The sequence below is a fragment of the Camellia sinensis genome, chromosome 2 (assembly GCF_055761805.1).
Source record: "Camellia sinensis isolate YWXY chromosome 2, ASM5576180v1, whole genome shotgun sequence".
Taxonomy (NCBI): Eukaryota; Viridiplantae; Streptophyta; class Magnoliopsida; order Ericales; family Theaceae; genus Camellia; species Camellia sinensis.
In genome coordinates, this window is record NC_138962.1 from 76,097,862 (window position 1) to 76,169,950 (window position 72,089).

At 33.5% G+C, this 72,089-nt stretch overlaps 3 protein-coding genes and 1 long non-coding RNA gene across 4 annotated transcripts; 2 read left to right on the forward strand and 2 right to left on the reverse strand.

Annotated features, from left to right (window-relative positions):
• Window positions 1-21,781: 21,781 nt before the first annotated feature.
• On the forward strand, window positions 21,782-31,730 carry LOC114308614 (kinesin-like protein KIN-14I). The gene is made up of 19 exons (XM_028254229.2): window positions 21,782-22,268; window positions 22,748-22,914; window positions 23,026-23,169; window positions 23,353-23,601; window positions 23,699-23,770; window positions 24,798-24,866; window positions 25,070-25,147; window positions 25,294-25,425; window positions 25,510-25,591; window positions 25,680-25,775; window positions 25,870-26,046; window positions 26,146-26,252; window positions 26,771-26,949; window positions 27,038-27,199; window positions 27,444-27,697; window positions 27,793-27,956; window positions 28,830-29,021; window positions 29,890-30,413; window positions 31,138-31,730. Exons 1-19 carry the CDS (start codon window positions 22,148-22,150, stop codon window positions 31,256-31,258), a joined length of 3,090 nt encoding a protein of 1,029 aa, XP_028110030.2. The 5' UTR covers window positions 21,782-22,147; the 3' UTR covers window positions 31,259-31,730.
• A 5,995-nt stretch (window positions 31,731-37,725) lies between these two features.
• Window positions 37,726-40,506, forward strand: LOC145814434 (uncharacterized). Its single transcript, XM_082911246.1, has 4 exons — window positions 37,726-37,948; window positions 38,264-38,569; window positions 39,031-39,427; window positions 39,789-40,506. Exons 1-4 carry the CDS (start codon window positions 37,726-37,728, stop codon window positions 40,429-40,431), a joined length of 1,569 nt encoding a protein of 522 aa, XP_082767372.1. The 3' UTR covers window positions 40,432-40,506.
• A 1,093-nt stretch (window positions 40,507-41,599) lies between these two features.
• On the reverse strand, window positions 41,600-42,346 carry LOC145819598 (uncharacterized). Its single transcript, XR_014360347.1, has 3 exons — window positions 42,220-42,346; window positions 41,989-42,116; window positions 41,600-41,897 (listed from the first exon to the last, which is right to left on the reverse strand). It is a non-coding gene; the product is annotated as an uncharacterized LOC145819598 (long non-coding RNA).
• Window positions 42,347-42,483: 137 nt separating this feature from the next.
• Window positions 42,484-45,790, reverse strand: LOC145814439 (uncharacterized). The gene is made up of 5 exons (XM_082911252.1): window positions 44,598-45,790; window positions 43,888-44,022; window positions 42,944-43,800; window positions 42,717-42,807; window positions 42,484-42,612 (listed from the first exon to the last, which is right to left on the reverse strand). Exons 1-5 carry the CDS (start codon window positions 45,354-45,356, stop codon window positions 42,484-42,486), a joined length of 1,971 nt encoding a protein of 656 aa, XP_082767378.1. The 5' UTR covers window positions 45,357-45,790.
• Between the last annotated feature and the right edge of the window lie 26,299 nt (window positions 45,791-72,089).

The following is a 72,089-nucleotide window of genomic DNA, read 5'->3' on the forward strand; positions in this document are numbered from 1 at the left end:
AAGATGTGAGGAATTGGATCTCAATTTGGCCCCTCACAATGTTTTTGGCTTGTCCAAAATAATATGGGCTCCAAAACAAATGGGAAGTGGAAGGCTTCAATGAACTCTTAGGCACGAGTCATAATTGACTTCCCCTAATTACACATTAAAATATTACAGTTTTAAAAAAATATTTTCACTTTTTCTTTTCTTTTTAAAATGTTTTTTGATTAAGACTTATCGTAAGCTTTTATTAAACATTAATCTAATGCTAGGTATGCATTAGTTAAGTGAAGGTTAGAGTGGATCGGGAGACCTGAGTTCTCTTTTTTCTTTTTTTAATTTTCTCCTTTTTATTTTTTTTCAATTTTTTTTTAATATATATTTTTTTGTAAAGTAAACCCTGGATTCTTGGGGTTTTGAAATAGTGTGAGGTTTCACAATGATTTTAAGCAAGTATTAAGCCAAAAAAAAAAAGAAAAAGATTATGGGCCATGTTTCGGCGGCACTTTATGAAATTTAAGCCACTTGTTGAAAACTGAGATCACCCCAGCTAAAAAGTCTTAATCCAAGGCAAAATAATTAGTTTATTGAAAAGCAAACTTTAAAAACATTCTCATTTAGCCAACTAAGAAATCTATTCTATTGGCATTTGGACTTGAATAGTTTACCAATGAGTGAAAATAGTGGGTTGTTCCTCTTTCTTTATCAGTTTCACATACTTGAAAACATTCCATCTAGCCAATTTTGACCTTTGTGTTATTGTCATTTGAACTTAAATATATAGATGAGTGAAAAAAAAAAAAAAAAAATGTGGGGTTGTTCTTATTTCTTTATCAGTTTTACAGACTTTCAACATGTTGGGAAATCTCATTCATCAAGTTGTGTCCTTTCATTTGTATTTTTTTTTTTTTAATGTCATTGGGAAGGCTCAAATCCCATTCCTCTCCAATAAAACCCTAACAAGGTAAGGAGTCAATCATGCAAATTTATAATTGATATATGTAATCATGCACAAGCATGTTGAATTATTCATTATTAATCCAGTGAAAGGTTTAAGCTGTTAGCGAGGGATTATTTTATTTTTATATCTGTAACATGACTTCTCACATGTGACTATACTTTCATCCATAAGTAGGCTCAACATGTGCATAATATTGGGCAAGTCATGAGAATCGATCACATATTTATTACTTGCTTCGATACCATGATAAATTATTGATCATCAACTCATCTGAAAACTTAAAATTTTTCCTTAGGCTATGATGGACTATTAAATTTGTGAAAGGAAAAAAGAAACAAATTAGCTTCAACATTATATCTCTTTTCTATTCTATTATGTTTTCACTCCACAAATTGAAGATCTAAACGAAGCTTATATGTTAGTTAAAGAGAATAAATGAACTCATTTAAGAAATGTTATTCACAATGAAATAGTCAATTTTAATTTCTATTGGACATCCAAACAAAATTAAGGAAAAAAAAGTTCTGAAATATAGAAATCAATCATGAATTTAGATATAATTTTCTTACCTTTTTATGAATCTCACATTCATGTAAGAAAATTATGTTTAATTTTGTGAACAAGTAAAATAATTGATTAAGGAATGAGTGCTTTATGAAAATAGGTCACATTTATTATTGTTCTTATATCATTTTCCATAGGAGTCGAGATAAAAATAAAAAAAAAATAATAAAAAAAAAAAGTCAAAAAAAAGGGAGATGGACCAATATGTGAGAGGCAAGAAGCATGGAGCTTGACTACCTAACCATGTGGTTCATCATGCCTTCACAAGAGATAAGGCTGTAGATTATTTCACTTTTTATGGGGAAAAAAACCCACCCATGATTGGATAATTAGGCCCCATTTTATTTGGAAAATCATATTTTTGAATGTTAAAATTAACCTCTTGATGAAAATATAATCACTTAAATCAAAATATTATTTTTTTTATCAATTTTAATTAATAAAAATAAAATAATGATTTAGATTGAAAACATATTAAAAAATTTATATTTAAATTGACAAAATAAAAAATTTAAGATTTATTTTGTTGCAATAATTAAATTCTGAATTTTTCTTTTATAATTTTTCCTTAAGATTGTCTGTCATGATTTTTTCACTTACTATGTCTTTTACATAGTGAGATATGTTACCAAAGTAATCTAACACCATCTCCAATTTTTCACATTTTCTTTCATCAAATTAAATAAAAAGTGTTTAAAATTCATCTTCAATTATTTCATCAAATATTTTGTCAAATCAAGGGAGAAATTTTTTTTTTCATTAAATTAAGAACTCATCAAATTTGAATTTGATGAAAATTTAAAAAGATGAATATTGGAGATTTTTTTTTTCCGCATTAAATTTGAAGAAAATGAAACTTGGGTTCAAAAAGGAAATTTTAAAAAAGATTTTGATGAAAGTATTGTAATAGTTTATATTTAATTAAGTTTTTTTTATTCAAATTAAAAATCAAATTAAATGGAAAATTGCTAAAGAATTGGAGATATTCTAACAACTTAAATTACAAACAAAAATAAAATTACATCAAAATGTGCATGGTGCGTTTGAGAATAAAATTAAAACTAAACCCTGGATGGCACATTGGCAATTTATTATAAGTAACCAAATCACGGTTTGGGTAGTTTCAATTTTTAAGTTAATTGAATAATATCGTTAAACAATTATCAAGTATTTATATAATATATAACATTAATTTACATAATATTTTTCATATATATAATAGTAATTGATTTAATATAACATTTTTCATATATATAACACAAATTTGCACCGAATTTCATATCTTAGATCTCTCATAATGATTTTCACTTTGATATTTTATTAGAAGTAAAAGAAATATTATGTCCAATCTAAAAAAAGAAATATATATGTATTAATTAAACAGAGTGGAACGATGTCAAAGTCGGATTATAAATTTTAAATCCCGAATTAAACCAATCAACGGTTAGTGGATAGATTAGTGCAGATTAGATAGTTTTAACTTATTAGACGGTATTTTACACAATTCTAATCAAAATACAAAGAGATTTTTATGTAGAGAAATTTGATCATATTTTTAAGGCTCTTTTTTTATATATGTAGAATTATTTTGGATATTTTATATTAGCAACATTTTTTTTTTTTTTTTTAGGATTTTGTATATGTAGAATTATTGTTATTGATAAATAGTATTATAATATGAGTTATATACACGAAAACCTCCTAAATTATTAAAAAGTGTCACTCTAACTCCCCAAATCATAAAAGTATACAAATGGATTCTTTAAATTATTCAAAAGTATAACTTTTTTGGGTGATTCTATTTATATACCATTAATACTTTCAGTACATACCATTACTTAGTTCACATTAATAATATTTTGAACTTTTGATTTTTCACTCAACACACACCATAATATTACTCTTTTAGTTTAATATTACTCTTTTAGCCTAACCTACACAATACAATACACACCCCAACAGAAGATGATGTACACACTATTAAAGTTGAAAAGACAATAAGGACCAAAATACAATTCATGGTAATTTTAGAATCCTGTGTGTGTGTCTCTCTCTCTCTCTCACCTCCCAATCTGTGTAGAATCTATGGAAGTAACGTGAGAGTAAAAAACAAGAACCAAACGGCGGGTTAAAATATGACGACGAAACAATCGGTGTGGTATTTTACAAAAATTATAAAAAAAAATAATATAGTTTTAGTATTGTTCATAAATAAGTATTAAAAAAACTTAATATGTTCACAAATTTATATTTGAAGTAAATCAAATTGTTCGATTTTTTATGTATGAACGTTTAATACTTGTTCAATTTTAATAAAATGAACAAAATGATTATGTTCAAATATAAATAATTGAACATTTTGTAAATGTTCAACTCTGCATGCACACGGAACGAATAAGCTATTGTTGTAAAGATGAACAATGATCTTTTGTTCCAAATCAACACAAACAAGACAAGTAACAAAGTAAATTGACATTTTCATTGTTGTTTTGTTCTAAATCAATGTTATCCATAGTATGTAAATTTTTAAAATCAATTGATTTTAATATTTTAAAACTCTAAATCTTTCAAAACAATAATATTTTGAGTTTAAAAAATAATAGAAAAGACATTTGTTCTAGGTGATAGTGTGTATAGAGATATTTGTGTTTTCATATATGAATTGTTGAAATGAGTATACACACACCCGTATTATCCTTACTAGTCATTTTACTTGAGTATATTATTATTATATCAATTTAATGATTAAATGGTGTGTATGTGCTAAGAGGATTAATAGCGTACAAATTAGACCTTCTAGCAAAAGAGATAAAAGAAAATATAATAATAATTTAAAGGACAAAGTGATATTTTTTAATAATTTAAAAGATTTATTTTTATATTTTTATAATTTAAAAAATAAAAATAAAAAAAATTAATAATTAAAGAGGTTGCCGTATTAATAACATGTATTTTGGCGGGAGTTTAAGCAGCGGGAACGGGCTCCACTGGTTGGGAAGGTTGAATTCCCGCCGGCCAATATTTTGCCGGCATTTGCGAGTTTTCATTTTTGTGGGCCCCTCCAACTTCCTTCCCTTGCTTTTTATTTTTAAAAATGTTAGAGGTTCCAAAAATTCTACTAAAAGTTTTACCAAATATCTTACATGGATGTGGGACCACATGGGACCCATATTGTGTGGACATTTGGTAAAATTTTTAATAGAATATTTGGGGTCTCTAGCATTACTCTTTTATTTTTATTTTTTTTTTTGTGGTTCGGGTAGTTGGTTATTTGACAGCGAAGAACTAACCTACCCTGTCAGGCTCGGGTCCGAACCACCCTTTTGATATTTTCGAACGTTGAAGGGGACGGGGCCTGCTTGAATTGACCTGGCCGTGTTTGACGAGTGAATGTTTGCCTTTTTTTTTTTTGATTAAAATTTATAAGAAGATAAAATATGTTAAAATATTGAATAAGAAAAAACCTATGTTTGGGAAGTGGTTTTTGGGACTCTTTTGATTGAAATAGTTACAAAAAATAAAATAGATTTGTTAACTTAATAAGATAAAACATCACATTCAACTCATAATCATTACATTATTTCTCTCACAAAAAATTAAAAAAGCCAAAAGTCTTTCCCAAACTAAATTTTTTAGTCCTATGCTAAAATAGCCAAAAAAGTCAAAAAATCAACCCACTTCCCAATCGAAGCCAAAGTCTCATATCAAATTTATAATTATTTCAATTTTTTTTCTTACAAACATTATATTCAACTATAAAAAAATTCAATCTTCTTCCCAAACACAAAAATTTTACGTTAGGCCTCGTTTGGGAACATGTTTTTCAGTAATTTTTTACTTTTTTGTTAAAATATGATGTAAAAAAAATTATATGTTTGGAATGACTTTTTATTTTTTTACAAAAAGATGTACAAAAAAATAGTTAGAAAATAGAATCTTTATCTTTTTGATATAGGTTGTTGGCTTTTTAATTTTTTAATGACTTTTTGACTTTTAGATTAAAAAGTAATGTTACGTCTAAAATAACTAAAAATTAAAATAATGTACTAAAATAGTTCACTTCTCAAAATTAGCCCTCTTTCTCATTCTTATCTTTTGCATCGCGGGGAAAATTCTCAATTAGTTAATTTTTTCTTTTTTTTTTTTATAATAAATTTTTTAGTGAGTCCAATTAGTAAATCAATTAGCCTTCTCAAGATAGCGTAAATAGAGATCAACGGAAATTGGTATATGAAAAAAAAAAAAAAAAAAAAAAAAAAAAAAGAAGAAGAAGAAGGCTAGGAGTCATTTGGGATTTGACATTTTTAGCAGTTTTTTGGGTTTTTTATGATGTGAAAATTTAGTGTATTTGCAAATGAATTTTTTTAATGTATAAAAAAATGTGAATAATTGGTGTGTTTGATTTATTTTTTTTAGTATTTTTTGACTTTTTAGTTTTTTTAAATAACTTTTTTAAAAAGTTAGTTTGATTTGTTTTTTTTTTATTTTTTTAGCCTAAAAACCAAATTGTCAAACAACTCCTTAAAATTTTCCTTTATAACAGAGAGAATTACAAAAGAAAAGTAAGCTTCCTTTTTCTCTAATTAGTTTCTAGTCTCACTCAATCAAAATTCGCACATCAATAGAAGGGAAGAGCCTAATGGGTGAATGGCGCTTTAACAACCAGTCGGATTGAGAATGAGGGTTTGTAGCAAAAAAGAGATTATAAAAAAATGTGATAATAGAATTATTGTTGAAGGGATAAGAAAATAAAATAAATATAACATTAAAACTACAAATTTGCTAATAGTATTGTATTGCAAATTGCTGATGTAGAATGGATTGAGTCTTGTGGATCGTCTTCTAAATCAAAGGATTGAAGAAAAAAAAATTTAAATGAAAATAAGAATTGCAAATGCAACTGCTTTGTAGGAAAATTTATACTTGTTAAATGGTGAAATGTCTACACCAATGGGATCATATGTGATTTAGTTTAAAGTTTAATCTTTTGTTTTTTTTTTTGGGTGATAATAATACGTGTTGAAAATTCATCGAAAAAGTCGTCGGTGTTGGAAAATTGACAGGTGGCCAACCGTAGCTGGCAACTGTGGTCAACTGGTGGCAATAAGGTAGATACATAGGTGACATTAAATAAATAAGTGAATGGATAAATGACATGTGTATAAATCGGTGATATTTGGACAGATAAGTTACACGTGTACAAATATGTAACTTTTGAATAGATAAATAGATAGATAGATAGGTTTTTGGACATATCAATATTCTTTTGGCCCAAAAAAAATTGAAGCTTAGGTCTACTGGCCAAAGTTTCAGAAATGAACCTCCGGTTTGATTGCCCGGGCCTCATTTGAGAATATCATTTTTTAGCTTAAAAGTAAAAAAATCACTAAAAAGTCAAAAAATCAATAAATTATACAAAAAAAGTTAAAAATTCTTTTTTCTATTTACTTTTTATATATCTTTTCATAAAAAATCAAGAAAATCATCCGAAACATATTAACTTTTTTATCTCATATCTTAGTCAAAAAAACAAAAAAAATACTAAAATAACCTATTCATAAACGAGTTTGTTTACGTCTAAATTTATTCTTATCGTAAAATAAAGATATTGTAGTAACCAATTTTGACTATCAAATTCTAGATACCATATGATATTTTATTAGTGATAAACAAATGAATTAGTGACACATCATTGTGGTAAATAAATTTGATCACTGTATTATTTCTAAATCAAATGAAGAAAATTTTGCCTTGTAGAAATGTTCCAAATATATGAGAATTCAAAAAAAAAAAAAAAAAAGATGAAGAAAGAAAGAAAAGTTTTTGTATCCAAGCTAATATTAATCGGAATTAGTAGAAGAATATTTGTCAATAGTAAAAAAATTTATATTATACTGGATAATTAATTACGTCAAAAAGTCTAACAATACATATCTGCTAGTCCAATACAAACAACTATTATATTAATACAAGAAAGAGATAATCAATCTTTGCATTTGACAATGACTCAATTGACAATATATAAAAGTGGCTAATTGAATTATCCGAAATTAATTAACGTAAATATGATTTCGAATAAAGAGATTGCATTTGAGAAAGATTGTGTCCAATCATGTAATCAAAATAAAAATCTTTAATAAAATGGATTAGATATTTGATAGCGTCACATGGAGAAGAGGTAGTTAAGGGTTCAAGAGGGTGATGAATAATTAATAGGTTTGCTATTTCCATTTTTGTCCACAGGTACAATTGCACTCTCATCCTTATGCAAATGTCTTTAATTTGGCCAAACAAATATAATATCCCTTTTCCATTGTCATGCTTGCATCAATGCACCACAACCACCAAGGCAAATACTATCTTCCAATTCAAATTACAAAAATGTTATATTTTTTTTTATTTCTCAAATTTTAAGAATTTTGAAGGCAGGTGTCATTTTTTGGAGAAAAAAAAAAACAATTATTGAATGTAATTTTGTTTCCAATTTTTAGATTTTTTAAAAACAAAAATAAAAAGTAAAAAAAAAAAAAACTTGACAGATATATCGATACATGCTAGTTCAAGAGGAACAGTCTAAAAAATATGAGCCTACCTCCTTCACATCCTTCAAAACATTATAAATTATAAGTTCTTTTCAATTTAAGTAAGGTGTACTCGTAAAAATCTTATCGAGTTGGTTCATGATTAGGACGTTCACACACTAATTGGGAGTGAAGTTAACTACTGTGGTGATGATTGAAATGACCAACCACCTAATTATTGAAAATAAAATAAAGGTAGATTTTTTCTTTTTTTGATTTAGGTCAAGTTTGGCATCTTTAAAATAATTCATCATTTTATCTTCTTATCTTTTTTCTATCACATCATCTCTTTACTTTTCTGCATATCTTTTCATAAAAAGATAAAAAATGCACTTATTTAAATCATCACAAACAACGCATTTTTACCTCATTGATCTCAATTTTATTGTCATTTGATGCCTCTGTCCAACACATAATTTAAAACAATTTGGTTAGTGTTCTGTTCTTTAAATTTTAAACTTGTCTGTCTTTTCTAGGAGTAGCCATGGCCATAATATTTACCTTTCCCGTAATTTCAATTTCAGCACTTTATTTATTGAAGTAGTAGTGGTAAGGTAATGTACTTTAACTTGTGATCGTATTATTCAATTAAGGGTGAATTATATTAATAATCTCTATAGATTGGGGATCGTATCACTTTGATTCTTAACTTTTTAAATGATACATTTGATTTTAAATTTTGAATCTTATTCTAAATAAGAACAATTGAAAATACCATTGCTCAATTTCAAAGGCAAAGTCGTCAATTTGATAAAATACAAACTAATTTAACCAAGTTAATTTTTATTATATGTTTGGATAATAATCATGTAATGAGTATTTTTTTTTTTTCATTTTCATTAAATTAATTTCTATTTGTCCAAAAGTCAAATATGGTGACAAATTTGATATCAGTATTAAACCAATCCATTAGATCAAAAAATCCAAAACTAAAAAAAATTCATATATTAAATATATCTATTACATATTAAAAGCCTAACAACCGCTCATTACATGATCATCATCCAAACACATAATAAAAATTAATTTGGTAAAAATAAAAAATAAATAAATGTGTAAAAGATTTATCAATTTTATATAATTTTATCTTTGGTAGGTAGAAATAATTTTTAAAAATTTAAAAATATTTTTTTGACATTTATTTTTGTCAAATTAGTTTATATTTTTTCAAATAAATGATTTTGCCCTTGAAATTGAGCAATGGTATCTTTAATTGTCCTTATTTGGAACAAGATTCAAAATTCAAGATCAAATGTATTATAATTAAAAAGTCAAAGACTAAAATAATACAAACCTTAAATTATAGGGACGGTTAATGTAACTCACCCTTCAATTAATTAATTACGAATTTCTCTTATTGTTATCTCTCTTTCTATAATTCTTTATCAATTAATTTTTCCCCGCAAATTGGTTATTCATTGAGGCAAAAAGAAACCCTACACAATTGTATGATAACTGTTTGACTTACCATTTAATCTGTAAGTATTTTTCAATTTTTATTAATATATTTAGCCTTCGTTTGGAAAGTGGATTGATTTTTTGACTTTTTAACTTTTTTGACTATTTTAACCTGGGCTAAGAGCATCTCCAATGGTATTTACTATAATACCATTGCTATTGCTATAATTTAGCAATGAATAGTAGTAATTTATCAAATTATAACAATAGTACTCCAATGGTACCCATGCTACTTAGGCAAATCTTAACCAACTTTCTCTCTAAATTTGTAGGTATTGTTTGGATATAAATTTTTTAGTGATTTTTTTTTTTTTTTGGTGACCTTTTTTTAATTGTTTGTAATTTTTTTTTATATATTTTCATTATCCCCGACTAGACAAATATAAAAAATGAAAAAAAAATTGAAAAATTAAATATTTTTTGTTCCACTGTGTTTATTTATTGATGTTTATATTATTGTTCCATCTCTGATATATTATTGTTTCACTGTGTTTATTTCTTCTATAAAAATTTTGGAGCCAAATTCTGTTTATTTGGATGATGTGGCGAGTTTGACAATTGCCAAACTTGTTGCCAAATTTGAGAGATGAAATGGCATTTGCCAAATTTGGCAAGGGTTATAGCAATCCATTGGAGCAACATTTTTGAGAATTCTTGTCAAATTTTGGCAATGGTAACTCCAATAGCTTACCATTGGAGATGCTCTAAAAAGTTTGGTTTGGGAAGGACTTTTTGACTTTTTTAGTTTTTTTTGTGAGAGAAGAGTGTAATGATTATGGGTTGGATGTAATTTTTTGTTTGTTATAACTAAAATAACTTATTTTGTCTTATGTGACTAAAACAACCAAAAAAGCCACAAACTCATATTCCCAAACGGTGCCTTACTTTTCTAACATGCTAAAGCCAAAAAGGTCAACAAATGTGAATATAAATATCAAACACATAAAAAAATATTTGGGGAATTGATTTTTTAATAATTTTTTAATTTTTTACGAAATGACGTACAAAAAATAAATAGAATAATTGATTTTTTTAAAATGACTTTAACTAAAATAGGATGTTCCCAATAGAGGTATTCAAAAAAACTGATGGAATAGGTAAACTGATCCAATCCAATCCAAATCACCAATTTGGTCTGATTTTTTTAGTTACGAATTTGGTTTTGATTTTGAAAATGGTAGAACCGTTCAAATTGGTTCGTTTCCCAATTTGAAGGCTTTGATTACGTTTTTGAACCAAACCGGACCATGATATATTTGTTTATTATTTTTTATATTTTTATACAAAAAAAGTAAAGTAAAAAAATGTTTCTTATAAGATTTGAACTCTAGCTAGTATTGTAAAATTAATAAACTCAAACTAACTTAACCAAACTAATTATTATTTATTTGTTCTCTAACATAAAATATATATTATATTTATTGTTGTATAAAACATTGAACCGAACCAAACCAGTTTCTATGATTTGATTTTGATTTAGTTTCACATGTTAACAATTCAGTTATAGTTCTATATTTTCTGGAATCGTAAAAAACAACTCCATTCTTGATTTACTTTAAAATTGGATTAATCTGATTCGTGTAATTCCTAAAATAGACTAAAGTAAACATAGAATATATATGGGATGCACGAGTTTTTATCCATATATATATATTGTGTAAGTGATTTTCTGACCACACTGTCCGCTTAGTAACTAGCTGGAGAGCACCAGCAGAATAGATGACACCTGGCTGACCTGCAACAGAAAGAGAAGATTCCGGCAGTGGTTCGTCCACTCGGGGGCACTCTGACGATCAAGTCAGTATATCTCTCAAAGATAAATCAAGTGTTAAACTCACAAGCTTGAGTATCAAAAGCATACCTTAGACCCATGGGGGTGTCTCTCTTCTATAGCCAACATAAACCTAGTCCCAATAGAAGCCTAACTTCTATAGACTTAGGATTATTGCTAATCTTGGACTCCCAGTAAAATTAAGATAAACTCTCTAAGAGTCTTATCTTAATACAAACTGAAATCTTTTCTCATTCTAGGACTCTTGCCCCTCATCCGCTTATCTCGGATTCCGATATCTTCGGAAATAACCTCGACCTATCCGAGATGACCTCGGCATAACAACCAGGACACGTGGTACCTCGGCTGACACGTCGGCGTCACATTGGCCACGTGTTGGTACTCAGAAAATATATCCCCACAACTGCCCCATAGGTTCTATTACCTCGGCATTCTAAGGTGATGAAACCTACACTGTTCGTTTATCTGTGCCCCTCTGTCCGAGATCAAACTCGCCGACCTCAAAGTTCCCTGGACTTTACTGTCCACTTCTGTCAAGTATCAAGTTTCATGCTTTCCAAACTACTCGAGATCACACCTCCTAGCCGAGGTTCTTGTTCCATTAATTCGTAAACTCCAAGAGCTTTGCAACTGCTCCACTCACATTCTTCGGTGGGTTCCCGACTTCCAGTAATCTATTTGACTCCTGCAATTTTCATATCGGCGTTCATTTTTCTTGGTAGGTTCATAAACTCTTTTATTAAGCTCAATCTTTCATAACTCATCTGAATCCGTTTACTTGCCCTCTGTTGTCTTCTATTTTCGTCTGTTTTCAAGTTTTGAATTGTTTGAACGCCTGGCACTGTTCTTTCCATATCCGCTTTCTGTTGCTAGCATCGTGTCTGGGTCATTACTTTCTTGTTCTTCACATACTTACTTAGTGCCTGTGCACTTGACTTTATTCTTGAATTTTGTCTTCTTCTTGACTCTGATTTTTCTCTTTTTTATTCAATCCTCTGGCTTTTTCTCTTTCTAGCTCTTTTGCTTAAATCCGTCATTGTTCCAAGCTTTCAAGCTCTGCAACTGTTTTCGTTCCTCTCCTCCGGTGAAGCTTACGTCATTCTGTCATTTTCGCATCCGTCGTCAGACTTCGGCAATTCTCATTCCGACTTCCCTCTTTCTGGTAAGCTACTGTTCCAAGAAGCTCTGCTTCATTATTAATCACCATTGTTATTTTACCCGTTGTTTCCAAATCATCTTCTTGAATACACACTGTTCACACATCTGTTGATTTCTGCCACTGTTCTTGGCTTGACACACTTGTGCAATCTTTTTGTCTTGATTTCCTGATAGCTTCATCACCATTCTTGATTACGAATTACATTCTTGTTTTTGTTTTCTGTGTCTTTTTCCAGATTCTTGCTTTCAATCCTTGCCTTCAAACTCCGAGGTGCCAATCGTCGAGAAGAGCTTCGATCAAACTCTTCGGGAGATCGATTTTGAGGCCAAGAAGGCTACTGAGAAGTCTTCCCAACCGTCTTTTATATCCTGCCATTGATGCAGAGTAGTTTTGTTTCCTTCTTTTACTCCTTGTACCTTGGACTTTGTACTTTGTCCTTCTTTGTATGCTTTTAATCCGGCCGACGTGCCATTTTTGTAGTCTGAATAATTTATTTTTCAATATTCAGGCCGAAGTGCCTTCTTTCTTCTTTAAATGTATTTCTCTAATTTTTTCTTTGAATGAATGTCTTCTTTTGACTGCTTTTGCGTGATCCTATACTTAGAATAATTTGCATGTCTTCAAAGTACACCTTGACTGTGCAATCTCTTCGGGTAAAAATACCTCTGTCACAACTTCTAATCTTGCTCATCTCGGCCTTGTCCTAACACTTGAAAATGTTGTAACGAATATTTTCACAAGTGTTGCTTAGGACTTGTCACTTTCTCAATGTCTTCTATCAAGACTTCAGTTTTCCATATTTCAAGTTTTGTCAACCTGGTAGTCTCGGCAAGTACGCAGATATTGCTTGAGCTTGACTTTAACTTGTAAATTTTTCTCAAAAATTTCAATAAATGTTTTAACCATCATCCTTTATCATAACATCGGCTTAACTTCAGCTTGAAAATTTTTCTCAAAATTTCAACAAGTGTTAAACCATCTTCCTTTCGATACGACCTTAGTTTAACTATAACTTGTAAATTCACACAGAATTTCAATAAGTGTTAAATATCACATCGGTTTAACCAACTTGTAAATTCACACAGAATTTCAACAAGTGTTAAATATGACATCGGTTTAACTTCAACTTGTAAATTTACACAGAATTTCAACAAGTGTTAAACATCATCTTGGTTTAACTTCAACTTGTAAATCCACACAGAATTTCAACAAGTGTTAAATATGACCTCGGTTTAACTTCAACTTGTAAATTCACACAGAATTTCAACAAGTGTTAAACATCATCTCGGTTTAACTTCAACTTGTAAATTCACACATAATTTCAACAAGTGTTAAATATCACATCGGTTTAACCAACTTGTAAATTCACACAGAATTTCAACAAGTGTTAAATATCACATCGGTTAAACTAACTTGTAAATTCACACAGAATTTCAACAAGTGTTAAATATGACATCGGTTTAACTTCAATTTGTAAATTCACACAGAATTTCAACAAGTGTTAAACACCATCTCGGTTTAACTTCAACTTGTAAATTCACACAGAATTTCAACAAGTGTTAAATGTCACATCGGTTTAACCAACTTGTAAATTCACACAGAATTTCAACAAGTGTTAAATATGACCTCGGTTTAACTTCAACTTGCAAATTCACATAGAATTTCAACAAGTGTTTAAATATCACATCGGTTTAACTTCAACTTGTAAATTCACACAGAATTTCAACAAGTGTTAAACAATGATTTCGGTTTAACTTTAACTTGTAAATTGTCCACAAATTTCAACAAGTGTTTAAATATCACATCGGTTTAACTTCAACTTGTAAATTCACACATAATTTCAACAAGTGTTTAAATATCACATCGGTTTAACTTCAACTTGTAAATTCACACAGAATTTCAATAAGTGTTAAACAATGATTTCGGTTTAACTTCAACTTGTAAATTCTCCACAAATTTCAACAAGTGTTAAACAATGATTTCGGTTTAACTTATAAATTGTCCACAAATTTCAACAAGTGTTAAATAATGATTTCGGTTTAATTTCAACTTGTAAATTGTCTACAAATTTTAACAAGTGTTAAACAATGATTTCGGTTTAACTTCAACTTGTAAATTGTTCACAAATTTCAACAAGTGTTAAACAATAATCTCTCTTCTCTTTGCCCCCTGCATGGCTTTCACATGCTCTTTTGTGGACCTTATAAAAGGTCTTCAACCTGGCTAACTGCAGTCTGACCTTGTATGTTTTCTTTTTATCTTCTGGGATCTGAGATCTGGTCACTGAGCTCTTCGCTTCTCGGGCTTGAGTGTCGAGGTCTTGTCTGCTGGAATCTTGGATCTGCTCTCTCTCAGGTTGAGCTCTTCTCTTCTCGGACCTACTCATCTAAGTCGAGATCATGCCTTCTGGGATCCGGGATCCAAGATCTGGAATCCGGGATCTGCTCACTTAGGCTAAGCTTTTGTCTTCTCGGACCTACTTATTTAGGCCGAGATCTTGTCTTCTGGGATCTGGGATCCAGGATTTGGAATCCGGGATCTGCTCACTTGGGTTGAGCTCTTCTATACTTGAATGCCATTTCCTTGGGAGCACTCATGCCCCCTGTCTTTGCGTCTCTTCTGGAAGGGTCTTCACTCCGTTTATGTCGACACATTCTCCATCTTTGCTAAACTTGTCGTTTCCGATACGTTGATCTTGTATAGTGATGGCCATCTATTCTCTTTTCTTTTTCACAGATGGCGCCAAATTGTGTGAGTGATTTTCTGACCACACTGCCCGCTTAATAACCAACTGGAGAGTACCGACAGAATAAATGGCACCTGGCTGACCTACAACAGAAAGAAAAGATTTCAGTGGTGGTTCGTCCACCCGGGGGCACTCCGACGATCAAGTCAGTATATCTCTCAAAGATAAATCAAGTGCTAAACTCACAAGCTTGAGTATCAAAAGCATACCTTAGACCCATGGGGGTGTCTCTCTTTTATAGCCAACATAAACCTAGTCCCAATAGAAGCCTAATTTCTATGGACTCAGGATTACTGCTAATCTTGGACTCCCAGTAAGATTAGGATAAACTCTCTAAGAGTCTTATCTTAATACAAACTGAAATCTTTTCTCATTCTAGGACTCTTGCTCCCCATCCGCTTATCTCGGATTCCGATATATTCGGAAGTAACCTCAGCCCATCTAAGATGACCTCGGCATAACAACCAGGACACGTGGCATCTCAACTGACACGTCGGCGTTACCTTGGCCACGTGTTGGTACTCAGAAAATATATCCCCCCACACATATATATATATATATATTATTTATCCGATTTTGTAACCAGTTTAGTTTATATATTAATCAATTTATTCAATTTTAAAAATACAAATTAATATGATTTTTAATTTTTTTTTTCTTTATGTATTAGAGTTTGCATATCATGTGGAGTTGAGTTGATGAGATAATTAAAAAAAATAGAAATATAAATTAAATAGATCTTAGCCTTAATTTCAAGAATCTCAGGAGAACAAATTGAATCCTTAATTTAGTTCCATAATCATGTTTCACGTTCAGGCTTTAAACTTAAGCAAGGGGTTTGATCTCTATAAGCTACATATATATTACATGGAGGGAAATTATAATTGTCATCATGGAATTTAACTATTATTATTTTTTACAGGGGCCCACAAGCCCACATATCACCAGAACATTAAACAAGTGTCTAGGCCTAATTGGGTGCTTGGTAAAAGCTTCTATGGTGGTGAACTATTTAAAAAAAAAAAAGGATTTAGGTTAAAAAAAACATTTGCTAAAAAAGCTAATGCATTTAGAAAAATACTAAAAAAAATTAAAAAATTTGCTAAAAAGTTGTTCCCCAAACAACGCAAAAGAACCCAAGAGATTTGGTTCATTAAGAGGAGAAGCAACTAAGCGCATGTTTAATTGGAGGGATTAAAGTATGTGATTGAGATTATTAATCCGTGGACTTAATTATCCTATGTTTGTTTTGACATTTTGGTTTAGGATTATTAATCGAATGGATAATTAATCCAACAAATTTATAGGATTATTAGTAATGGGGTAAGGGTGGGATAGTTAATATCACACTAATTTGATAGGATTATTAATATCTCACTATTAGTGTTGTGAATCAAACATGACCTAAAAGACTTATTACTTGTCAGGTCGTTGACTCCCAAAAAGAGGAGAAGTCGCAGTTAAATTCTACAAAGACTAAACATTCCAAATCTTAAAATCATTGAAAATTTGTTAGGTGGTTAACTTCAAGATCACATAATTAATCGAAGTGCTCGTAAAAGGGGGAGAGAGAGAAAAGGATGCGCTAAGCCTAGTGGTCAAGCATTTGATTTTGCTCATTTTACACGTGTTACATAATAATCAGTAAGACAAATATATTTTATTGCAGTTGTAGTTTATTTCTTTTTAAACTTGTCTTATTTTGTTTTAAGCAATTTTACTTATTATTTTTATTTTGTATTAAAAAATCTAAAAAATAAAAATAAAAATGAAAATATATATATAAATATTTTTTGAAAATCATACCAAACAAGGTCAAGAGTAATGTTAAAACAAACACATGTCCATGGGATGATAGTCACCCCCAATACCTTTCTCCTTAGGAAGTCTAATTTGAAATTTTGGAATTTTAAATGGGATGTAAAAAATAATCACATTTTTTTAGCATAATTTTTTAAAGCAAGAGCAAGCAAGTCAATGGTCATAAACCGACATTTTTAGCCTTGGTTTTGTTTTTTTTGTGGGTTATATAATCACAAAAGATAAAAAAAAAAGTTACAAAATCACAAAAAGACAAAAAAGTTACAAAAGTATCAAACTACCCCATATACAAACAAAAAGTCAAAAAAATATCATTCTATACTAAGGGCAATTTTGTCATTCTAAAGTCAAAAAGTCGAAAAAGCCAAACAAAAATACCAAATGACTAAAAAAGTTACAGATTAAAAAAGTCAAAAAAGTCAAAAAACTAACTAAAATAGTCAAAACCAAACGACTTTGTACTCGTATTATGCTGTCCTGTGTCTTTGCTTAAAGAATATATCACCATAAGGAAGAACAAGTTTCATCAGTTCAAAAGGAAGACTAAAGTCACATAGTACCAAAAAAGGGTAGGATAATGATATATAATATTGGTTTATTTAATTTTTCATATGAATTTATACAATAAACTATATATATATAATTCATTATATCTAAAAAAAAATCACCCCCTCTATTTTGAGAAAAGTTTCTCAATTAAAAAACTCTCATATTGAGGAAACTCTATATAAATGATGATACTTGAGTGCATAATTAATACAGACCAATTACGTTATGTTTGTACGATATTTAACAATTAAAACTACTAGTAGTCCTGAGACGACAGTATCCTTTCATAATAATTAACAATACTGAATAAGGTAGTCATTAGTCTAGGAAAAGAAATTGACCTTCTTTGAAATAAAAATAAAAAGGAATGAGTTAATCCTTTACGACAACATTTTTTTTTTTACCATCTTGTGAATTCTACAGGGTACAAAACATAGACAAAGTAATTGCATGAGCATATATATATTTTTGTCATTTTTTATGGGCCCATGTCCTGAACAAAAGCTTTGGTGGCTTTAAACTTAATGTGTTCATGTTTTTTGGTCTATATACAACGTAAGATAGACCACACTTGGATATGGTACCATTTATATGACATTTTACATTAGATTAATCATATGTATTACATTTTATTTAAAAAGTATTAATGTTAATATTTTATAAAATCTATCACGTAATGTGATTAGTGCTTGTCATATGAGGTGCCGCATCACATCTAACCAAATCTGGTCGCACATTACTACATTCTTAGAGCATCTCCAATGTAATACTCTTATTAAGAGAATGAAAATAATATTTTTTATTCAAAAAGTAAATATAAATGAGGTTACTATCCATTCAAACTCCAACCACAAATTTTCATTTCCTTCATTCAAACTCTATTCAAAAAGTAATTTTTATTCATTAATAAATATTTAATTTTAAAATTTTTGTAAAATATATTTAATATTATACTCATTTTAAAGGTATGATTTTATACTTTTTAATGATGTCAATTTTATAAAAATTAAATTTATAAATTAAAAGTTATTTGTAATATAATAACAAATTTATAAATGAATAGTTTTTTGGAGGATCCTCCACTTTTTCATCCTTCCTCCAAATATGGAGGATGAACTCATTCTCCTCCCAAATGGAGATGAATTTGAAGGGTGGGTTGGAGGAGCAAATCTTCCATATTTGAAGATATGGAGAATGGGTTGGAGATGCTCTTAGTGTTTCCCCTATGCCCTTTTCCCTTTCAACTATGTTTCGATGTTATAGTTTTGTGTATTATAACACTCATTCATAAGCACATTTTCTGCTATTTGTTTTTCAGTTGATTGTATGAATTAAATTTTTTGTTCTTTTAGATCCAAATGAGTTTAAAATATGAAGGTTTATTTCTTACTGATTTTGTTAGCTTTCTTCTTTTAGTTTAACTTATTTGTGTGTTTTTTATAATAGGCCATGCTAACAACAACCAACGATAGAAATGTCACTTTAAATCGTAACCAAATAACCCTTTAGAGTGTAACCAATATCACTTTGTGCAAAAAAATTACATTACATTAAGACACAACTTATATACGGTACACACTCATTTAAAATTGGCCAAGTAATTCAGTTGTGAATTTGTGTAGAACAATAAAAAAATTTAGGCCAAGACGTTCAAAAGGAAAAAATAAGTTGGGGAAATAAAAATGAAGTATAAGTTTGGAAAAAAAAAAAAAGAAGAAGTTAGATTAGTGATAAACTTTACAAATTTTAATAATTAAAGTCATATTTTTTTTTCATAAATCTATAATTATTTTCAAAAGATACCACTGATGTATAATTTTTCTGAAAAAGTTTAATTGCACTTTTAGACAAAATATAAAAGCTTACCAACTATTTATTTATTTATTTTTGGTTTGGGAGTAGTGTACCTTAACATATTGTAGCTTTGGTTTGCCTTTGATTATTAATTTAACTATATAACAAAATATTAGAAATTAGTCGACACATAATTAATTGTAACCTTCAAAAATGTTTTCAAAACACAAAATGCTTTACAAAAATTTTAATATAACAAATTTATCAGAAAGGGGGTGTCAGTGATACTTTTAAAAGTATGAATTAAAATGATAAACATTTTAATTTAATAAAATACTACAAAAATACATTATCTTGTAAGATACACAAAACAAAAAGGGTAAATTATGCAAATAGTCTCTGTAATTTACATGATGTGTCAATTTGGTCCCTGTAGTCTCAATTTGCTCAATTTTGCCCCTTAATTTAACAGATTGTGTCATTTTAGTCCAATAAATAATGGTTGTTAAGTTAATTTAACGGAACGTCAAACAATGTGTCAATTTTGTACCTGTACTTTACACGATGTATCAATTTGGTCTTTGTAATTTTAATTTTCTCGATTTTGATAGGGACTAAATTGACACATTGTGAAAAATACAGGGACTAAATTGACACATTGTTTGACTTTCTGTTAAATTAACGTAACAACCGTTATTTATTAGACTAAAATGACACAATCCATTAAATTTAGGGACAAAATCGAGCAAATTAAAATTACAGAGACCAAATTGACACATCGTATAAATTACGGGGTCTATTTACATAATTTTTCCAAACAAAAATTCAGTAAAATTGCTCTTACCTTAAGGTATTTCATTATTCTGAAATACACTAATCATTAGATTTATTCGGTTTTAATCATCACTATGCCCGTATAGGCCTTTTTTTTTTTTTTTTCTTTTTTATTATTTTTTTTTATAACAGTTGAATTTGTCCAATCTTTTAATTCTCAACTATGTCAAATAGAACATTTTTTTTATAAGAAAATATGTTTTATATAGATATAGATGAGCAAGGGATAAGTTAATTAGAGACTTTAATTGGAGTCAACTCTTCTTCATTTAAATTAAAGAAATTAGTTTAAACCAACAATTAACTAATCAAAACTCATAAATCAACAATTTTAATTCAAAAGTTGGGAGAAAACTTAATATTATATTAGATCATATGTGAAAGAAAAAGAAAAATAACAAAAAAAGAAATAAGATAGAAGGTTTTTTTTTGGGGGGGGGGGGGGGTGTCTGTTATTTTCTTCTCTCTTTCTCATGAAGGATTTCTATTCACACCTCCACCTATAACCAAAAAATATAAATAATGAAGCCATAGATTAACTAAAACAATAACTAAGCTACAATAATCAACTAGGCCTAACTTAGTTGACCATTATGATTTTTTTAAGGGCTTAATCTCTACGGGCAAGTTATGGGTTCAACTCTCTTTAAGAGAATTAAATTATGAGGTACTTACGTATAAGTCATAATTAGTGGACTTATTGCCTAATAGGTCCTATAGAAAAAATTTGTCATAAAAAAAGTTACTAATTGTAAATTTTAGCTGTGAATTATAAAAATCATGACAAAAAAAGTCACTAATTGTCAATTTTTAGCTACATATGTAAAAATTGTCACAAAAAAATTATTTTTAACAACAATTTTATCAAGAATTATTTTCAATAGGACTTTGTGCTTTTCGAAAGGGTGAGAAGACTAACTCTTATAGGTATTAATCTAACAACTAACAACTGATTTTCGCAGATAAAAAAAAAAAAAAAGATTAACAAACAATTTTTTTAAAAACCAACTCTACTACCCAAATGTAAAACCAAGGGCAATTTTGGACACAAATGGATAAAGAATGATAAATTATACTTTACCCTTTTTATGTTTGATTATTTTTTCGCATGGACCCTTAAAGTTTGTTCTTCCAATTTATTCTTAAAGATAACTTCAGTTTAAAATTAGACAAAAAATATTACACTAACTGCCACATAATATAAAAAATATTATTATATTAAAATTTGAGTTTGTATTAGAGGTGTAAGTTATATACAATAAAATATTTTTGTTATGTCATATGACTGTCAATATGACATTTTTTGCCTAATTTTAGACAGAAGTTAATTTTATGAGTAAATTAAAAAAAAAACATAAAACATAAAAAGTCAAAGTAAAAATAAATAAATTTTCAGTGTCAAGTGAATAAATAGCTAACAAATAGGGTGTAAAATGTAATTTACACAAAAAAAGAGCATATATAAAATTAGGCATATTTCTCACTAGTTTTTCTCATTCCCGCAAAATATAAACCGTCAGGTGTCCGAACCAAGAGGCTCGGAACGAGCGTCGGCGTCCAACAGAAAACAGAAAGCGTCCAGAGAGGGAAAGCTCACACAAACAAAGATATAGAAATCTAGAGAGAGAAAGCTTTCTGTCTCTATATCTCTATCTCTCTCTCTTCTCTTCCTATAACTTCCAACTTTTCTCTGTTTCTCTCTGTACAGATCTTGGATTCAAAACCCTGGCCTTCTGTGTGTATATATGTATCTGCATTCTCATTTTCTTGAGGATTTGATTCGGTTTTGGAAGAGTTTGTGAACATAAGATTTGGAATTCGATTTGGTTTGGTTTGAGCTTTAATGGTGAAATATTATTGAATCTGAATTACTTCGAATTGTGCAACGGTCAGATTTCTTGGTCTGATGGCGACGACGGCGGGGATTCTACCGTTTTCTCTGGCGTCCGTTGTTGAGGATGTTCTTCAGCAGCACGGGAAGAGACTCGGCGACATCAATTTGGCATCGAGGAAGGCCGAGGAAGCTTGTGCGTTTGTTCCCTTTCTTGTTCCTCATGAAAATTTTACTGTTTTCGTTGATTTTTGATCAAATTGGTTGATTTCTACCTGAATTTGATTTGAATTTGCGTGGTTATGGATTATACTATGTGGCATTTATCTCCTAGTTTTCTGAGTATGATTGAATTTTAATCTGTTGTTGTATTTCTTACTGGGTATATACATTTAATTTATCAATTACATGTTGTTGATACTTTTTTGGGGTATCTAACAAGTGTCCTGGATTTGTTGGTTGTCATGTTGAAGAAGTTCCTTCACAACCCACAAAATATTTTATTTTATTTTATTTTTCTGTTTAATTTGTGAAGACTTATTCCTTACATTTTCATTGAAACTATTTATAGCTTTGTAGCTAGGAGAAATTTGCAGTGATTGATGGTTGAACTTTCTTGATCTTGATTTTGATTTTACTTTTTTCAAGTGTTTAACCTCGGATGTTGTTTTGCAGCCGTGAGAAGATATGAAGCAGCTGGGTGGCTAAGAAAGATGGTTGGAGTTGTCGGGGGTAAGGATTTGCCAGCTCAGCCTTCAGAAGAAGAATTCAGGCTTGGGTTACGAAGCGGAATAATCCTTTGTAATGTCCTCAACAAGGTTCAACCCGGTGCTGTACCAAAAGTAGGGTTTATTTCACTTCTTGATTTGATTTGGTTTCCTTTTTTCAATGCTTTCTTCTTTATTATCTGCTATTTCTTTTATATTAATGCTTCTAATTGCCATTTTGCTCAGGTAGTTGAAGCCTTTTCTGATTCTGTTAATGTTACTGATGGAGCAGCTCTATATGCATTTCAATACTTTGAAAATGTAAGAAACTTCCTTGTAGTTGTGGAGGAATTGGGGCTTCCTACCTTTGAAGCCTCTTTTCTGGAACAGGTGAGTTGATGAATCTTGTATCTACAATTAAAAGGAAATTTTGAAGAATGCCATTTCAGTTTGACAATTTCTTGTTGTAAATGTTAAATGGAGAAATGAATTAAAATCATTTTGACAAATACACCACCTTCCAAAAGTTCCCTATTTTGCTTTTGACACTTTCCCCGTTTTCTAAATATTTAGGGAGGAAAATCTTCGAGGATTGTGAATTGTGTACTAGCACTGAAATCCTACCATGAATGGAAACAAGGGGGTGGAAATGGAATGTGGAAATTTGGTGGAAATCTGAAATCCTCTGGGAAGCACTTTGTACGGAAAACCTCAGAACCAATCCTGAGTTCTTTAAGGCACTTGTCAAGTGAGAAGTCTCTTGATAGTTTGTGTAGCGAGCAATCCTCATGCAGTGATCTTGGGATTGACCTCAGTGAAATGGTCAGTGAGCTTATTTTTAAAAATATTCAAAGTATTGTTTGACATTATTGATTTGGAAAAGTGACTGTTTGAAGCTTTTTGGCATTTTGAATTTCAGGGTAACACTCATTCCTTGCATTTGCTTGTCCGCGAACTTCTTTGGGATAAGAAGCCAGAAGAAATTCCAACTGTAAGTGTCCTTTGCTTGTGAAATCAATTAAAATATCTTATCAAGTCGTCCTAGTCAGGTGAGAGTTGTGGAAGAGACTGCTAAGAGCTCTGGGGGATAATGATTCTACACATAGTAAAGATGAAGAGCATAGTTAACATTGATTGGCTCCTGATATTGGGTATATCTTAGGCCACTAGTTTACTCAAGCATATGCTTATGCTTGTTATTTTAATTAGGATATCTTATTTAGCCCTTATCAGGGAAGCATTACAGTGATGAGAAGAAAGGATAATGAGTTACACTCAGCAAACAAGGGGAGCATTATGCGACATCAATCAACTCCAAAAGTGGGGATATTTTAGGCCACTAGTTTGAACAGTTTTGAGTAAAACAATCATCTGTTCAATGGCATTCTTCCCAGATACTAAGATCATACTATGAATTCTAAGAACGTATATATTGAACCTATGCTACCAGAAAACGCTAATATCCTAGCAAATTACGTATTGGTACATACGTTCCAGCATGGTATACTTTCGTTCCAAAACAGTAAATTTAGTGATCCGAAGTGATCCAAAAAGTTTTTTTTCCAATATATTTCCTTAACTGTTACATTAAGAGAAAAAAATAAATAAAAAATCAAATATATGAATTAAAATCTAAGGTGAATTAAGTTTTGACAAGATAAAAACATAAAAAATGGGTCATAATTTTCATAGAAATGATCTGCTACATGAAGGAATTTAAAAAAAAATATTATTGGATACCTAATAGTTAAAAGAAAATTACTCTAGAAGTAACTTAAATTCTAAAATGCAATATATATAAGTCTACTCCTATCGTATCACATTTTAGAGCGTGTGGTGTACCCCGTTCCCATTCCATGTATTGGAACGATCCACGTTCTAGGTAACATATTGAACACTTTTAAGGTAGTATCTTTTTCTAATTTTCACTTTTGTAGTGAAGGAGGGCTTCTTGTATTCCTATTACTTAATCAATTGTCTATTCTAAGAGTAACATGTTTCTCTCCCCTTTGCAACAGATTGTGGAGAATATGCTAGGCAAAGTTATGGAGGAGTATGAGCATCGTGTAGCAAGCCAAAATGAACAGGTATGCAGCTGCATTTGTCACTAGGGTATCATCATTCTAATATCCAAAAAATTGTCATGTGAAGCTCTTTTCCGCCCCTTGAGTATGATTATAGTACACTCCTTTTCATCTGCACAACACTTGTTTTGTTTACCTTCACAATGTAGGTTGTTAATTTTTTATTTGGCTTCTCATTCGGATTCATCTTTTTGGTGATTTGATAGATGAAAACTACTCCGGGAGATGTGGATGTCTCTAGCCCTAACAAGTCTCTCCCAAAATCTTCTTCTGGGGAAATCGAGGTATGGTGTTTCATTGTATCCTAGAAAGTTTGAAAGCAAACGAATTAGTCTGCATGCTTTGGATCTTTGTCTTGCATGCCTGTGTAAATTGTCTTTTGATCTTGAGCACAAATAACTGACATTCCTCTGCCAATGTAATGGTTAAGATGGAAGACAAAGAGACCACAAAGATTATAAAAGAGGAAAGCTTAAACAAAGAGGATATTCATGATGAAAGTTCAAAAGCCCCAGTTCTGAAGCAGCAGATGCTTGTTGAACGACAACATAGAGATATACAGGTGATTTGTGGCAGCAATGGTCACATATAGTTTCTTAAGTTTCTATGTGGTTGTACTTAGTCAATTGGTGTCCATATCATGTAGGAATTGAAACATACTCTTCATACTGCAAAAGCAGATATGCAGTTTTTGCAAATGAAGTATCGAGAGGAGGTCAACAATTTAGGTACATTTTCAGATCAAATTGTCCCATGGTTGTGGAGATCATGAATTGAAGGGGATATATCCATCTAATTCACAACTTCCTTTAATAGGTATGCATTTGCATGGTCTAGCTTGTGCTGCGTCAGGATACCAGAGAGTTCTTGAGGAAAACCGCAAGTTATACAATCAAGTGCAAGACCTCAAAGGTAACACTGTCGGTAGCTTAAAGCTTTATTTGTTTCGTTGCTAGGATTTTCTTTAATAACAGTGTATCTTTACTTGCTTGTTTTGTTTGAGTAGGAAGTATTAGGGTGTACTGTCGAGTGCGACCTTTCTTGCCTGGGCAAGCAAACCGTGTGAATGCTGTGGATCACATGGATGAAGGAAGCATCACAATTATCACCCCTTCAAAATATGGAAAAGATGGACGAAAATCATTCACTTTCAACAGAGTTTTTGGTCCATATGTAACACAAGGTCACTGAAGTCCCCATTGAGTTTCTTTTATTCTGATGCATACTCCATTTGTCAGCTTTTCTTCCTAAAGCAACAATTCTCTTTTTTTTCCCACTGCAGAAGAGGTATTTGCAGACACGCAACCTCTGATTCGGTCTGTCCTTGATGGTTACAATGTTTGTATATTTGCATATGGCCAAACAGGATCAGGGAAAACTCATACTATGGTAAGACATTTTATGCAAGGTTTTGTGGGCACAATGATGATGACTTCATACATTATGTGCATTTTCTTATTAACTAAGAAGTACAAACACTTCTAAGAAGGTAAAGTGTTGCATTGGATATGAGATGACACTTGTCGGACACTTTCCAACACTTAAACCTACATGAAACACACTACAAATTTGAATAAAATAACCTGGAATTCAATGATAAAATAAAAAAAAAAATGTAAATTTATACCTATTCTCCTCCTTTAAACTTTAAAAATTATTAGTTTTGACTTAAATATTCATATATATAATATATAATAATTATTTATTCTCGTACATGACATATAGCTAATATATAAAATTATAAATTTTGCATGCGTACCCATGTGTGGTGTCATATATTTTTTTAAAATTTTTATGCCAACATGTCTGTGTCATATCACATGTTTGTGTTCGTGCTTCTTAGCTTATTAATAGAATTTTGGCCATTTATGATTCTCATTGACTCATTTTCAATTTTTTATTTACAGACTGGACCCAAAGAGCTTACCCCGGAAAGTGTAGGTGTGAACTACAGGGCATTGGGTGATTTATTTTTCATCTCAGAACAGAGAAAAGACAGCTTTTCCTATGAAGTTTCTGTTCAGATGATTGAGATTTACAATGAGCAAGTCAGGGATCTCCTTGCCGCAGATGGTTTTAACAAAAGATATCCTTTGCACAGTTGTTGACTTATTCATATCATCGTGTTTTCTTTAATCTTCTATGTTATTTTTGTGTACTTAACTCTTAAGCACATTAGAAATTCGTAACAGTTCTCAGAAGGGATTAAATGTGCCAGATGCAAACGTTGTACCAGTTTCTTCAACATCTGATGTTATTAATTTAATGAACCTTGGGCAGAAAAATCGTGCAGTGAGTTCTACAGCTATGAATGATCGTAGTAGTCGTTCTCATAGGTGCAACTTTTAATGCCTTTCTTTTATTTTTGCCAAATTCTGCATTTTCTTTATTTGTTACCGTTTGATCTAATCTTCACAATGCACAGTTTTTGATGGAATTGAAAAGTAATATAATGTACAATATAATTCACAATTCTATTTAAAGCTGGTTTCACTGTGATGCAATTTTGTTTTTTAGAAAAAAAAAAAATTGAATATTGTTCTGCCTTTTATGTAAAATAATTCTTCTATACATTGGCAGTTGCCTCACTGTTCATGTTCAAGGAAGAGAGCTAGCATCTGGGACAATTATTCGTGGTTGTATGCATCTGGTAGATCTGGCTGGGAGTGAAAGAGTTGATAAATCTGAGGTGGTTGGAGATCGATTAAAGGAAGCACAACACATCAACAAATCTCTTTCTGCCTTAGGAGATGTGATATCTTCCCTTTCTCAAAAGAATTCACATGTTCCCTATAGGAACAGTAAACTAACACAATTGCTCCAGGATTCACTGGGTTAGTTTAGACATCTTCTAGCTGTAAAAAAAATCACATTCCTATTTTTTTTCCCCTCCATTCTAAGTATGTTTTTGGGACTTTATATTTATCAGGAGGGCAAGCCAAAACTCTAATGTTTATTCACATCAGTCCGGAACCCGATGCTGTAGGAGAAACACTTAGTACACTTAAATTTGCTGAGCGGGTTTCAACTGTTGAGCTTGGTGCTGCTCGAGTTAATAAAGATGGTGCAGATGTCAAAGAGCTGAAGGAACAGGTTCTTACTATTTATATCATTTTTACTTGGAAATCACGATTTTAGAAGCATCATCTATCTAATGTCTATCTTCCTTGTATGGGAAGATATACTTACTACTTAAGAAGTGCGGACACGGATTCAGACACACGGGACAAATTGATTTTAAAAAACAGGGACACAACAATAAAAAATATTTTTTAGCACTTTTATTTTCTGTGTAGATTAATATTACATCCACAACCAATCAAAATTAACAATAATTAACACCTATATATGTTGTTCCTATGCCTATTTTACGTGTTGAGAGAGACTTTGATTCGTCCTATAATATTAAAAAAAAAAAAAAAAAACTTGTAAGTTAACTCTTATCATTTATGTCTCTTTTATGGAAATAATAACATTCAACATCCATCAAATTGCACTAAAGAAGAGGGAGAGGTACTAGTTGGCATGTCCCTAACGTGTCTCCGGTGTGTCCCCTAAAAATAAATCAATTAAATAAAGGGACATGCTAGCTGGCATGTCCCGTATGTGTCCCCGTGTCCGACATTGCTACGGCACTTGTTTTGGAGTATTGGTGCTTCATAGCTTACTATTAATGTTCTTTTAAAAATTTTACAAAGTGCCCTTGTCACCTATTTTAAGTTCTATATAACATATATAGATTGTTTTGTGTTAAAAATAACAACAATGATTCATCCCACTAAAAACATCACCACTGATAGCACTAATGCATTAAAAAAGTAAAAAAAAAAAAAAAAATACAACTCCAAAACCAAAACATCACATCATTAATGGCGGGACCCACTGTCACCTAATTAGTGGGAGCACTAATTAGTGCTCCCAAGCATTTTTCTAAAAATAATGTTCCTGGTTATTGTGAACTTTTAGATTGCTAGCCTTAAGGCAGCCTTGGCAAGGAAGGAAGGAGAACCTGGAAATCTTCAGCAATCCACATTCAGCAGCCCAGACAGACAGAGTATGACGTCTGCTGCGTCTTCCCCTGCACATCCTTGTTGGCAGAGTCCAAGGGATGTGTCAAGCGGTCGAAGGCAAACAATGGACGATGCTGGTAATGTAGAGGTAGTAATTTGCTTTCTATTCTCTCTCTGTGTTCATGTTTGTATGTGTGTGACTGTGTTTCTACTTTCACTTTTTGTTTATTATTTATTATTTAGTTTTTGTGTGTGTATAGTTAAACTCTTTGTTCTTTTGTTTTGTGGTAAGCCTGAATGTGTCAAAGCCATTTTTTTTATGGCTGAGAAAGCTTTTCTTTATTTTCTTAATAAAAATGTGGATTTACTTTATTTCTCTGTGGTCTGAAAGTGCAACTAGTTTTGTCAACAGGGCTGGGTAAGCTAGGAGCTTGCCCGACTGACCCAAGCTTTTCAGGCTGAGGTTGATGTCAGCTTGGGTTGTCATAAATTTAAGCCTGACTTCAATTTTAGGTTGAGCTCAGGCTAAGACAAAGCTCAGTCTGCACATTGTTCTATAAGATAAATGTTGTATACAAAAATGATGTGTAGTCTTGTTGGTTGGAACTCAAGTTGATAGTTAATAAAATTAATTCGGGGTGGGCTTGGGTCCTCTACCTGCGTCATCTCGACCTAAGAAGCACGGATACCATGTCGGACACTGACATGACACGACATTTGTTAGACACTTCCTAACAATTAAGACACAAAATAAATTACGAGTTCGAATAAAATAACTTGGCAACCAATGATAAAAAAAAAATATAAATTTATGTCTATTCCTTTATACTTTAAAAATTATTATAAAATTATATATTTTGCGCATCCCCAATTCGTATCCTACATGTTTTAAAAATTTTCATGTTGGCGTGTTCGTGCTTCTTAGGTTCTGACCTGATTGACAAACCTAAGTGCAAATGGTGACAACAAAATTATTGAATCTAAATGCTGTTCACATCTGATGTTCTGGCCTGCAGGTTAAGAACAACACTACATCAAAGCTCAAAAGTGCAAGCTTAGATCATCAAGACTTCTTATTGCATTCACATGCCTGGCCACCTGTTAGTTGTGCGGTATTGAAGGAAGACGAGAAAGTAGCAGGTAATTGCGGTGATTGGGTTGATAAGGTCATGGTAAATAAGCAAGCTGGTGATCTAGGAGGTAGTGATGAAAACCCGGCAGCACATTGGGAAGAAGACAACAAACAGCTGCCTCAGATGTTGAATCGGAGACCTGCTCTTGACCCGTTGAAGATATACCCAGAACAACCTTTAATTAACAGAAAGGACAGCCAAGATAATGGGAATAGGTATGAGACAGCCACCACCACCACCGATGAGTCTGATGACCTGGATGCTACAACAAGTGATTCTTCCGAGACAGACTTGCTTTGGCAACTCAATAATCTTCCCACAGTAACCAACATCCCAAATGGTGCGCTTGTATCAAAACTTAAGAGACCCAGTCCAAGACAATTGCAAGTGAAGAGCCCAGAAATCAGGTATTTTGAAGCATTAATGTTTTGTTCCTTTTATGTATCCAAGTTGTGAACTGTTTTGCTCTTCCAGTTCCTGCGTATTGCTGCTCAACAAAACCTTTTTTCTCTTCCTTCCAGTGAGTGATCTGATTACATAGCAAATTTTATAAAGTATTTTCCTTGGTTTTTTTTTTATTTATTTTTTATTTTTTATAAATCTGTAAAGAGGGAACAATTATAATTTCTCATCCAGTTGGGTGAATGGAAGTAGTGACATGAACTATGTTACCTAGAATGTGTATCCTTTCGATATGTTAAAGGGAAAGTGGCATGTTCGAAAATGTGATACTATAGGAGTAAACCTGTATAGATTATATTATATGGTAGCAACTCATTTCTATGAGTATTATGACCCATTTTTGACTTCTTTTCTTGTCAAAAATTCACTCACATTATATTTATATTTTTTCACTCCTAACGAAACCTTAAGGAAATATATTGAAAAAAAAAACTTTTGGGATCATTTAGATCATTATATTTACCATTTCAGAACGGAAGTGTACTATGTTTCGGAATATGCGCGTTCCAAAATGTAATTTGTTATGGTACTAGCTTTTTCTAGTAACACTAGACATGAACGATGCTTTCTTAGGTTATTTTTTCAAGCTTGTAGTTATACTGCTATTAAATTTGCCACCCGTACATGTTCTAATGACGTTTTCAATATGATTTATTTTTTGTCTGTTAGGAGTTTAATTCCAGCACCGTCAACACGGAGGCTCTCCAATGGTTACACTTCACCATTGCCCAAGACTGGAAGGCAAACAGTTCCTGTTGATGGGAAGAGAAAAATAGGGAGTGGAAAATGAGAATGTGCTGTTACGGAGAAGTGATGGAGTGATTTTGGTGTTTTTTTTTTTTTTTCTTTCTTTCTTTCTTTCTTTCTTTTTTTTTTTTTCACTGTGAATTAGTTAGGTAGAGAAAGAGTGGTTGTTCCACCAATGGAAGTGGCAATAACTGCAGATGCCTACGATTCTCCCTTGGTGATCCCTGAGAGGTGGATGTCCAACTTAGGTATTTCGATTTGTTTATACAGGTGTTGGTTTATTTGAAATTTTCATTTTTTGGTTTTTAAAGAAGGAAAAACCAAAAGAGAAAACAAGAGAAAAAAATGAATACATCATATAGTTTGTCTTCTTATTCCTATATCGCGGTTGCTATTGTGTTTATAGTTCTAAGCAAACTATGATATGAATTTTGAATTGGGTAATGTAACAAACAAGTTGAAAAAAAGAAAAGAAAGTAGAAATGATTATTTCTGCTTGCGATTTTCAATGTCTATCAGCTTCATTTGACTCTCTTGCTTGCACATGCTCGCATATACATACAACCTTAGATGCATATCTTCTTATTTTCTTTCTCTCTCTCGGTTCTAGGACTCCCTGTTTGGTAGGACTTATTTCTAACTTATTTCAGCTTTTAGCTTAATTTAAGCTATTTTAATGTGTTTGGTTCAGTTTAACAATACAGCTTATAGCTTTTTGTAAGTCAAAAATCAACTTATTGTTTAAATAGGAGAGGAGAAGCTTAATTTATAAGTCAAAAATCAGCTTATGTTCACAGTTATAAGCTATAAGCTGTTAAGTTATAAGTTATAATCACTTTCCCACAGCTCTATCAAACGGGGGCTTTCACTAATTTGCTATTTGATGACATTCCATTCCATTTCAGTTTTGTATGCTCATGTTGTTTGGAGAGGTTGATGGTTCTGTGCCAACCAGTTAAATGAGTCTTTATGAACTTTCCCAGTATACTTGCCTAGACATTGCGCATGTTTTCCGCAACTTAAATGGGCTAATTTATTTTATTTTATATTAGTTTTAGAATTGTGTGAAATTGTTTGTTTGCTATAAGTTTTGCTTACGGTTTATGTTGTAAAAAATATTTTAAATGAGAAAAGTTTATTATTCTAAAGCGAAGAAAGTATTTTTAGATATTGCTTGCAAAAGTTGAATCAACTAGAATAGAGAAATAGGTCATTGTTGGATCAACCTACACAAAAACCCAAGCCTTGTGTTCAGAGAATCATTGGGATCAAGCTCATTCAAGCTACAACGTATTTAGATAAGTACAAGTTTTACAGGATAATTGAAAGTCTCCTTTGGGACATTGGTTTTGGCCATTATGTTTTATAGATGGGATTGTGAAAGTGCTTATTATGATTGAGAAATTATTTAGGAAAATTGTTGAATTTTCTGTTTTCACTTCAACTAAGCCTTAATTAGATTGATAAAGTTTAGAGGTGTTGGGATTGAATTTGTATTAGCGGAATCTGGGATTCCAACTTTCGCAGTTGGGAAATTTCAATCTTTATCGAGAAATGGAAGGCTTGGAAGGAAAAAAAAAAGAAGAAAATGTTTGTTTTTTTACCAGAAAAATAAAGAATTGACCGTTTGAAACATGATATGATTTAAATATTTTTAATTTTGACTAATGATTGAGAATTTTTAATTTCACTACCTTCCATAATTGTGTGGATATTATATGCAAATTTAATTATATCATTACTACATGAAAAGAGTACATACCTACTCAATAGGTTTACATGAACTTGGAAAAATAAAAATAGATGGACGACTTGGTGATCCCTAAATCTCTAGGCTAGATTATACCCAATTTGATTTGGTGGTATCAATGAAAAGATTGATGGAAAATTTGCAATGATTATGACAATAGAATAAGCAATGGTGGTGCTGGATTAGGAGAAATTAATTTTTTTTTGTTTTTGTTTTTGACTTACTAGGTAATAACGCGTGATATTTTTACTTGATATTTATTGATTAAAACAGTAAAATTTAATACTTTTTGTTGAGTTTTTGAGAAATAATTTGACAAGTGTCAAGTAATAAATGGTATATAATAATATTCCAAGACTATCAAATAGTCACCTCTAAATCTGTCTCATTTCCCAACTGCATCATGTATTGATTTAAAAAATAATCAATAAATAAATAAAATATGCAAAGAGTCATTTGGCTCAATCAGAATCATCCAGATGGTTTAATTGTAGAGTTCTTTCTTTCTCTCTTTATTTATTTATATATATTTTTTGGGTTGCTTTTGAGATATTTGGATGGTTATCCCTTCTAATTTAACATGTCAAACCAAGGTAAGGTAGTACAAATCTTTATTGTACAATGGTTATTTTTTCATTAGTTTTGGTGACTATTTTTATTTTATTTATTTTTTGTACTCACAAGGTGTGACTAATTAATATTGAGGTACTACATTGAATTGTTCAATCAGGCTATTTTTTTATATATTTTTTTTTATCAAAATAGAAATTTCCATTAATGTAGCTAAACGGCACATATAAAGAGGTCATCTAAGAGATAAACATACACCAAACGAAGGAAAGATGAAAACAAACAACACACAAGAGTAAAGCTATAAAGACACCCAGCAACACAATTTGTGCTTGTGCTTGTGCTTGTGCTTGTGCTTGTGTTCGTACTACAAGCAAAGGTCAACACAATCACCCATAGAGCATGCCGATGATAGATCATAGGATACAACTACAAAGTAGGTAAACTACATTAAGCACTGATGGATTCCAAAATCAAATCAAACAAAAATACAAATAAAAATAAAAAAGAAGACTAAAAAACTCAACCTTAAACCAGATCTGGAGCAGATCCATACCAGCAGGATGGAGGAGGAGAACCCAGCACACTTCTGCCATAGGGGGAAGAAAAACACCTCACAAAGAGGAAGAGATTAAGAAGAAAAGCTCCCAAAACTTATTTGGCAGAAGCTGAAAGAGAAAATGGGGAGACAGAGAGGAAAGAGGTGACTGGAGGCTGAAACCCCCTCTCCCTCCCAAGCACCGCCGCAAAGAAACCCTAAGAAAAGGAGTAGAGAGGGAAGTTCTCGGTTAGAGAGAGAATCTTATTGTTCAATCAGGCTACTTGAAGTGACTTATTTTGATAAATAATTTTATTCATATTTTAGACTTTTATGTGTAAATCTGTCACAAAAAAATCAAATTTGTTTGATATAATCACATAATTTCTTCATATTTGGTGAATTAGTTAAGAAGGAAAGACATTACAACTATGAAGGAGAATTTGAACATGAAGTGCTCACACCAATGTTTGAAGCATTAATAAATTTAATTATTATTTAATTTTAAAATTAATTTTCAATTATTATTTAAAACTGTACATAACACGAATACTATGTATATATACACACATATGAATAGTGAATTTTCAAACAAAATAGCTCTCAAAGTCTGAATAAGTCCTCATATGAGTCAATTTCACAATACAGTTAAAAGTCAAAAGTCAACTTTTAACTCATTTTGAATGGTATCATCTCTCATATTTTTTATAATTTTTTTTTAAAAAAAAATTTAAATTTTAAAAATTAACTTTTAATCATTTTCGCAAAACACTCCAAAATGTTAGTGTAATTTAGTGAATAAAAAAAATGAAGCTGTTGCCTTCTTTACATCCCAACTTGTATATAGGTTTTGCCAGCTGAGTTTGGACTCCCATGAGATGAGTGGCTAAAATAAAACCCCAGAGTAGTGGGTCCCACAAGCACATGGCCAAATCACCCAAATGGAAGGGGATTCCTTTCAAGACCCAACTCCTTCACAACTGTCTCCCTCTCTTCCTCTCTCTACCCCCACCAAACACATTTTGCCTTTGTTGATAGTGAGATCCACTCATTTCATGCACTTTACTATTTCCATTTAATAGTGTTTTGGGTTTTATTCTTTATGTATAACATCCCTTCTATCCCTCATGTGTACGCTACAATGACCATTCTATCCTTATCAAGTTCTAATTTTTTAAATACAATCCATATGTTATCACTTTTTTTTTTTATAATGTTTTTTTATTACTAAAAAGTACCCATGCAACCACCACATTGAAAAATGTTGTGACATTAAACATACAAGTCAAATAATAATTGACGGAACAAATTGGAGAGAGAGTGAGTGAGAAAGAGACCCATGGAAAGAGAGGGTAATAGAAACATTGGTCTCATTTGGTGTGGTCAAGTGTGCATAGACAGAGTTGAGATGATTATTTCTTTCTTTCTCTTTTTATTTTTTAAGAAGTGGTTTTGATGCAATAGTAAGGTTGATAATTGTATAATGGTTGGTTTAACGCAGGTTCAGACACCCTAGATTATTTAATTTAATTAATTAAATTTTTTTTTTATTCAATCATTTTTCATCCAACCTATTGATGGACAATTGATAGAGCAAGAATTTTGTATATTATCAACTAAAATAATGGATATTGTAATTCAATAATGTTAGACTCCAAATGTTTTATCAAAAAATTTATCAATACTCATATGAGTGTGGGTTCCATATCGTATTTGGTAGATTTTTTGGCAAATTTTTTGGTATTCTTAACATTGTTCATTGTAATTTCATAAATGTGATTAGAGAGAGTGTGTACGATTATAAAAAAAAATCCAAGGGAGTGTTAGTGCATTTTTCCCTTTTGTTATTATTATTATTAGGATAAATTATAAATACATTTATTGAGATTTATTTAAAATATAGATTACCCTTTATAATTTTGAAAATTACAAATATTTTTTGAGATTTTTATTGATAAATCCATTCTAGAGTTGTTATAACCCATTAGGTCCACAGAAGAATATGATAACCTGATTAGTCCCATAAACTTTTCTTTTTATTCCATAAGGTCCATTTTCCTAATTTAACATATTTTACTGGACTATTTTGCCCCCATATATATATGTATGTGTACAGTGTTATACGCATTTACATATTATGTGCCTGTTTACGTGGCTGTTTCGTCGGTGATTCAGTTTGGCAGTTTCCATTTTACGTTTCTCTTCATCAATCCAATTCCAAGAGATACGTTTATGTTTTGCATACTCGTTCGAAGGATTGGTGGTGCTAGGGTTTCATTGTTGGTGTTCTAGTCTGGTTCTGGTTCTGTGGTTTGCGAGTGAAGATGACGAAGAGGTAGCTGTTCGGCTGTCACATTTTCCGAGCTTTAAGTAGTTCGAATCAGTTGTGTTCGACTTTCTGGAGGATTGGAGGATTGCATGGTTAAGGTTAGTATCAATTTGATTGTGAATAAATGTTCAGTTCATTTGCATGATGAAGCAGATGCTCTGTTTTTGGATTGATGTGAATTGGATGCGCTGGCTTTTCAATTATATGCTTCTTACGTCGTCCTGTGGAGGGGAGTACATTCATATTATGTGAAGAACAGTGTTAGTTCTCATTTTAGTTAGTTGTATGCGTCATGAGGATCTGTGTATATGATTTGATTATCAGTATATATGGCAATGTGAATGTTGACATTTTGTTAATGTGGATTATGTGAAGAATGTGGATGTTCTCATTTTAAATTGATGTTTACTTAATGAGGCTCTGTGTGTGTGATATAATTCAGAGTGTATGTTTCAACGTAAATGTTCAGATTTTGTTAATATTATGTGAAGTTTGTTGGTGTTCTCATTTTTACTTTGATGTTTGCAATTTTGGCATCTTGTTAATATAAATGTGAATGTTCACATCTTTGTGTTTGTGAATTATGGATTTAACACCTGAACTGTACACGTAGTAGTTTTTGATTATTTGCACAATGTGATTTTTGATGTCGATTTTGATTAAATGTGTAGTTCTTATTTTACTTGGACGCATGCGTAATGAGGATCTCTGTAGATGATTTGATTATCAGTATATATGTCAATGTGGATGTTAACAATTTGTTAATGTGGATTATGTGAAGAATGTGGATGTTCTCATTTGAAATTGATGTTTGCTGAATGAGGCTCTGTGTGTGTCATATAATTTACAGTGTCTGTTTCAATGTAAATGTTCACATTGAGCAAATATGATGTCAAGATTGTTGATTTTGTCATTTTACTTTGATGTTTCCTTAATGTTGACATGTTGTTAACAACAATGTGAATGTTCACATCTTCGTATTCTGAAGTATGTATTTAGCACTTCAGCTGTACGCGTTCTCATCCATTTTCTGCACAAAGTGAATTTTCATATTGATTTATATTAATGTTCATTGTTGTGGTTTTTGTGTTTTTATAGGAGATGGATACCTTTATGCTGTTGGTGTGTACATATGGTTGCAGTACAACTGTAATAAATGTTGCCCGCGCAATGTGTTATTCTCGTTTGGTGGAGTGTTTGTGTGAGAAATGGGATGAGTTGTCTGCTGGTTCTATTTCACTGTTCTGTAAACTACCTGGGATTAGGAAGTGTGATTTGGACAATGAGGAAGAATTTCAGAACATGTTACTGCTTGCTAAATCAATGGGGGTACAACATGTAGAAGTTGTGGTTGAGTTGAAAAGTGGTATTGTTCAGTCGACTAGTTTGGGATTGGTGCGTGTGGGGGTTGAGGAAGAAGTTGATGCATTACGAAGATTTTGCCACCATAACGAGAAGGTGTTGTTGTCAGCCTCTTGGGCAAATGGTATTACGCATGTGGGACAACGGTTTGTTGGAGGTGCACAAGAATTTCGTGACGTTTTATGTAAGTACGCCATCCAATGTGGGTTTCAGTTTACATATGTGAAGAACGAGACAACAAGAGTTACTGCTGTGTGTACGATGCGGGAGGAGAGGGGCTGCTTGTGGGCTATACATGGTAGAGCACAACGAGCAAATGATTTTTTCTACATCAAGAGTTTTAGTGATGTGCATACGTGTGGTACGGATGTCCGAACATCGAAGAATCCGCGAGTTAGTTCGGATTTGGTGTCGAGTACCATATCTGAAATTGTGAGGGACAAGCCGTTGACTCGGCCGTGTGATGTTGTTACTATTTTGAAGAGGGATTATGGGCTAGATGTGAGTTACCATGTCGTATGGTTGGCTGTGGAGAAAGCAAAGGCTAGTATTCATGGAGATCACTCATTATCGTTTGACCAGCTGCGGTGGTATTTGGATGCGGTGATGCGGTACAATCCGGGGAGTTATGTCAATATTGACTATGATGCGAGTAGTCAACAGTTTCGTCGTTTCTTTGTGTCATTCGCTGCGTGTATTTCTGGGTTCAATTCTTGTCGGCCTTTATTATTCTTGGATGGAACATTCCTTAAAGGAAAGTACAAAGGTCAGCTACTGGCGGCAACGGCAAAAGACGGAAACAATGGTTAGTAATTTTTTTACCTCTATATTCATGTCAATATTCACATTGACATGCATAGTGTGGACAAATGAGTGATGGAGAAATTATAAGTACTGTGAACATTGACATTAGTATGCACTGATGTGAATGTTCACATCTGTGTGTCCTGATGCCTGTAATGTGAACATTCACATTATTTTACACTGATCCATTCACAGTATTGTACATCTGTGCCTGCTAATGATAGTTATGTGAACATTCACATTCACATCAGTGTATACTACTGTCAGTTGATCCGTTAATGAACAGTACTGTGAATGGTCATATTATCAGTTGCTGAACAATCAAAAATGAATTATTGATGGGCGTTAATGTGAATGTTCACATTATCAATTGCTGAACATTCACATGACCTGTTTCATTTATATTGTTTTATATTCATTTTGGAATACTGTGAACAGTTGTGTATTGGTGTTGTGTTGTAGGTCTGTTTCCTGTTGCATTTGCGGTTGTTGATTCGGAGACCACGGCGAATTGGTCGTGGTTCTTGCATGAACTTGGGAAGGTTGTTGATGGTAACCGGCAGATTACCTTTATTTCGGATCGTAATCTTGGCCTGTTAGAAGCTATGCCGAAGGTGTTCCCATCGGCTCATCACGGTTATTGCTTACAACACTTGAAGAGCAATTTAAGAGACCGGATGAAAGGAATTGATAATGGCTTCAGGGATCACCTAGTAAGTAGTTTGGGTGATTGTGCTTATGAGCCAACTGTGGTAGGGTTCCATGAAAAGCTTGCAAAATTAAAAGAGGAGGGTAAACAACGAGCACATGATTTTTTCAAGGACTTGGCACCTGAGCACTGGGCAAATTCATACTTCAGGTAATAACAGCTTCATAAAGTGTTCCATTGGGCAAGTCAGAATGGTAGCGATGTGAATTATCAGTTACAATGTGTAAAAATCTTCCAATTGGGTTTCATGTTCAATGTCAGTGATGTGAATGTTCACATCTGATAGCAATGACTGATTTGAATGATGTGAATGTTCAAACAAGTTGTCATATTTTGCTGTTGTTAACATTCACATCATTCTGTCATTTAAGTTGATGTTAGTGTTCACATCTGTGCATCGTGTAAGTTGATGTTAATGTCCACTGCGAATGGTGTTAATGTTCACATCAGTCAACGTGAGTGTTCAAACCTGTTAACTTTCGGGGTGTAAAATGTTTGTGATATTGTGCAGGGGCATGCGTTATGGGGAGATGACTTCCAATGCGGCGGAGTCATTTAATAACTGGATTAAAGAAGCGCGTAATCTTCCTATCACTCAAATGGTGGACACAATTCGTACTCAGTTGATGCGGCAAATGTCTGCACGGCGTGACCAAGCAAACAAATGGAATGAGCTTATTTGTCCTACATTTGAAACAAGGCTTATGGATTCGTTCAATCACAGCAGGTCTTGGCAAGTTAGCAAAGCCAATGAGAATGTGTTTGAAGTTCATTCGATACCATCTGTCACTGTTGATGTTGCGAGGCGTACATGTTCGTGCTTCAAATGGCAAATCAACGGATTCCCATGCGACCATACTGTTGTTGCCATTCAGAAGAGCCGCCACAATCTCAATGATTGTGTGGAACATTACTTTCATGTACAGACATATCGTGGAGCGTATTCGGGTGCCATATTCCCTATACCATCGGTGGAGAAGCCGCCTTTTGATCCCATGGACTTCACTATATACCCGCCAACTGTGAAAAGACCACCCGGAAGGCCGAAAAAGAATAGGATCCCATCAAGGGGTGAGAAACTTAAGCAAATAAGGTGCGGGAGATGTGATAAGTTGGGGAGCCATAATCGGAAGTCATGCAAGGAGCCGATATAGGATGTACATTTTTCATTTTAACGTTGTGTTTTACATTGGATTCTTATATTCATTTCACAAATAAGATTGTGTTGTGTTGGCAAGCGAAATAATGGTTTGGCAAACTTAGTATTTCATTTGTGCCTTTTCATTTTCTTTTTCTGTACGAAACTGATTTTTTGTTAAAGTTGTAATGATAAATACATGATGTGGACATTCACACTTACGTAAATGAATCATATTATGTGAAAACTTGCACATGGGTTGGACGTTTTTACCTTATTGTTGTCAATGTTGACATGAATACAAGATGTGATGTGAACTTTCACAGTCATGAAGATTGACATGGTGTGAACATGTACAGCTGTTATGAATGTAAAGAAATGTGAATATTCACACCTGTTCATGTTACCCGTAATGATGTCATGCAAACAATGTGTACATTCCTGCACAAGGTATGTGTGTTACATTGAAAACTGGTTCCACAAATCGCATCAAATATGCTCATCAAAACACGGCATTATGAATATCATAAGTGATTATGAACATTCACATCAGTGTTGAAACTGTGAACAGTCATAGCTGTAAACATTAGTGCATATGAATATCGTAAGTGAATGTAAACATTAGTGCATATGCATTTGAATATCATAAGTGAATGCTCATCACAACACGGCATTATGAATATCGTACGTGAGTGTGAACATTCACATCAGTGTTTACAATTGCTATGAGCAACCACAAATGTGAATGTTCACACATGTGTATGTGATCCGTAATTATGTCACGTAGACCAAGTGTACATTCCTGCACAAGGTATGTGTGTTACATTGAAAACTGGTTCCACAAATCGCATCAAATATGCTCATCAAAACACGGCATTATGAATATCATAAGTGATTATGAACATTCACATCAGTGTTGAAACTGTGAACAGTCATAGCTGTAAACATTAGTGCAAATGTGAATATTCACACGTGTATGTGATCCGTAATTATGTCACGTAGACCAAGTGTACACTCCTGCACAAAGTATGTGTACTAAACAACAGTCAGGTTCAAACATTCGCAGAAATTTTTCTCACAACAACACAGCACTTTGCATATCGTACGTGACTGTGAACATTCACATTAGTGGAACAACTGTGGACATTCACATATGTAAAACATAACAACACCAAAAGTAGTTCAAAATTCGCAGCTGCCTTTTTCCTATTAACAGATGTTGTATCACTGTTTTACAATCAGTTGCTGTGTCAAAATATCAACGCATTCCATATTAACATTCAAATCGACTGTTGGTTAGTTCGTAGGTGGACACCCCCCACCTATAGGTTTTAAGGAAGCTCTGATTTCTTATGATTCAAAAAACTATGCACTAACAAATCTCGTAGTCCACACCATTCTGCACTAGTGAGGCTGCCCACAATTTCTTCATGATATACGTGCGCCCGCATGATGTAACATACTGCAGGTCCGCAGTCCACTCTGTAAATGTGAAATGGTTTTGATTAGCAGTTGACAGGAATATTTGCATAATGGTTGTGGAGGATTTGGAAAAAAAATTAGTAAGGCTTACGAGTCATCGCCTTGTTGAGGACAGACATCAACACTTTTGGTTGGTTGTGCTGGATTTTGGCCTGCTAACTTAGTGTGTAGCGGTGATGACTCGCCAATAACGGTCACAACATGCTCAATGTAGTTCCTCTGTGTATGGAATTTCACATTAGGGACCAACAAACATATGTGTGTGTACAGTCATTTAATGCACGAGAACAAGTCATGTTTGTGTTGAAAAGTAGCCACTTACAATTTCCTGTGCTTGGTCGATATGCGGGTCATGTATGCCTGGTCTTGGGCGCAACGAGTTGTAATGCTTCCACAAATTTTCTTTAGCATCATACACAGCTATCGTCCAGTGGTACTCATGATGCAATGGCAATAGTAGGTATCTCTCTCCTTGGTAGTTTCTGACATGTGCGTCAATGTGTTTACTCCTTTTGCGAGGATGGTACTCTCGTATCACTTTCTGTACACATTTGACAAATAATTAATGGACTGTGAAGTTTCACAGTCACATTACAAGTAATGGAATGATAGATTTTACCAAACACATGCTCGTGAAGATCAATGAGGCTTCATCGGAAGTTGGGTTGACCACCTCTTGTTGTTCATGCAACAGTTCAGCATATGCATCTATGAGCTGCACAAACATGGGGTCATATTATATAGATTTTGTGGATGTGAGTGTGTGTGTGTCTGTGTGTGCATATGCATGAAGACTGAATTATATTTGTAATGGCATACATTGCTGTGTATTGATTCCTCCTTGATAAGGTTGACAATGTCATCAAAATACACATGTGTAGCCTTCGAATCTCCTTTCCACACCAGCAGCCTGTGCATTATTAACAAACCAATGTAAATATTCACATTGCATATATCTCAACAACCCAAAAAAACTGAACACAGTTAGGAATATAGACTATTACGGAATGTGAATGTTAACATTGTATGTTTCCACAATCACTTACTCATCGCCTCCATTTTTTTGTAAAGCTTGGACCTTTTGTTTGTCATGTTTGGACATCTTGGCCCAGACTTTGAACTTCTTCGTGAAGGATAATTTTTTTGGCTGCTTCGCTGGTGGGTGTTCCTCCTCATCTTCAACCATTTCAACTGGATGGGGCTGCTTTTGGCCAGGTAAGTCTGGGTATTGGAAGTCAGGCAGGCGATGTTCTTTGCGATCTTTTTCCTTTATACGCTTGACCCTAGAAGGTGGGCTGATATTGTGTTGCATTGGGCTAGGGGGTTGCCTTTCTGACATAGCTTGTGTGACAATGTGGACTGACTGGTCATCGTAAAGATCCTGAAGAATTGTTTTATCGCATTCTAAGTCGATGACCAGCTGCGTTAAGCGTTTGATTTCTTGATCCTTCTGCTCCATGGACTTCTTCATTTCGATGTTCACGTTGGGCGGGCTGGACTGGTTAAACAATCTATGTTCAAGATCAGCTATGACTCTTGCCCTCAACTCCCATGAAAATTGAAGGTGTTTGTACTTTGCTTCCCATTGCCTTATGACGCCCCAAGCCTTCCGATTTTCTTGGATAAGGACATCAATGATATCAGGTTGGTTTGTGTCTGGTATTACAATAGCTCTGTCATAATGTTGGCTGCTAAATGGAATGTGAATGTCCTCATCACTGTCCTTCAGGTCTACCCCATCCCCAGAAAAGTGGGAGTTGCTGCCACTGTGTTGTTCTCCCTTGATGTCAGAAATGTAAGGAGATTTTCTGCGTGTTTCATAAAATTCAGGCTCCACCTTCAATGTCTTACGCTTGAACTTTTGTAATTCTGTTGGGATTGCAAAGAGTTCACCGCCATTAACCTGAAAATGAAAAAATTATGTTAATTAACGCATATATTTGGGTGGTGTTATAATGTGAATGTTTTGATCACTAGTTGAAGGCCCTACCTCATTAAAACTCAAATCTGCTAAGGAGATGGTTTTCATCTTCTTCTGCAAAGCAGTCAGATCCCACTTCACACAGCGAGGAAAAGCATTGGGTCTGTGAGGTTGGAGGATGGTTGTGTGCTCACACAACCAGTACTTCAATAAAACAAGAAACGCATATTGTTATTTAGCATTTGCAGAGTAATGGCAACCTATGTGAACATTAATCACAGTGGCATTGTTGTGAACATCCCAGTAGTACATTCTAATTGAATGTGAACATTCACATCTGCGAATCGTGAACGATGTGGCACTGTTGTGAACATTCACAGAGTTATGTTATGAGTCAATGTGATCAGTCACATTCACTGCTTCAGATGTGAACATTCACAGTAGTGAAAACATAATTGCGTACAGAGCAGTGTGGTAAACATTCAGAGTGGTACATTATCATTGAATGTGAACATTCACACTGTTCACATTTGAATCACTGATGTGAATGATGACAGAAACATAAGTGCTGTGGCACTGTTGTGAACATGCACAGTAGTATGTTATGAGTGGATGTGATCGGTCACATCAGTGGTTCAGATGTGAACATTCACATATGTGAAATATAATTGCCTATGGACATTCACATCAGAGGTGCAGATGCCAATGTTGACAGTTGGCTTAGATGAAAAACACTGGAGGACATTTCAATGTTATTATTGGAAAACATGGGTACTTACCATCAATAACATGACACAGCCGGTGACTTTTGCTGGATTTTTGTCATTTTGGGAAATAGACGATGTCAACATTGTCCTAATTTGCTTGGCCCAATCATATTCTTGCATGCTTTCCAGTGGGACCATATGTGCGTAGTAGCCCCATCCTATTGTCTCTCCGCTTGTTGAGAAAAAAAGCTTCTGGCAAGCATACATGCACACTAGTCGGGCAACTTCTTCGTTGTCATCTTTCTTTTTTCCTTTCAATGCCTCGGTTAAAAGGGTTTGTATCCATTTTGAAGTCAACCGGCTTACGTTTTTGCATCTTCTGTTCACAATGCCAGTCTTTGGTTTCGCACCGTATGTTATGTCCATTGGCTTGCTGCCACAGTCCACACCGAAAATCAGCTTGATGTCGCTGCTGTGTATTTTCATCTTCTTCTGCCCAATGTAGAAGGCATCTTCTGAAGCTTGGTACATTTGTAGTACATGCACAACAACATCATCATACTTCATGCATTTATCCAAGTCGATTTGATTGTTTCTCAATGCATCAAACAAATTCCAAAAAGGGGTTTGTCGAAGGCAGCGAAGCTGTGCGTCTGTGAACTTGGTGGTTTTCATTAATTTGACTAGTCCTGTCATATTAGATCTGTAGTTCACATGGCGCTTGTCGACATTGGTGCAAGTATTTGTTTTTGGGGTTTCTTCCTTTGCATGGGACTCATCTCTTTTTCTCTTTCCGGTTTTCTTGTGTGCGACGTCTGCAAAATGGAGCATTTAAAAAAAATTAAGTGAAGGCTCATGTGATTAGCATAGTGGAACAGATGTGAACATTCACAGCATTTCCACTGGTGTGCATGTTCACAGTTGTGTGCGTGGGTGTGAATCACCAGAGTTTGTGTGTGGTTGTGAACATTCACATACGTACATGAATGTGTATTTCGATTGTGTCACGACAAACACAATGAACATATCGTGTCAGTGTGTGGTAAACAATGCATTTTTATACAACCATGAACATCGTTGAAGAGCATGTATAAAATTTTGAGGCAATGTGAATGTTCACAGCATATAAGAGCAGGACCAATAATATCTGATTGTCCTAAAATCGTCAGGGGATGTGAATGTTCACAGCATATACCAACAGCACAAATAAAATCTGACTCTCTTAAAATTTTCAAGCAATTTGAATGTTCACAGCATAGAACAACAGCACCAATAATATCTGACTCAACTAAAATTTTTCAGACAATGTGAATGTTCACATCCTACAGCAAAAGCACCAATAATATCTGATCGAAGTAACAATTTCATGCAATGTGAATGTTCACATAGTAAAACATTAACACCACCAACATCTGACTCTCCTAAAATTTCCAGGAAATGTGAATGTTGACAGCGTAGAACAAGAACACCAATAATATATGACTGTCCTAAATTTTCAGCAAATTTTACAGACAATGTGAATGTTCACAGCCTAGCCCAAAAGCACCAATAATATCTTATTGATCTAAAACTTTCAGGCAATGTGAATGTTCGCATGGTAGAACATTAACACCGCCGACATCTGACTCTCCTAAAATTTCCAGCAAATGTGAATGTTGATAGCATAGAACAACAACACCAATAATATCTGACTCAACTACAATTTTTCAGACAATATGAATGTGAATGTTCACATAGTAAAACATTAACACCACCAACATCTGATTCTCCTAAAATTTCCAGGAAATGTGAATGTTGCCAGCGTAGAACAAGAACACCAATAATATCTGTATTGTTTAAATTTTCAGGCAAATTTTACAGACAATGTGAATGTTCACAGCTAGCCCAAAAGCACCAATAATATCTTATTGATCTAAAACTTTCAGGCAATGTGAATGTTCGCATGGTAGAACATTAACACCGCCGACATCTGACTCTCCTAAAATTTCCAGCAAATGTGAATGTTGATAGCATAGAACAACAACACCAATAATATCTGTATTGTTTAAATTTTCAGGCAAATTTTACAGACAATGTGAATGTTCACAGTAGAACAAAAGCACAAAAATATCTGACTGTCCAAAAATTGGCAGGCAATGCGAATGTTCACAGCCTATGACAAGATAAACCAATAATATCTGATTGTCCTACAATGTTCAGGCAATGTGAATGTTCACAGCTTCCAACAAGAAGAACAACAACAGAATTGGCGAAAGTGTGTCAATGCCTGTGAATTTTCACAACATACAACAACAACACCATTAGTACCTGATTACGCAAACATTTTAACTCAATGTGAATGTTCATATCTTTTACCAACAGCAACAGAAAAAGAACTGGCCAAAAAATTTTTGAAACCATGTCAATGGGCACAGCATTGAACAACAACGGGGTAACATCTGGAATAATTCGATCATCAAACCATTTCCAATCAATGTCAATGTTCACATTTTTCAATAACAACAACTACAACTAGAACATTTTCGATTGTTGACAGTTGTGAACACAATGTAATGGCAAGTGTAATGTTTTTGAGTGCAAAAATGAAAGAATTTAGGGATTACGATTGAGGGGTTCAGAATAAATGAATGCTTACGTTTTTTGCCCATTTCGACGACAAAGATGTTGAGACGAAGGGACGATTCGACGAAGAAACGTATACAGTTTTCTGGCCGTACGAACGGCGAAGAAGATGATGAGACGATGTGACGATCGAACGAAGACAGGCTTCTCGGCGTAGGGATGGGGAGAAGATGATGAGACGATGCGACGATGCAACGATGGAAGGAATACAGTCTTCGGGGCGTCGAGGCGATGTGGAATATGGTTTGGATTTCTGGACTGTAAAGGTACTGTGCGTGATTTCTTGCGCAAGAATAGAGAGGGGAAGAGAAACGGTTATTAGATTCAAAGAGAGAGAGAGAGAGGCGCGTGTTTTTTTAGGGCTTTTTTGGTCTTTTTGTATAAAATGGACCTAATGGAATATTATAAAACAGTATGGGTTTCCTGGAACAACACTCTTAGATAATGGATTTACTAAAAAAGCTCTCATATTTTTTTATCAGAGTTTTGTCATTTAACAGAATTAACAGAAAAAATAAAATTTCTTAACTTCCCTCCAATACAACATCGTAATTATCATAAGTATTAATTGAAATATATTACTGATACCATTAAAACTGTTAATTGACTTAATGGTTAATTAATGATATTAGTTATTTGTTAAACGATTAGAAATTTTAAAGAGGAAATAAAATTTCAAAACCTCAAGGGTTGTATTTATAATTACTCTAATTATTATTATTACTCTATCTGTTTAAAATATTAGTTCTTTATTTCATTTTTTATTGTCCCAAAATATTAGTCAGTTTTAAAAAATTAAGGACAAAAATAACTTGATTTTCCTATTTTACCATTCTTTTAAATTCATTAATATTAATATACACAAAAAGTATAATTATGACAATTGATGTTCCAAAAAAATTGTACTATTTTAATTTTAAATCAAATTGTAGTTTTGGAAAGTTAATATTTTTGAAATATAATAATTGTACTACTAAAAAAAAATTCTACCTTCAAAACACTTATATCCACTGGATGTCTGACTAAGCAAGGCAACAACACAACCAGCAAGGCGGCAAGAGAGGGCAGCAGCTGAACACAACAGCAAGGGGCCGACTGGTGGGTTGACTGGCTGGTCAACCGGTTTCTGTATTTCTTTTTTTTTTTCCTTCCTCGCAGTGTCCATATCTCACTTCATACCAGTTTAGCTCATCACATTGCATTTATTAACCTTAGTTAGTCACTGTAGGCACCCCACTTTTGACCGACCTTAAGACTCAGATGTCACCATTTGAGCGCTCGGTGATGATGCATATTGTGCTCGTTCTGAGGTTTCAGAGTCTCGGCTGCGAACTTTGCCTCCAGACTTCGGGGCTCTTTTGTGCTTTGCCTCGGTTTGCGAACCAGGTCCTGTTTTCTCCGTTTTCTCTCCCCGAAGGGAGGGAGAGGTCTCGTAGACCATCTCTCAGTGGCCGTAGGCCACGTTTCGTGGTCGTAGGCCATTTTTCCCGTTTGGAGACCAGTTTCTGGTTTTCGGAGCCGCCGGCTGTGTGCGTCGGTTCGGGACCGCTTAACTACCTCCGTTTGCTTCAGTTTTTGGCACACACCTTGTTTCCTCTCTTTTGAGGGACACTGTGGCCCGAGAGACCACCTTCGTGGTCGCACGCCACTTCCAGTACCTAATAGCTTGTTTTTGGGACCCCGAGCCGCGTGTTTTGGCCTCCGAACCCTCGTTTTGCATCGATTAGGGTTCATTTTTGGTACGGACCCTATTTTCATTGTTTGGAAGGTGGTACTATAGTGGGAGACCAACAATTCTTTTGGAAATCATTTTCTCTCTCCTCCAGCCGGTTTTCTTGACAGAAAGCTGGTTTTCTCACTTTTGGACCTTAATTTCTGGTCTCCTATACCACCATTGTGTTGTACTCATCTGGGAGGCCACTAGTATGGGTAGGCCGACCAGCTTTTCTTCCTAACCCTTTTGAACCTTGCTAGAAAGCTGGTTTTTCTCTCTCTTGGGTCACATTTTCTGGTCTCCCACCATACAGCTGTATTCTACTCATCTGGGAGGCCACCTTTCTGGTATGGCCGACCAGCATTTCAAGTTGACCCTTTTGAACCCTGGTCGGCAGACCAGGGTAAGTGGTCGGCCGACCACTTGAACTGGTCGGCCTACTTTCTGCTTTTTGGCCTTCCTGAGTACAACACAGCTGTGCCAGCTGTGAAGCATTTGACCCTCTCTCCAAGATTTCACCATCTTGTTTGTCTTCTTAAGGAAGTTTTGGTCCATTTTCTTAGCTTCTAGGTGAAGCTTGACCCTTTTAGTTAAGCTTCTTTGAGAAGCTTTGACCCTCTCTTGAGGCTTCTCCAAGAAGTCTTGGCTCTTCTCCTCTATAAAACCAACACTCCCCCTCCATTTGCAAGGGTTAGAAAAACCAGCCAAGGCATATACACTCCAACCTCCATATCTCTCTCATCCAAGCTCAAATACCCCATTGTTCTTGGCCATTACACCACACCTCATAGCCTACCACCTCCACCATCCATTCAATCATCTTGGAGCTGTTTTTTAGAGGTTGAAGACTCACCTTCTTGGTCCAGAACTTGCTGCATTGCTGTGCTACAAGGGTAAGTCCTTATTTCCCTTTTTTTGCATTATTTTGCTTTATAACTTAGCCCTATTTGCAAGCATTTATGGCTTTTGTTATAAACTGAAAAGTGTCTTATTTTGAGCTCCTCTTGAAGTTTGATTAAGGACACTTTTCTGTTTAAGGTCATATACCTCCTTGTATGCTCTATCCCTCTTTGTAGGCTTATTTTGCTTCATATCTTAGCCCTACTTATGAGCATTTTTGAGATTTGTCATAAACTGAAAAGAATCTTATTTTGAGCCCCTCTTGATGTTTGATTAAGGGCATTTTTCTGTTTGAGGTCATTTACTTCCTTGTATGCTTGTTTGCCTCTTGTTTTGAGCCTTGTATCTAGGCCTTTGTTGCATGCTTTGTTTGGCCTTTTAGCCACTAAAATCTAGTGAATTTTCAATGGCTAACATACTGTTTTGAGAGCCAAAATCAGAGGGGGGCGACCCCCTCTCTCATTGTCTTGTTTGTTGGCCCTTTTGGCCTTCCAAAGGGGCTCCATCTTACATGCTTTGAAGTCTTGTTTCAGGCCCTATTATGTGAGTTTTGAGGTCTGCCTTAGCTCTGTCTAGAGCCCTTTTGGCCATATTTTGTGTCCCTCATACATGTGTGGAACAATCATCCTCAAGGCCTTTCAAGGGGACCTTTCATTGCATGTTTCATTGACCCATTTCAGGGCCTTTTTGGTGAGTTTTAGGGCTGTCATAATTGATTTCCAGAGGTGGTTTTGCCATGTTGCATGTCTATCTTGTATGTGTTGAACAACCCTCTTATTGGCCTCTCAAAGGAGCCTATCATTTTTGCATGCATTGGATACATTTCAGTGGTTATTTGGACATATTTTAGCATACCATGTTCCTAGTTGTAGCTGGTTTGGTGACCTCTCTTGTGCTTCATATACATGCCATGTAAACCATGCTTACTAGCCTATGTCGCATGCTGTTTTAGCCCTTCATGTTAGCACCTTTTGGCCATGCTTGAAACTGATTTGGTGCATGTTTAGGACTGCCTTGGCTCTGTTTTCATGCTTCATGATCAAATAATGCTTGCTTTGCATACTTGTGGTTCTATGCATTTGCCTAGTTTTGAGTTTTGGGGCCTATTTCATGCATTGGGTGACATGTTTCCATGATTCGGGACCATTGAGCATATTATTTCAGAGTTGGAAATTGCATGTTTGTATGCCATCTTTCATCCCTTGCCATGCTTTGGTAGAGTGGCATTTGATGCCTTAGGACCGGTCCCTTGCATTGTGCATGTTTGCATGTGTTTCAGTTGTCTCATTTCCATCACATGGCCACTAATGTGAGTGTGGCTGAGGTCTACTCATGTTGCCCATCGTGCATCGTGTATGCCATTTTAGTCCATAGTATTGCGTATGCTAGGTTGCATGTTAGCGCGATGTGTTGTGTATGTTATGTTGTTAGTATTGTGTATGCCATGTCATTCCTCGCATTGTGTATGCTAGGTTGTTAGTTGCATTAAGTATGCCATAATTCATGAGCGTTGTGCATGTCATATAGTCCATAGCGTTGTGCATGTTAGTCGCATTTGCATCACTTAGTTGCATCGCATTAGGGTCGCATGATAGATTTGCATTGGTGCATGCCATCCTACTTGTTGCATTGTGTTTGGGGTAGGAGTTAGCCCAAACACGGGAAATGAGGCACGTTTCGTACTCAAAGTGACGAAACGTGTCTCAATTCCCAATTGCCGACACTCCGGATTATACATGATGGAGTCTAGGCCTTGTCGTGTTCATTTGTGCATTTATTCCATATCAAGTCGGGCAATTCGGTCCCTTGGCCATCACGCATCGAGATGTGTGGTTGGTGGCCCGAGGATCGAGGGCTACACTCCCTAGAGCTTATGCAAGGACGAGGAGTGTGGTCGTGCACACATTTGTTGAAAATACCTTGCCATGTCTCTCTCTTGCTTTGTGTTGCAGAAAACCAGGATCCAGGGGCAGAAAGTGGTCGGCCGACCAGGTTTTCTGGCAGGTTGACCACCTTTTTTTGGTATCCACCACAAAGGGTGGTCGGCAGGTGTTTCCCAAGCCAATAGCTGGTCGGCAGTCCTCCCAGGGTGGAGTTTCAGCCTTCTGGACCCTTGTGCAACTTTCGGAAATCAATTGCAAACAAAGGCGAGACGAGGCATCACGATGGAATTTCCCGACAAGGCGACTCGAGCATGCATGCATCCATCGTCACCCAAAACAGAGCCCAGGCAGTCACATTCATGTAGTTTACATGCTTACTTAGCTAGTTTGTTAATTAGTTAATGTTGTGTAATAATTAGCTCTAGCTGTTATTTATTCGGACCCTCCGAGCGAGGGCAATGTTGTAATAAGTGTGCGTGAGTGTGATGTATGTCTTCCAACCCCACTTCTTTCTCCCTTTTATTTACCAGCTTATGATGGTTAGATTAGGGCATGTTTCAATTAGCATACTTATGCTTGCATGTTTGCATCATTCATATGTCTTGCATGCACCGGGCTCGGCGTATCATACTAACTGCATCATATTTCAATTCCAAGTTGAATACGTGTATCAGTTGTTGCATTTCATACGTCATTCTCAGAATAGCCGAGCCTTATTGTGGTTGGATTTTTGCATGTGTTGCATTAGGCATTTCAGCATAGTTAGGATCATGCATGGATTTTTAACATAGCTTCTGTTTTGGCTTGGAGTACTCGGTAAGTGTTTATGCTTTAGCACCCTTGCATGTGTGTGAGTGACTGCCATGATAACATGCTTACCCTGAGGCCATATGCTTATGTGATATACCTGCCTGAATGTCTGTGGGTGAAAGTTGGATTATCTGAATTGGAATAATGCATTGACTGTGAGTTTTAAGACCACTTGAGAGTGGCAAACCATCACGTTTTCTAAGCCCACCCGAGGGTGGCAAATCCACGTCTTAGCCTACTTGCGGGTAGCACCATCAAACCATTTTCAAAATAAACAAACATGAGATGTGTTGTTCCAATTCAGGCGATCCAGTCTATACTTGTATGCTGTGCGCATCACATAGTAAATCTAGGCTAATAACCGGAATAAGAACGCATAATGTTTTCAAAACTAGATATCATGGTTAGTAGAGGCTGATCTTTGATCGGGCGAGCGGGGGTGCTCACGAAGTGACCTTCCCCAATCGTACCCAAGTTCCCGAGCTGAGGTAACTTTGGTGATGACGGACACGTGGCCTTAGGCAAACGAGTCAGGGTTTCCTAAATTCCCCAAAATAAAATATTTAGGTGGCGACTTTGTATCTGGCAAAGCAGTCCATGTTTGGCACTACTTTCTAAAAATCTGTTTTCCAAAATGATTTGCCAGATTTGGACTCTTTGATGATTCATCGGTCTTGCATTGCACTCTGCGAGATTAGATACAGGACCATGACTTTTGAGTCCGAACTGTAGCGAGCCCATATAAACAAAATGGGGTGGAGGGGTTCCCTCCTGGGATGTTCGGGGACGTCTACAGTCACTTATTAACCTTTATAATTCACATGTGTATACCATTTCAAAGTTCAAAGAATGCTTTTCAGATAATGCTTTTCAGAATTTCAACGTGCTTTCCCGTGAAGGTATTCAGTGTTAGGATTATTGCTGATCCATATTTTGGACCGTTGAAATTGTGTGCTGCAGAAAAACGGGGGGAAATCGTTGCCAAACAATAAACAGAGTTGTATTTTGAATTGTGTGCTAGAATTATGGTTTGAGTTATGCATCCAAACGTGAAGTGCAAAACGTGGTTTGGAAATATAATTCCAGAACACTTCCAAACAGAGCCTTAGATTCCCCAAAAGGGACCAATATTTTGGGACGGAGGAAGTATTTTTTTTGGGAAATTTTTTTTGAGGTTCCTAATATTAAGATTTTATAAGATAAACGACATACAATATTTTCATAGTAGTGAAAATCTCTCAACATTTTTACATAGAAAATTCGACTTAGAGAAATTTTGTCCAACTTAGAGAAATTTCAATTTTTACAGAGAAATTTCTCTAATTTCACAGAGAAATAATTTCATTTCTCTGTGATCATACAAGAGAAATTTCGAAATTTCTTTGAGTCGGACAAAATTTCTTCGAGTTGAATTTTCTCTGAAAATATTGAGGAATTTTAACTAATAAAAAAATATCTTGGACCTCTTCTACTACACAAAGTTAAAGAGGGATATTTCACTAATTTTTCCTCATTTTTTGGGCCAATTTGTACAATTGAGTTCATCATTCAAGTTTGTTTGACATTCATCATATGATTAACCATTAGTAAAACATGGGATCTAATGTCTTGTGTTCTTGTTTGTTCTTATAAATCTATGTACATGGGAAAATTAGTATATGAATAATAAGTATTAAGCACTACAAGCATGTTGTCCATAATATAATGAGCACAATCAATGCAGTGATGTTGGAAGTATAATATTTTACCATTCTATTTTGGATTATAACATTTCAAATAATTTGTACGATAATTCATCACTAAGTAGGAAAGTCGTGAATGAATTTCTTACATTAATTTTTTTTATCATTAAACACAAATATAAGGGTCTGTTTGTATTTTTTAATGTGAACTTCATTATCTTTGTATTTAGTGATAAAAAATTTAGAAAAAAATTATGTATGCATAGCATTACTGTTCTTGCTAGTGAAACTAATCCAAACACACACTTATAATGAATATGTGAGTCCTATACATATGAATTTGAAATCTGCACTCTCTATGGTCTAGGGGTGTAAGTTTGGCAGGCTCAACTCGAGCCCAACCCAAAATTTTTAAGATTTGAAAAAAAATTCAAAAGCTTAAATTAATTTTGGGTCGGACTTCAATAGATACACTAAATAACTTAAGTAACTCGAAGTTGAAATTATATATATATAAATATATAAAAAATATTATATATACATATAAATTATTAATCATGGGATATTAAAATAATTTAGATCGCAAGAACATAGTTACTATATATATATTATATACAAGTAACACAATACAAAATATTACCTTTTATTTATTTTTAAATTTTTATCAACAACACAAAGTCTTATGTTTTTCTTTTTTCATTCATAAATTACAAAGACCACCATATTAGTTCTTCAATTCTTATTTTTCTTTTTTCCATCTCTCTCAAATTATATAAATTATTTATTCTAATGTTATTAATGATTTTATCAACCAAAAAAAAAATGCTAATAGAGTTTAAGTTTAACAAATTAATCATTTATGTGTAATTCAGACTTAACTTAGATCGAGTTTGGACAAATAATCTTGAGTTGCAAATTATATTTAAGTGGATCTTGGTCAATTGTCAACACAACTTAGACTAATCTTAGACAACTTCTCAATCCGTCTAAAGTACACCCTTGATGTGGAGCGTTTAAATGTAAAAAATAAGTGTGTTTATACAACAATTCACCAATCTTCCTTTTAGGTGGGTACCTTTAGTGTGAAAACATTACTCATTATCCATTGACATGCATGTCACACATATATATCCATTAGCCATTGAGATGCCACTTATCCTTTCATTCATAGCTGGCCACCATAAAGCCTATGCCAAAATATATGTATGAGATATATACCTGACTAATTCATGTATGATCACAGCTAATAATTCCTGTCACTTTTTGAGTAGGTTGTAAAAATATGCTCCTCACAAAAAAAAAAAAAAAAGAGTGATGGAGACCCCCTCCAATCACTACCCCCACTACAACAAAAATCACCTTTGGCGACTAAATTTTTAGTCGCCAAAGGTCCATTTTTAGTCGCCAAAAGTCACTTTTATACCTTCCCCGACTGATTTTTTTTGTCGCCAGTGTTATCGCGAATAAATGGTCGCCCAAGGTTTTGGCAACTAAAAACGTTTTAGTGGGCAAAAAGTCAGGTCTTCAGCGACAAAACTTTTGGTCGCTAATACTCAATTCCACTTTTTCAAATTATCCATTTAGCGACAACTATTTTAGTCGTCAATAGGTCATGAATCGCCGACTAAACTCATTAGTCGCCCAAAACAACACATTTGGCGACGAAACAGTTTAGTCGCTGAAAGCATTTTTCCGAAAAAAAAAAATTCAGCCTTTGCTACTCCCAGGTTTCGAACCACTAGCGTCCCAGCCTCTGTAAACCTTTACCAACACTCTTCCCACTACGCCACAAGAACATCACATGAATATAAATGCAACATATATTATTTATATAATATATTGACCGATATTAATAGAAAACAATATATATACAAATAATTATTTTTATTTAATATATTTTACAAAAAAAATAAAGTATTTACTAAAAAAAATAGGGGAGCACTTTTGGCGACTAAATATGAATTTTAGTCGCCAATTCTATGCTTTTTGGCTACTAAATGCTGTTTTGTTGCTAAATACATTAATTTCCGCCCAAAAAAACAACTTTCGGCGACTAAACTGATTTTTAGTCGCCAAAAGCTCCACTTTTGCCGACTAAACTCAATTTTAGTCGCCATTTGTCCACTTTTAGCTACTAAATTTTTTTTAGTAGCCAAAAACCTTTACTTTTGGCTACAAAAAATTTGTTTGTCGGTAAAACACCTATATTCGGCAACTAAAGTATTTTTTAGTCGCCAAAACCTATAGTTTTGGCTACTAAATGCTTTTAGTCGCCAAAAACCGTGCCTTTTACCTACTAAAATTTTTTCAATCGCTAAAACTCCTATATTCGGCTACTAAACTGACTTTTAGTCGCTAAAAGTCCTATATTCGGCGACTAAAGTGCTTTAGTCGCCAAAAGTGCTCAAGTTTGGCAACTAAACTGATTTTAGTCGCCATTTGTACTACTTTCAGCGACGAAAATACTTATTTTAGTCGCCAATTCTGTATTTTCTTGTAGTGCCCACACATATGTGGCAGGTGGTGATTGGGAGACAAGGGAAACAAAAAAAAAAAGAAAAAGAAAATCCAACCAATGAGAAAGAGAGGGGGTCAAAGGGGATGGAAAAAAAAGGGGGTCTTAGACATTTTTGAAAAAAAAAACAACCATGCCCTAAAATCATTTTTGACAAATTAAACCATATCCTCATTTTAGAGCACGATTTTAATTTTGCTAACAAAATAATTGTTTATCATGTCATGCCTTTGGAAAATGCCTTTTGTTTGTTGTACTTGCTACTTATCTACATGCTATCAAGCTGTTGCCTTTATTGCTCCCATGCTTTCTTTTATTCTCTTGCTTTACAATCAATAACAAATAGAAAAGGTGTGAATTTTCACAGGATATGTGTAAAGCACGACAATTGGGGATGACTTTTTAGATTTGTCTAACATTATCAATGGAAATTATATGTACATACTTTTATTCTTTTAATCTCTAAGCAAGAAACGAAATCTCCTTTCATTTCAACCAAAAAAAATGTTTAATAGAATTTTTTTTCAAGAAATGTTTTCTATAAAAAAATATTTTCTTATGTTTGATTGTGACATTGAAATTAATATATTAGGATTTTATTAGTTTTGGTTGGATGGTGGTGGTGGTGGTGGTGGTGGTGGTGGTAGTGGCAGTGGTGAGGGTAGGGGTGGGGTAGTAGCGGTAGCATTCTTGGGTTGGCGGAAGAGCTGAGGTTTTGGTTGTGCTAAGGCTACAGAGGTAGTGATAGTAGTGCAGTGACATTAATAAAACTTTTGTTTGAATTTTTTCTGCACATCTCAAAAATGAAAAATATTTTTTGCTCTAATAAGTTTATTTTTCATTAACCACGGAAAACATTTTCTATTGACTTCCGTTTTGAAAAATACCAAATGTAAATAAAAGAAATAAAAAAGATTCAAAAATATTTTCTAACAAAACAAACCCAAAATATAATGTGATTATAATTTCCTTATTTTTACTTACAATAGAACAAAACAAAGAGCTCGTTTTTTTTAATAAATCATTAATATCATGGGATGTTGTCAAAACAACCTTTTTCTGTCCTTTACCTACCTCAAACAATGGGAGAATGATACCATTCCATGTCTTTTGCAGGGTGCATTGTATTTTAGCTAGAATTGAAATACTCTTCTTACAATTGCTTTTATACAGACATGGCCACATTATTTTGTAGCTTCCTCATAATTACAATAACAAAAAGAAAGGAATTGTTATTTACACTCTCATTTTTTATTAATGCACTTATATTATATTTTTAGTTTAAGAAAATTATGGATAATAATATGATTTTAAATCTCCCAATGAGCTGCCTGTCATATTTTTAAAAAATTTTACAAGTTTTTTTCATTGTTTTATTTCAAAATAAAATTTTAAATCTCCCATGCATTGCACAAATTTTATACTAATTATAAATAATACAATTTTCAATACTTACTGAATGACAAACATAAAATAATAATGTGTCATTAGATGAATTTCATCTATTTATTTTTCTCTTTATGTGAATATCTACATTAGAAATAATACCTGCACATGTAAAATGTAAAATATTAAAAAAAAATGAAATATGTTGAATCATATATGTACATATAAAATTTGTTATAGATATATAAATTAAAAACTAAAGAAAATTTGGATTCTATATAGAGTGATTTTTCTTAGAGTGATTGTAGAGTGATAAGGTTAGTCTTTGAGAGTTGGAAGATGAAATGATTATAGTACCCTCAATTTTGATAGAATTAAATATCAACTATCTAAAAAATTATACTAAAGTCACTTTTTTTAAAAATACTTTAGAGAATCCTCACTCAAAACTGTAATACTGTTCCAAGTGCCTTGCAACTAGATCCACTAGCACCTCCTTCACACTAATAATAAATCATATCAAGTGTTGCAAATCAACATGACAATGGGGTCACCACTTTTAGAACATTGCACAATGCTTATGTGACATTTTGGATGCTTGAGGTCCACTTGCACCTTGGAGGGAGCAAAAGCAAGAAGGGTTTGTTTTACAAAATCAACTAATACTCCTTTTTGCAACATTTCAAACTTCTATGGAGACTGTTATATATGTACATCTATGAATGAATTACTCTTAAGATAATGGATGAATGGTGCAATTAATTATTAGACATTCCATGGGTTAGTGGAAGATATTTTATATGGGTTGACATGCCTTAAAATTGAAGTTAACCCAAATAAATAAAAAATTAAAAATATCTTAACATCAAATGATTGAGGATCTATCAAGTTATATGATTAAAAAAAAAAAACTATAAGGAAAAAATCCACAAAATACAATGTCAAGTTTGCATCTCGTTCTATTAGCACCGCATTCTATATATATATATTTATCTATTTATATATTTAATATTAAAATCTATGCATTTGTAGTATTACTATATTGATAATTGACACAATAATTTTTTGGGGATGAATGCTAATTTTTGCATCAATAATTGGTGTTTTGAATCATGGGTTAGTTATACTTTTCACCTTATAGTTTGATTCGGATTTCAGTATAGACTCTTTTTAAATTAAATAACTTGGTCTCTACACTTTAAGTATAATTTTAATTTGATCATTATTTTCAAATTAAAGGTTAATTAAAATGAATAATTTTGATATACTTGTCAATTTTCTAAGTTATACAAATAGACAAAATTAACAAAAATTTAGGCACATGGACTAAATTGAAACCCAATTTAAAGTGTAGGGACCAATTATTTAATTTGAAACTATAAAAATGAAAATGAAATTTAGATTAGATTACAGAGATAAAAAAGTATAATTAACCCCTGAATCATTTAATGTTTTGGGGGCATGAATGAGGCTTTGGGGCAAGACAATTAAACAACGTTTTGGGCTGTTGAATGTTTCTCCATTATCTCCATTTGTGTATTTTCTTAAAAAAATTGATCCAAAAAAAAGGAGAAAGACAAGTTTTACTTTGTCTAAATCGACAAGCAATTTGTTTTATTTAATCCACCTAATGTTTGCCAACCAACATACAGCACCAATTTGATATTGAAACAAGGAATGGGTCTAAGAGATTCATATAATATGATTAATATCATATGCACCATCTTTCAAAAAGTCATATGTACACCCACTAAAAAGTTAAAATTCAAAAGAAAATAGTGTACATAGATAGGGATGGGAACAGGTAGGGTATGAATTGAGGCCCCTCTACCCCACTCTCACTTCTATTTCTATTGCTTGACTGCACTTCCGATCTAATTCTCATGAAATTTTCCCCCAGCCCCACTCGCACCCAAACTTACAAATATAACTCCCACCCCGAACCTACTAGATCTGTAACACAATAAAAAATTGAATAATAGTATTAAAACTAAAAAATGATAATTGTAATTAAAAAAATATATTATATATTGTACGTATATTAAAATTATATTATATAACATAATACAGATTTAATAATATATTGTATAGATACTATATATAGGAAAATTTAGCCAAAATTCTTCCATTGAACCCTTATTTGGTAAAAAGGACAACCCAATTTATTTTGCTTCATAAACCCCCTAAGGAAGAGGCGCATAATTGAGTAAGGACAAAATAAATATCTTTTTTTTTTCTTTTTTTTCTTAAACAATATTGTTAGAGTAATATGTTACTGTAAATTAGAATAATATGTTACTGCCAAACAGAGTAACATGTTATTGTTTACATTAGTTTTGACAATGATAATTTTTTTTTTCAAAGAATTTCATGGTCAACATATGTGCGGTTCGAATAGGATAATTATTTATTTATTATTATATGTGCGGGTCGGGTAGGATTCGGGTAAAAAAATACTCTCCTTGCCCTCGACCCGAACCCAATCGAGTTTTTCAAAAGTTTTTTCAAATTTGACCCTATCCTATTCAATCACCCTGAACCCATCCCATTAGGGTTGGGGACTCTGCGGATCGAGGTATTTTGCCATCCCTATACATAGGGGTCATCAATGGGACGGGCCGGGCTTACTCATCCTACGGCTATTGTGGCCAAATCTCATGTTTTAACGGATTTTTCAGGTTTTGACCAATCAACGGGTTGGTATGGTCTGGGCCTATTTAAGAAACTAAAATCTCGTTCCACTCATAAATCCAAATCTTACGGGCCAAAATGAAACCAAACTGGGCTACACATTGTTCATTGCACTTACGTTATTAAGTTTTACACATTTTTCATTAACATATTTTTAATATTTTCATTAGTTATTTTTCTTGTTTACTTTCCAACATAATTCAAGTATTTTGATTTCTTTTGATTTTTGATTTTTACCTTTTTACACCTCAAAACAATCAAGTAACATGTAATATCTACAAGCGAAGAGACAAAAAACAAAAAGAAAAAAAGAATAAAAACTTTAAGCATGAGAACAAAAAAAAATAAAACTAAATATTAGACCAAAAAAAAATCAAGCTAAACATTAGACCAAAAAGTAATCAAACTAAATATTAAATTTACTCATGCGGGCTTTTATGAACATGGTTTATGGGTGGGTTTGGGTTACAAACCTTCCTCCAAAGTCTTAAATCATCTTTAATGGATTGGGACAGGTTGGACATTCAAACAAACTGAAATAGGCCATGGAACGAGTTGATCGAGTTAGATAATATCAAATTGTTTGTCTGCGGGCCATGTGTGGACCCCTAAGTGTACATATTTCTCGTATATATGAATTTGTGACACTCAACCATCACAAGATTTATTATTTTAAAAAATAAATCAATCTATTGCTCCAAGCCCTGTTTGTTTTGCTATGTTTGGTTCCATTTTGGGCTTGAGACTAGTCCATGGTATTTTCTAATTTCACAAAAAGGGATTAGTAATGCCACTACACTTGGGCCATGTTTGTTTGGGTGGATATGAATTTGGGATTAGACTAATAGTCTAATAAAATTATTAATCCGATATTTAGTTAAATAACTAAAGTACGGACTAATAATCCATTCGGATATGGTATCTTACATATGATGGACTATTCAATCCCACAGAGGAGGATGAGATATAAATTAGAGGATTAAGTCAAAATCTAAACTATTAGTCATTTCTTATAATTTTAACTCAATCTAAATATAGAATATGATACACAATCCAAATATATTCGTAATTCTAAAACTATTAGTCATGAAAATGTTAATCTAACCTTATCCAATCTGCTCAAACAAACATGGCCTTAATGTTACTTCTTCACCATGTGGGAGCGGCATCAAGATTTTACTATTGGCGTTAGGCAAATTCGATGCCGCATCCGGATTTTAATATTGGCGCCAAAAGGAAGTGTTTGTTTGGTTTAATTTTAGAATTATAATTTGAGTGTGGAGTTATATTTTAAATTTTGAGTTTTTGAATCATAATTTAAAAAGAAAAAAATTTGTTTAGTTATGAGTTTTGAGATAATTTATAATTTTTATTTTATGTATTTTTTTTTGATTGATTGATATATATATATAATGTGAGAAAATGTGAGAGGAGAGAGGAGAGATAAGAGAAAAAAGTGATTGATTGATTGATTAATAATAATAATAAAAGAGAAGAGAGGAGTTTTCGAAGTAATTTTGAATTGTATTTTGAAAATATGTTTGGTTAATATGTTTTATTCAAATCATAATTTAAAAATAAAATTAAGTTTTAAATAGTAAACCAAATGCTATGACTTTCAACAAATTCAAGCAGATAGATCAACACAAGTTCAAAAAATTATATAATTATTAATTAATAAATTACTATTAATATATGTTTAATGAGATATAAATGTATTTGACCAACTTGAATTTCAATGAAAAATATAAGTCAAAAGTTTAAATAAATTATTATTTTTTATAAAAAAAAACAAAGAAAAAACCTTTGATGTAAGCTATATGAGTAAAGCAAAAGTTTGAGATACCTCAAATCTCCGCTCTAAATTTATCCCAAATGAGTGTAACATACCTTTTGTTGATCGTGTAAGAATCAAACGCTTAGAAGATAATTCTTACCACGTCATTATAAGTGAATTTAACAAAACTTACAAGTAAAAATATAAGAAATTTGGTAGGGGTTGGGGGAAGTATAATTAATTTATATAAAATTTATAAAAGAAAAATAATATATAAGTTCACTTTCTAGATTTATTTTTTAGACTATATGTAAGTGATATTATTAACTGATAATTAGAGAAGATATGAGAGAAAGTATTGATTGTAATATCTTAATTGATTGTCACATCATTGAGTTTGAAAAATAAATATAATTTTTTATCTTGAATAACAAAATGCTTATCATAAAATTTATACACAATACAAATATAATGTGGAACTTCGCAACCCTCCATCCCTACCACGGAGTATATCTTTCATGCAATAGTCATAAGCAATTCTTTCTCCCCGTTTGTTTTGGGTTATAACAAGGGGATTAGGATTACTAGTACCTTGGGATTAGTATATGAGGTGTTTGTTTTGAGAGATAGCCTTGGGACTATTAATACCTTGGGACTAACTAATACCTTGTTTGTTTTGAGAGATAGGGAAGGTATTACTAATACCTTGGTATTACTAATACCCTTGGGGAGGGGATTCATAGTGAGGAGGTAGAGATGGTATTAGAAAAATAGTGAGGGGATTAGAAATTTTTTTATTTTTTTTATTTTTTATATATTGGAAATTTTTTTTAAAATATAATTTTTAATTTTTTATATTTTTTTATTTGTTTTATTATTTTATATAAAAATAATTTAACAATTCCTCACTACTAATCCCCTCACTATCAATCCCCTCACTAACAATCCCCTCATTATCAATCCCCTCACTATCAATCCCCTTCATTCTATCTCTGAAAACAAACGACCCTCACTAACAATCCCCTCACTATTAATCCCCTCACTATCAATCCCCTCCATTCCATCTCTGGAAACAAACGGGGCCATGGTAGTATTGAAACAGTAATGGTGATGATAACAGTAGTGGTGACAATAATAACTATTGTTGACAGGACAACAATGGTAATATATTTCAACTGTAACATAAGTATAAATATTTGATAATTTACCATTTCATCACTCAGTATTCAATATAAGTAAGAAGTTTATTATTTGAAATCTTAGTTTATCTTTAAGCAATACAAAAGGAAATTTTTAAGTAATTTTGATTATTATATACACTTAATTTTATTTTAATGAATTTGATCATTCATTAGAATAAAATTATATACAAAATGATAAATGTCAATATATTTTTAAGTAAAAATACTTTGTTTTACAATGTGTGTACATAGCATGGTTGTGGGTAAAAATTTGGACCTCACAAATATTGATAGAAAGTTTGCTTCATGGGGTCGAGGAAGATTTTGGAGGTTGAAAATGAATACCCTGAGCTTTGCACCTGCAAACTAGCAGTTAGTTATAACCAAATCATTTCGTGGGCTAGAGAGTAAAAGTTAGAAACTTGTACACATAGGACATGTAAAAGCCCTGTTTGGTAGAGTTGTGGGAAAGTGCTTATAGCTTATGTCTAAACAGCTTATAACTTATAACTTTCAGCTTAAGCTGATTTCCAGCTTATTCTTAAAGCATCTCCTGCCCCACTCAAAGAATAAGCTGATTTCTGATTTCCACAAAGCTATAAGCTATAAGTTATAAGCTAAATCAAACACATCAAAATAGCTTAAATTAAGCTGAAAGCTGAAATAAGCTGTAAATAATTTCTGCCAAACAGGCACTTTGTGTGGAAAGATTAAATTATGGGATAAAATTTATAATTAGTGAATGGAATAGTCTGTTATTTGGTTTAAAAATTTTGCACCGAATCCTTAATATATTGGATTGTTCTATTCTATTCCCCGCCCGCCGGGGGGCGGGGGGGCACAAATATGGATAACTCATTCCATGATATTATGGAGGTGTTTGTTTAGGTTTTTTTGAGTCAACTTATAATTTTTAGTTTTGGAAAAGTTATTTTGAATTGTTTGATTAAACTTATTTCAAGCAGTTTCTGATTCTAAGAATTTATTTTAACTCAAAAAAACTGATTTTGAGAAGCTGCTCACCCCTTACTTTTGATTATCAACTTCTGCTGTGAAGATATTAATTTACGGTTTATACTCTTATATTTTTATATTTTTTAAAAAATAGAAAAAGGCCTAAATGGACTATAGATTATTATTATTATTTTTTTTATGAGAAATGTAGACAAGTAGTGCATAACAAAAAATAAAAATTAATTGAAAAAACTATTTCACGGCTTATTTAACAAACACTACTCAGCAATTTAAATCTTTAATCCAATAGTTACACTAAACAAATTAACAGTTTTTTTAATAAAGTCATAATTTATAATCCACTACAAGAAAAGTGAGTTTATGAGACAGAACTATTTGCGACGGCACACTTGCCGTCTCAAAAAGTCACTTTTTGCGACGACAAAAAATGCCGTCTCAAAAAAGCAGAGTATTTGCGACGACACCATTTGCCGTCTCAAAAAAGCAGAGTATTTGCGACGGCACAATTTGCCGTCTCAAAAAATGAGAGTATTTGCGACGGTATTTGGTGCCGTCGCAAATACTTTGCTTTTTTGAGACGGCAAATGGTGCCGTCGTAAATACTCTGCTTTTTTGAGATGGCATTTTCTGCCATCGCAAAAAGTGGCTTTTGTGTTTTTTTTTTTTTAGTGAATATTTTAAAATTTTAATTTTTTTTAGATGCACCTTATTTAGATATATCTAAAAAAAAAATTATGAATTTTTTTAAAAAAAATTAATAAATACATAAAAATACAAAAAAAAAATGTATTGAAATATTGTATTTTTGGTATTTAGTGAATTTTTAAAAGATTTTTTTTACAATTTTTTAAGTTTTAGGTGTATTTATGTTAGGTGTGTCTAAAAATTAAAAAAAAAGACCTAAAATATTAAAAAAATTCAGTAAAAACAATATAACACGGAAAACAATAAAGTATAATTTTCTCAAAAGAGTTTTTGGAAAACTCTAACCTAGCATAGTGATTGTGGTTTTGAGACAGCTTCATATATATACAGTCACAAAATGGTTTGAATAAATTCAACGGTATTTTTCTGTCGCAAAAAAATATAAAAAAAAATAATGTCGTCTTACTCTTTTGATATAACATTTCTCTTTTCATCCATTTTTTCATCTTCACGTCTCTCTGTCTCTGTCTCTATCTCTCTCTCTTCTCTTTATCTCTTTCACTCATCACTCTTCTTTCTCTGTCTGTTTGTTTCTCTCTCTCATTTTCTCTCTGTGTCTTTCGCCTATCTCTCTTCTCTCTATCTCTCTCATCTGTTTTCTCTCTCTGTCTCTCTCCCTCATCTCTCTTCTCCCTATCTCTCTCATTTCTTTTCTCTCTCTCTCTCTCTCTCTCTCTCTTATCGTTCTATCTCTCTCGCCTATTTCTCTTATCTTTCTGTCTCTCTCTTTTTCTGTGTCTCTCTCTCGCTCATCTCTTTTTGCTCTATTTCTCTCTCTTTTTGTCTATCTCTCGTTCATCTCTTATTTCTCTCTCTTTTTCGATCTTTCCATCTATCTCTCTCTCTCTCTCTCTCTCTCTCTTTCTCTCTATTTCTTTTTCTGTCTATCTCTCTCTCTCTCTCCCTGTCTCTCACTCACTTATCACTCTTTTCTCTCTCTCTCTCTCTGTGTCTACTTGTCTATTTGTCTATTTCTCCCTCACTATGTTCGCCTTGCTCACTCTCTTACTCTCATCTTCTCTATTTATCAAGCTCCTTCTAGATTTAGCGACCCACTATAAGAAAATGCACTTTTAGCGACCACTTTGTCTCTCTCTCGCTCACCACTCTGTCTCTGTTTCTCTCTTTCTCTCTCTCTCTCTCTCTCTCTCTCTCTCTCTCTCCCCTCTATCTGTCTCTCACTCATCTCTCTCTCTCACCACTCATCTCCTCTACCACCTTCACCACTACTGCAAATGCCATTTCACTACCACTACTACTACCACGGTCGCCATTTCACCTCTACGACTACCATTGCTACTACCACTGCCACCACTCCACTACCACTACTACCACTATTGCCACTACTACTACTACCATTACTTCTCTTTCACCCTTGCCACTCCATCTACTCTACCACTACCACAACTTCACCACTAATCTCCTTCGCCATCACCACCACCACCACCATCATCTCTTGTCCACCACCTTCACCACTACTGCCGCTTCCTCTCCTCTACCACTCCACTACCACCACTACTACTACCATTACCTCTCCTCTACCACCGCTATTCTATCTCCTATACCACTATCACAACTTTACCACTTATCTCCTTCACCATCACTACCACCACCACTATCACCTCTTATCCACCAGTTTCACCACTATTGCCACTTCTTATCCTCTACCACAAAAATTTAGTTCTTGATTTTTAGTAACAAAAAAAAAAGGGTCGCAAAAAAATATTTTTCATTGACTACAAAAAATTAACTTTATTTTAATGGAAAATATTATCCCTACTTCTACCAAATAAAAAAATAATAATATTTTTTTATTCATTAAAATATATATGAATAAAATAAATTTTCAACATTACTAAATGGGGAAAAAAAATTCATTAACTATAAAAAAAATTATTTTAATAAAAAATAATTTTTTTTAGCAAATCCCCCGTTGCGAAAAAAAAAAAGAATCATTTTATTATTTAAATATTCATTTGTAATGAAAATAAAAAAATAAAAAAAATTCCAAAAAGATTTCCATTCCCCCCCTTTCCATTCCCGCCCGTTTTTTCCCCCCCTCAACCAAAAATCCCCAAATCTCAAATCCCTAATTTTTGAACCAATAATCCCCATCTCTGTCTCTCTCGCGACTGTGAGCACGACAGACGATGGCGTCGAATGACGGGGTTAAGGAGCCTCACTCTTTTGTTTCTCACTCTGTTGGCTTTCCCTCTGCTGCTCTCATTCCAGTGGCAAAGGAGCTGCTCAGAAACCTGATGTATATGCGTACCGTCAGATTACTCTCTCTCCTTCCATATCACAAGGAGGAAAGCGCCCTCTCTCTGCTCTCTCTATATCTCTCTATAATCGTATTCATAAGTCACGTTCTCATCTCTTCTTCTTCTTCTTCTTCTTCTTGGTTCTTTACATCTGTAATCGCCAACCTGCTCTATATATAGGAATTCCATTGGAAACCTTGTGTTTCCTTGACGATTTGATCTACATAATTGAAGTTTAGATTTTTGATTTCGGTTTCTCCTCTGATCCGTCTCACAAAATGCCGCCCGCTCTAAAAGTTGATTATTATTTTGTTGAAGTTTTTCAGTTGAACAAGTCTCATTTGTTGTTTGTTTGTTTAGTTTCTTTTGCATCTCCCCACTTAACTAATTTTTAGTTTGACTAGTTTACATCTCTATTCTGTGTGTATTCATTTCTACACTTCCTAAGTTTGAAATGAGTGTTGTTGTTGATTGGAGCAGGATTGAGAGATCATTAATGATTTGAGGATCGACATGGCTAGGCTTGCATCAGAAAAGTTATTAAGGTAACTGATCTTCATTTTGTTTTGTTTTCCTTTCAAATTAGAGCCTTGCATAGTTTATCATTTGCTTGAGCAATAACCACTAAAGAGGTAGATAAAAATATTTGGTTTTATTTGATAAAAAGCTATTGGAGCATCCCATCAAGCTTTTAACCAATTTTTACTCAAACTTGATGCTCTTATAAATCCATTTTTCTAAAAAAAAGCACTAGGTCATTTGGCATGTCCATTTCCTACAAAAAATCCAACTTTAGCCACTTAAAAATGCCATTAGTTAAGCCAAAAATGCTAGAAACCTAGCATTTTGGAAACTGTATGATTAAGGAAAAAAAAACCCTTCTGTATTTTCCTCTATTAACTTTGTAGAACAGTCTTGTGTTTCCATAATAGGCAATTTTAGCAGAAGCTGTTTCCAATTACTTTGTTAATGCTTTATAATTTGTTCTGTGTTTTATCTCTGTCTCTCTCAAACTTGTTTACTTCAAATATCAAGTTGTAATATTTCCAAGTTCCAGGCAGAGAAGATGGTTCTGGTTGCCTGTGGATGGAGGCATACAATATCTGTCTCATCTTCTAGTGGTTTATACACTTATGGGTGGAGTAAGTATGGTCAATTAGGATATGGAGATTTTGAAGACCACCTCATACCTCATAGGCTGGAAGCCCTGCGTGAAAATTTTATTTCACAGGTAACCTTTTCGGTTTTCATGGAGTTGATTATGATTTCCTAATTTGGTATCAGTTCCTTTATGTTCTTTTCTTTAGACAGGAAAATCTAGTGAAAAGAATAAGAATATGGAATTTGTTGTATTCTTTATCTGCTTGAATTTGTTGTTTAGAGATCTCAATACTCTGTTCTCTTTCTTTGCCTTCTTGGTGAGAAGGTACTGTTTAATGAGTCAATAGAGTTCGGTTGATGTATTCCAACTTGTGAAGAGTTTAGTTGTTGTGTGGTTGACAGAGATTTTGAAATTTTAAAAGGAATTTACTTAATAAAAGAGCATTAGTACCTAAATGTTTAGTTGAAGGAGGTGCATATGATACACACCCTATAAGGGGTGTGTACCAAAGGGGTTCCCATATTATATTACTTGGTCCATTGGCCTTAATGTTTAGTTAAAGGAGAATATTGCTGGTTTTGATTTCATATATGGGGTCTTTTTTAATTATCACTATCTTTTGCTGGTTTGGTTTTTCACTTGCAGAAAGTAGTTCAGATCTCATGTGGGTGGAGGCATACACTTGCTTTTTCTGAAAGACAAAATGTATTTTCTTGGGGAAGAGGTACAAATGGACAGCTTGGGCATGGGGAGTCAGTTGACCGGTAATACCTTTTGGACTGGCCCAATATTTTGACATTATGAGTTTCATATGATACTTTGTATTTGGCTTTGGGCATGGAATGCCTCTGAACTGGTACCCAGGGCTATTAAATAGTTTTTAAATTGCCCATTTTATTTCCTTTTAATTGTTTTCTAGCATAAGGTTGTACATTGTAGAATGGTCTACTTGTTCATATTTATTTGAGTTTACTTGTTTTTTTTTTTTTTTTTGTTTTGTGGGACTGAACTCCTAAGAAGTGCAGACACTTCTAAGGTATGTCCATGTCGGACATTCGTCCAAGCGTGTCCTATTATTTTTTTGAGAACCGGACATGTTTTGGACACTCTAGGAACACATAAGTCTGTCATTTAGACACATGAAACACAATATAGTTTGAGCAAAATAACTTAAAATACAATGATAAAAGAAAAACAATGTATATTTACGCCTATTAATCCCTCATCCTTTAAACTTTAGGAATTCATGTTATGTTGTAATTTTTAAATTTTTTAAATAAATATTTGTGTATGTACGATAAATTTTAAAATTATATATTTTACACGTTTTCCACACGGTCTGTGTTCTACATTTTTTCAATGTCGTGTTGTGTGTCTGTTTCTGTGCTTTGTAGTTGAACATCACATGCCTTCTCAATTATGGCATACTCTTGTGTAACTCATAAACTTCTAGAATTTTTTTTCCTCGAAAATTTGTAGAAACATTCCAAAGATGATAGAATCTCTGAGTGCGGATGGATCTAGTGGACAACAGATAGAATCTTCAAAACTTGACCCATCTTCAGGTGTGTGACTTCCCTTTCTCTGTCTATATTTGTTTTTTAAGCAACTCAAGTTAAGAGTTTATTACACTATTTTGGACTACATTGAATTCCATTATTATTGATATTATTATTATTATTATTATTATTTTTCGTGAGCAGGGAAAGCTTTGGTTTCTCCAATTGAGAGATATGCAGTTGTTCCTGATGACAATGTAAGTGTTCTTTCCACAGTCTTCATTGTCTTCATTACTCGTGTTTAAATAGTTGGAATGTGTGGAACACCTGCTAATAGATGATGGAAGCTAATAGATGATGGAAGCGACACTCATTAAAAGAAAAAAAAAAGGGGGTGGTGGAAGAGGCAAGATTAAGTGTTCTTACGAGTAAATCAAATTCTAGGGCTTGAAGCTATAAACTAGTTATTCATATTTAAGTTTCAATAAGCACTGCATAGTGCAATACAAATGATATTTAAGCATACATGTATTTGAATATGATTGGAGGACATTTGAAATTTGTCAAATATTACAAAGTCTGTCACTAACACAGTTCTTTTATAGCATATGAACTTTGTACGTTGTGAATCCTAGTTCTTATCTTTGCTCTGTCACTATCATGGGGATTTATGTATTAGCTTTTATCTCTTAATGATTTTGATGGTATTTATTGCTTTGTTCTAGATTTTCTTCAAAATGATTATAATTTGCAACCGTTATCTATTTATTTGTAGGTCTGAAAAATCTAGAAATCCCCTAGATGTTGATTTGTGATTATGTATCAATTTTAAGCAGAATATAACAATCCCAATCAAACAATCAAACAATCAAGACAAAGAGACACAGCGATTTAACGTGGAAAAAACCACAATTGGACACCTCCAACTGTGATCAAAAAACCACGGGCAACAGCCACAAGACAATCCACTAAGAAGAATTAAAGGAATTACACAGGTATACTCTCAATTACCTAGCGAATCCACAACGCCTAATTGAACCAACCTTTATGTGTCTCTTCCAACCCCATCTTCACCACGGAATTGTCTTTCTGATGAGCCACTCCGGATTCCACCAAAGCTTCAGGCTCGAATTCTTCAGAATCCACAACTGAAGAACAACACTCTCTTTTGTAGAACAAAACACAACCTTTGATGTACTCTCTTTAGAACATGAGTTGAATACTCAATAAAACATCAAAGAAAAACTCACAAAGTATCCCCAGATATAAACCCTAGAAACCAAAAAGAAGATCTGGAGAAGTTATGTTCAAAATCTGACCCAATACGCGAATTTATAGAATCTGTCCCGCGATCTCCGCTCGAGCGCCCAACAGCCCGCTCGAGCGGGCTTCAGCAAAATATGCGCGAAATATCACAAAGGTCCGCTCGAGCGCCAGAAAGCCCGCTCGAGCGCAAAATCACACATCTCAGTATTTTTGCAGGCGACCAAAACTGCTGGAACCAGGGATTCTCCGCTCGAGCGCGGGTATGTCCGCTCGAGCGGACAGGCAATTTTGAATGCATTTTTGCATTTTGCTTCGGGGGCGCTGCCCCTCAACCCCGCCGTGGCGCTGCCCCGGACCCGCCAAGGGGCGCTGCCCCCTGGACCCCCGCGAGCTGACCGGGCAGCTCGATCCCCGTCATAATCAGCGAAGTGGCAATCTTTGGAGCTTTATCATCACAAACTTCTCTGAAAAGCACAATTTGGGTTGGATTCGCATCTAAACACTCATAGCCTCACTGAAATAAAAGTGCGAAAATAAATACAACTGAAAGGAGTTTTGTCAAACGGGATTGCCAAGAAATAAAACCTAACAAGGT

What these genes read in the sequence shown, in the direction of transcription:
- LOC114308614 (XM_028254229.2), top strand. Translation starts at nt 22,148, where the DNA reads ATGGCGACGACGGCGGGGATTCTACCGTTTTCTCTGGCGTCCGTTGTT. An exon ending in CGTAGTAGTCGTTCTCATAG is followed by an intron (nt 27,200 to 27,443) that starts GTGCAACTTTTA and finishes ATACATTGGCAG; the next exon opens with TTGCCTCACTGTTCATGTTC. An exon ending in GTGAAGAGCCCAGAAATCAG is followed by an intron (nt 30,414 to 31,137) that starts GTATTTTGAAGC and finishes TTTGTCTGTTAG; the next exon opens with GAGTTTAATTCCAGCACCGT.
- LOC145814434 (XM_082911246.1), top strand. Translation starts at nt 37,726, where the DNA reads ATGGGGGTACAACATGTAGAAGTTGTGGTTGAGTTGAAAAGTGGTATT. An exon ending in GGCAAAAGACGGAAACAATG is followed by an intron (nt 38,570 to 39,030) that starts GTTAGTAATTTT and finishes GTTGTGTTGTAG; the next exon opens with GTCTGTTTCCTGTTGCATTT. An exon ending in TGGGCAAATTCATACTTCAG is followed by an intron (nt 39,428 to 39,788) that starts GTAATAACAGCT and finishes GATATTGTGCAG; the next exon opens with GGGCATGCGTTATGGGGAGA.
- LOC145814439 (XM_082911252.1), bottom strand. Translation starts at nt 45,356, where the DNA reads ATGCTCCATTTTGCAGACGTCGCACACAAGAAAACCGGAAAGAGAAAA. An exon ending in GCTGTGTCATGTTATTGATG is followed by an intron (nt 44,023 to 44,597) that starts GTAAGTACCCAT and finishes GTTTTATTGAAG; the next exon opens with TACTGGTTGTGTGAGCACAC. An exon ending in CAAAAAAATGGAGGCGATGA is followed by an intron (nt 42,808 to 42,943) that starts GTAAGTGATTGT and finishes AATAATGCACAG; the next exon opens with GCTGCTGGTGTGGAAAGGAG.